This window comes from Capra hircus, chromosome 4 (genome assembly GCF_001704415.2).
Source record: "Capra hircus breed San Clemente chromosome 4, ASM170441v1, whole genome shotgun sequence".
Taxonomy (NCBI): Eukaryota; Metazoa; Chordata; class Mammalia; order Artiodactyla; family Bovidae; genus Capra; species Capra hircus.
The window spans coordinates 14,574,845-14,646,722 of NC_030811.1; the positions used below are offsets into that span (position 1 = coordinate 14,574,845).

Consider the following 71,878-nt stretch of genomic DNA (forward strand, 5'->3'; position numbering starts at 1 on the left):
CCAGGCAGGAGTACTGGAGTGGGTTGCCGTTTCCTTCTCTAGTTAGGAAAGTGCATGCGTGCATGCTAAGTCACTTCAGTTGTGTCCAACTCTTTGAGACCCTGTGGACTGTAGCCCACCAGGTTCCTCTGTCCATGGGATTCCCCAGGCAAAAATACTGGGGTGGGTTTCCATGCCTCCCTCCAGGGAATCTTCCGAACCCCAGGATCAAACCTGCATCTCCTATGTCTCCTGCATTGGCAGGTGGGTTCTTTACCACTAGTGCCACCTGGGAAGCCCAATTAGGAAGGAAGACAGGTGCAAAGACTGCATCTTGGCGGGTGTTGAGAAGCTTGTGGACTACCATAAACTTGCTACTTTCAAGTAAATGAAAGACACTGATGGGTTTTAGGCTCCAGAGTGGTTTGTGGGTGGGGGCAGGGAGCACATTGGAAGGTGGTGGGGGAGCACATATCAGATCACAGTGTTATCAGTGAGATTAGAAAAATTGGTAAAATTTGCAAGGAATTTAATACTAAGAAGCGTGCAGGCGATGGTGGTGGATTAAGTGTGGAGGGAGAGTATGTCTGAGACGGTGAGGATGACTGCTACATCTCTGGCTCGTGCGTTTGGCTGGATGGCAGACCACTTGCGGAGATGAGGGAAATGGGAGAGATATTAGATTTAGTTAACAACTCAGGTGTGCTATTCTCCCCAGGTGTCAAAACCTCCAGGAATAGGTCCTGGAAGGTGAGACTGAAATTTGGTTGAGTGATTCAGCTGAAAATGAAATCTTCAGTTTGGGCTACAGTGAAGCTCAGCAAGGAGGAAGGGTTGCAGTATGCATAAAATTCCTTTTCTAGGAGAGAAATTCTTTACCCTTGGTGCTAGACTTCACACAGGGAGCGTGTTCTGCCTGCACTTTGAAAAGCTCGTGGGTACCGGAAGTAAGAGGGGGACACATTGCCGAGGGGCTGCCTTGCTCAGAGTCCCCAAAGCTGGGGAGGCAGGGGAGGACTCCTGGGGTCTCTGATGGTGGGGAAGTTTGTCCCCTTGGCTGGGTGGGGCCTCCCAAGGAAGGAGCCTCCTCTCTCTTGTGGCTGCCCTTTTTGTGCAGAGAGCAGCTGGCTATGTCATGCTGTGGATTCACTGCTGGCGCAGAGGTACAAGGAGGTCTGGTTGGTGCTGGTCAGCTCCAAGATCAGGGGGAAGTTTGGTTTCTCTTCTCGAGAGGCAGTGTATCCATCAGAGATATCTCCCTTTTCAACAAAGCCAACATTCCTTGAAAAGTAGACCAGCTTTGGACCCAGCCCTGGGTCTTGTCGATACCAGTACATCACATCGTGGTTCATATTCTGAGAACAAGTCAATGTCACCCTCTTTCTGGTCTCTGTGATGCGGTGTCTTGGGCTCTGGGTCACATCGGCTTCCAGGGGGCCTGAGGAGGAAGGAGGTAGAGCAAGAGAAAGCTGAGGAGGCACCTGGTGCTGCAACCTTCAGAGAAGGACTTGAGCTAAAACCGGCAAGATACAGCCAAGGCTTGCCCATGGGTCTGGGACTCACCTGCTCCCAGGAAACAAAACAGGACACAGCCCAGGAGCCGGGGGCCCAAGGCAGCGTCACTCAGGCACAACTGCCTGCCCTGTGGGCCCTAGTTGGTATCTGTGATGTCTCTCTGCAGTTACTTGACCCTCATTTTCAGGAGAGCAGCCCCTCCCACTTCCTTACAGGTCCTGGCCAATGTGGGCTGGCAAGGCTTGCAGTCACTGGCATTTTCCTTGCCCTCCTCTGAGACTGCTGGTTTCTATCCATTTGACATCTTCTTATTAGCACACTCTTGTCAAAGCTGAAAAATGTTTCTGTATTTTTATATCTTTATCATGAAAATTGGTATAACATATTTGATCATCACTTAGAAATGTGAGTACATGAAACTTCCACTATCATCAAAGCAACAGTTTTTCTACCTTGAAGTTCTCATTTCTACTCTGTAGGAAAAAATTCCAAGATTATTCCTATCTTTGACTATCCATTGGTGTGTTTTTCAGCCATGACCTTTTGAAAGTATCTCCTGTGTAAAAACTTAGCCAAATCCACTTGATGGGTTATTTTATCAATCTGTATTCAGTTCAAGATCCGAGACTCAGGGCTCTTTTCTCATTGGCAGATTAAATTTAGTAGTAGCCAGTCTAAGTTGGCATCATTGACTCAATGGACATGAGTTTGGGCAAACTCTGGGAGATGGTAGAGGACAGGGAAGCCTGGCGTGCTGCAGTCCATGTGGTCACAACAGCAACTATATAAGTAACTTTTCTCAAGGCTGGTGTTAGATGGATCTTTCTTCCTTCTCTTTTCTCTCGTTTTATGGGGGCTGTGAAAGGCAGAGAAGAGATCTGTCTTCTTCAATAACCTCTTACTTTTACCAGCCAGTTCAGTTTCTTTGCTGCTTGTGGGGTGTGGCTTTCCTGGTTTGTGGTCTCCAGATGGGGCTCCACATGGGAGGGTTCTGTCGCTGGGTATTGCATTGTAGCCAGGCTGTGTTCTCTGCTCTGGATCGCAGTCACGGGGAGCTCTGCCTATAACTGGGGTGTCGTACCATCTTCTTAGCTCCTCCAGCCACTCACATATCGCCCCTTTTCCAGGACGCAATGTCCTTCCTGCATGGAGGTGACTTTCCTGGGATTGCTGAGAATATTTCCTTGCATTGAACACCTTTGAGATTTTCTTGAGCTTTGCTGGAACCAAAGTATTCTTGGGCAGGAAGAGAAGGAAAGACACTGCCCCATCCTCCTAATTGCTTCAGCCACAGCTAGAGCTTTGCTGAATCACTGTCATCTCCAGGCAAGAAATGGGTCCTCATCTCAAACTTCAGAGATGGCTTTCTTGCCTGCAGTCCCCTTCATGGTGGAGTGAGTTCAGGGCCAACGGTCCCTATTCCATACGAATAAGGGAGATGCAGCTGCTGTCATGACATTAACTCTGCTCTAAGGAGAAGTCTTCTTTCTTTTTCTATTTCTGTGCCATTCCTTAAAAAAAATATTTATTTTTGGCTGCACCGGGTCTTTGTTGCAATGCTTAGGCTTCTCATTGTGGTGGCTTCTCTTGCCGTGGAGCACGGGCTCTAGAGGCACACAGGCTTCAGTAGCTGTGGTCCACAGGCTAATTGCCCCGCGCCACGTGGGATCTTCCCAGACAAGGGATTGAACCGGTGGCCCCTGCATTGCAAGGTGAATTCTCAACCACTGGGCCACCAGCCCTGTGCCATTCCTTTTGGAAAAGATGGTGGGGAGCAAAACTGGCTCTCCTTCAGTCGTAGGCAGTCCTCCATATCCTAGCTATGGGTACAAGTGTTCTCGAAGGGGGGGAAAAGTAGTTTTAGTTCTCATGAACCTGCCTCAAGTAAATAATTTTGTATTATAAGGAAACCTTATCATTCCAAATTGCATCTTTCCAAATTTTCCAGTTTGTCTACATTCACAAAGATAAAATCACTGTGTATTTATACTTTTATCCATTGGATTTTCCAAATTCCATGGCACTTTCAAAACCATTCAGTTCAGTTCAGTCGCTCAGTCATGTCCGACTCTTTGCGACCCCATGCATCGCAGCACACCAGGCCTCCCTGTCCAACACCAACTCCCAGAGTTCACTCAGACTCACGTCCATCAAGTCAGTCGTCCATCGATGCCATCCAGCCATCTCATCCTCTGTCATCCCCTCCTCCTGCCCCCAATGCCTCCCAGCATCAGACTCTTTTCCAGTGAGTCAAATCTTCGCATTGGCCAAAGTACTGGAGTTTCAGCTTTAGCATCATTCCTTCCAAAGAAATCCCAGGGTTGATCTCCTTCAGAATGGACTGGTTGGATCTTCTTGCAGTCCAAGGGACTCTCAAGAGTCTTCTCCAACACCACAGTTCAAAAGCATCAATTCTTCGGCTCTCAGCCTTCTTCACAGTCCAACTCTCACATCCATACATGACCACAGGAAAAACCATAGCCTCGACTAGACAGACCTTTGTTGGCAAAGTAATGTCTCTGCTTTTGAATATGCTATCTAGGTTGGTCATAACTTTCCTTCCAAGGAGTAAGCATCTTTTAATTTCATGGCTGCAGTCACAATCTGCAGTGATTTTGGAGCCCCCCAAAGTCTGACACTTTCTACTGTTTCCCATCTATTTCCCATGAAGTGATGGGACCAGATGCCATGATCTTCGTTTTCTGAATGTTGAGCTTTAAGCCAACTTTTTCGCTCTCCTCTTTCACTTTCATCAAGAGGCTTTTTAGTTCCTCTTCACTTTCTGCCATAAGGGTGGTGTCATCTGCGTGGTGTCATCTGCATATCTGAGGTTATTGATACTTCTCCCGGCAATCTTGATTCCAGCTTGTGCTTCTTCCAGCCCAGCATTTCTCATGATGTACTCTGCATATAAGTTAAATAAACAGGGTGACAATATACAGCCTTGACGTACTCCTTTTCCTATTTGGAACCAGTCTGTTGTTCCATGTCCAGTTCTAACTGTTGCTTCCTGACCTGCATATAGGTTTCACCATAGAGGTGGACAATTACAGTACTCAAAGATTTATAGTTTATCCCAAGCACTTCCTATATTAAATTAACCCAATATTTAGGAGGCAGCTGCTTCTATATTCCTCCCAAGCCATGAGCTAATTCACTCTCAGATGCATGCTTCTTCCCCCATCCCTGTCCTATTGACTGTGAAGCTGCTCTGGTTTCCTCTTTCTCATCATCAAGGAGGACACTGAAGTGATGCTGTTGACCTGAGTCCCCCATATCCTTATACTAGGAACCAGTTCCTATACCTCCTCGCCCTTCCTTCTCAGAACTTCCTTCTGATTGCTCCTTCCCAAGACCAACACACTCAACAGTTTTGGGAACTCCAGTTCCCCAGTATGGGCCAGGCTCCCGCGTCCCTAACAAAGGGAGTGAGAAGAAAACAGAATCCTCGAGATGTCCAGGAGCTCCGAAATGGCCCCTCCATCTTTTGCACTTTAATGTAACACCTGTTACTCAGCACTGTCCATTTCTTTCTGTCTTTCCCTGCGCCTCTTCAGTAATTGCTCTCAGCCTCCTCTCTGGGGCTCTGCTTAGTAAACCCTGCAGCATCTCTCATCCTCCTCCTGGCTGACAATCTCTTGACAATAATAATCATGCTTGCCTCTACCCAACTGAGGAAATATCTCTTTAAAATCCCTGCAAGTAGAACACATTTGTCCCTTTAAATACACAGCATTTTTTTTTTTAACCTCTGGATGATCTTGAGTATAGAAACAGACTACAGAATTTTCACCACCCTTCAAATCCTATTTTACTTCTGGTGACTGCAGCCATGAAATTAAAAGATGCTTACTCCTTGGAAGGAAAGCTATGACCAACCTAGATAGCATATTAAAAAGCAGAGACATTACTTTGCCAACAAAGGTCCATCTAGTCAAGGCTATGGTTTTTCCAGTGGTCATGTATGGATGTGAGAGTTGGGCTGTGAAGAAAGCTGAGTGCTGAAGAATTGATGCTTTTGAACTGCGGTGTTGGAGAAGACTCTTGAGAGTCCCTTGGACTGCAAGGAGGTCCAACCAGTCCCTCCTAAAGGAGATCAGTCCTGGGTGTTCATTGGAAGGGCTAATGCTAAAGCTGAAACTCCAATACTTTGGCCACTTCATGTGAAGAGTTAACTCATTGGAAAAGACTCTGATGCTGGGAGGGATTGGGGGCAGGAGGAGAAGGGGACAACAGAGGATGAGATGGCTGGATGGCATCACTGACTCGATGGACATGAGTCTGAGTGAACTCCGGGACTTGGTGATGGACAGGGAGGCCTGGCGTGCTGCGATTCATGGGGTCGCAGAGACGAACACAACTGAGTGACTGAACTGAACTGAAGCTATTTTCAATTCTGAGGAAATCATTCTATCTTGTATATTTTCCTATACTATATGATTAACCTTCAAAAATCTAGTGAGAGATATTTGTATAGAGTTTTCTTTTTAAAATAAATTTTTATTGGAGTATAGTTGCTTTAAAATGCCATGTTACTTTCTGCTGTGCAGCAAAGTGTGTCAGCCATATATATACACACGCCCCCTTCCTTTTGGACTTCCTCCACATCCAGGTCACCACAGTGCAGTAAGTAGAGTTCCCTGTGCTATAGAGCATGTTTTCATTAGTTCTTTATTTCATACATGATCTTACTTGAGTTTTCTTTTAATCAGTATTCAATTTTCAGTTCAGTTCAATTCATTTCATTCGCTCAGTTGTGTCTGACCCTTTGCAACCCCACAGACTGCAGCACACCAGGCTTCTGTCCATCACCAATTCCCAGAGGTTACCCAAACCCATGTCCATTGAGTCAGTGATGCCATCCAACTATCTCATCCTCTGTCGTCCCCTCCTTCTCCCACCTTCAATCTTTCCCAGTATCAGAGTCTTTTCAAGTGAGTCAGTTCTTTGCATCAGGTGGCCAAAGTATTGGAGTTTCAGTTTCACCATCAGTCCTTCCAATGAATATTCAGGATTGATTTCCTTTAGGATGGACTGGACATGGAACAATAGACTGGTTCCAAATAGGAAAAGGAGTACGTCAAGGCTGCATATTGTCACCCTGCTTATGTAACTTATATTCAGAGTACATCATGGGAAATGCTGGACTGGAAGAAACACAAGCTGGAATCAAGATTGCCAGGAGAAGTATCAATAACCTCAGATATGCAGATGACACCGCCCTTATGGCAGAAAGTGAAGAGGAGCTAAAAAGCCTCTTGATGAAAGTGAAAGAGGAGAGCAAAAAAGTTGGCTTAAAGCTCAACATTCAGAAAACGAAGATCATGGCATTTGATCCCATCACTCCATGGGAAATAGATGGGGAAACAGTGGAAACAGTGGCAGACTTTATTTTTTTGGGCTCCAAAATCACTGCAGATTGTGACTGCAGCCATGAAATTAAAAGATGCGTACTCCTTGGAAGAAAAGTTATGACCAACCTAGATTAGCATACTCAAAAGCAGAGACATTACTTTGCCAACTAAGGTCCGTCTAGTCAAGGCTATGGTTTTTCCTGTGGTCATGTATGGATGTGAGAGTTGGACTGTGAAGAAGGCTGAGAGCCGAAGAATTGATGCGTTTGAACTGTGGTGTTGGAGAAGACTCTTGAGAGTCCCTTGGGCTGCAAGGAGATCCAACCAGTCCATTCTGAAGGAGATCAACCCTGGGGTTTTTTTGGAAGCAATGATGCTAAAGCTGTAACTCCAATACTTTGGCCACCTCATGCGAAGAGTTAACTAATTGGGAAAGACTCTGATGCTGGGAGGGATTGAGGGCAGGAGGAGAAGGGGATGACCCAGGATGAGATGGCTGGATGGCATCACGACTCGATGGACGTGAGTCTGAGTGAACTCTGGGAGTTGGTGATGGACAGGGAGGCCTGGCGTGCTGCAATTCATGGGGTCGCAAAGAGTCGGACACGACTGAGAGACTGAAATGAACTGAACTGAACTGAACTGAACTGAGGGTGGACTGGTTGAATCTCCTTGCAGTCCAAGGGACTCTCAAGAGTCTTCTCCAACACCACAGTTCAAAAGCATCAGTTCTTTGGCTCTCAGCCTTCTTTATATCCAACTCTCACATCCATACATGACTACTGGAAAAACCATAGCCTTGACTAGATGGAAGTTTCTATTAAAGAACATATTAGTGCCCTCTAGTGGAATAACTGGAGAAGGAAATGGCAACCCACTCCAGTATTCTGGCCTGGAGAATCCTGTGGACAGAGGAGCCTGGTGGGCTGCTGTCTATGGGGTTGCACCGAGTTGGACTCGACTGAAGTCACTTAGCATGCGTGCATGCATTGGAGAAGGAAATGGCAACCCACTCCAGTATTCTTGCCTGGAGAATCCCAGGGACAGGGAATTCCCTGGTGGTCTGCCGTCTATGGGGTCACCCAGAGTCAGACATGACTGAAGCGACTTAGCAGCAGCAGCAGCAGTGGAATAAAACTGCAGGAGGCAAAGTAATGGCTCCTTAAAGATGCTCAAGTCCGAATCCCCATAACCGGTGAATGTTTATATTCAAAAGGGAATTACGGTTGTGGAAGCAATTAAGGTTGCTAATCAGCTGGTCCTGAGCTATGGACAGTCGGAGAAGGCAATGACACCCCACTCCAGTACTCTTGCCTGGAAAATCCCATGGATGGAGGGCCTGGTGGGCTGTAGTCCATGGGGTCGCTAAGAGTCAGACACGACTGGGTGAGTTCACTTTCACTTTTCACTTCCATGCATTGGAGAAGGAAATGGCAACCCGCTCCAGTATTCTTGCCTGGAGAATCCCAGGGACGGGGGAGCCTGGTGGGCTGCAGTCTATGGGGTCGCACAGAATCAGACATGACTGAAGCGACTTAGCAGCAGCAGAGCTATGGACAGTACCCTGGATTACCCAGGAGGGAGCAACTGAATCACATGAATCCTTAAGAGCAGATCACCTTTCCCAGCTGTATTTAGAGGAAGACGTGCATCTGGAAAAAGAGTCAGACAGACTGAATGCTGCTGCCTTTGAAGCTGGAGGAAGGGAGCCATAGGAAAGGAGACTCTTCAGAAAGGAACGGAGTTTAGCCAATAGACTGATTCTGAGTGAGACCCGAGTTGGACTTCTGACCTCCAGAACTGTAAGATAATAAATTCTGTGTTGTTTTAAGCCACTGAGTGTGTGGTAACTTGCTATAGAAGCAACAGAAAAAAATAGAATCACCAACACTAAAGAAGTGTGGCATGATGTGGTAAAGCAATTAGGATGGGAAAAGCAAGGAAAGTGCAAACAAAACAAAAAGACAGCTGAAAAGAGAGCTACTGTCAGTTCAGTTCAGTCATGTCCAACTCTTTGCAACCCCATGGACCAGGCTTCCCTGTCCGTCACCAACTCCCGGAGCTTGCTCAATGTCATGTCCAAAGTCAGTGATGCCATCCAACCATCTCATCCTCTGTCATCCCCTTCTCCTCCTGCCTTCAATCTTTCCCAGCATCAAGGTCTTTTCAAGTGAGTCAGTTCTTTGCATCAGGTGGCCAAAGTATTGGATTTTCAGCTTCAACATCAGTCCTTCCAATGAATACTCAGGACTGATCTCCTTTAGGATGGACTGGTTGGATCTCCTTGCAGCCCAAGGGACTTTCAAGAGTCTTCTCCAACACAACCAACACCCTTGGACTACAAGGAGATCCTCCCAGTCCATCCTAAAGGAAATCAGTCCTGAATATTCACTGGAAGGACTGATGCTGAAGCTGAATCCCCAGTACTTTGGCCACCTGATTCGAAGAACTGACTCATTTGAAAAGACCCTGATGCTGGGAAAGATTGAAGGCAGGAGGAGAAGGGGATGACAGAGGATGAGATGGTAGGATGACATCACTGACACAATGGACGTGAGTTTGAGCAAGCTCCGAGAGTTGGTGATGGACAGGGAAGCCTGACATCCTGCAGTCCATGGGGTCGCAAAGAGCAGGACATGACTGAGTGACTGAACTGAACTGATTCACTTATTGAGTCCAGAAATCACTGATGGCTCTGACATTTCTTGCTCATTGATGTGGCAGGAGATGTTTTTCATTTCACAAAGGGAAGGTTGATCCTTTTATTTTTCCCTTTCTCTCTCTCTCTCTCCCAGTTTCCATCTCCCTCTCTCTTTCCCCCTGTGTATATGAGTGTGTTTGTGTGGTCACTTTACAGTGGTATGAAGCAGAAAAGTGAATGGACTTCTGATATGGTCAATAACAAGGGCAAATTCCAATCTGCTGTTTGGAGGGTGACTTCATGCGTCACACCTCCTTGCTTTCCTCGACAGCAGCACCCTGGTGGCTCTGTACTACCCAGCAGAGACTGTCAGAGCAGAGGAAGGAACTCCTCCCAGGGGAACAGTGCCTCCCTGGGGCTAGCAATGACAGTGGGGCTCCCTGCTGGAACTTTCTAATCCTAAACCTGTGGAGATGAGGCATTAGCAGAAATGGAGTTTGTCAAGAGCAGAAACTGGTAGCACCCTCCTTTAAAAGTGCGTCATCTGGTTCAGGCTCCCATCCTTACTCTTTGCCTCTTAGACTGCTCGCAGAGTAGCTTTCTTCATCAGCCCTCTTCTTGCAGCAGCTTGGCAGTAGGGCTCTGTATTAGCTTTCTATTCCTGCTGTAACAAATGTTTACCAAATCCAAGCCCACTCTGCTCACCACAGGATCAGCCAATAAATCGTGAGACGAGGTGTTGAGGTAAGGAATAGAGACTTTATTTGGAAAGCCAGCAGACCAAGAAGATGGCGGACTAACATCTCCCCAAAATCATATTATCAGGGTTTGGATTCCAGTTTCTTTTACGGAACAGAGAAGGGGAGAAGGTGAGGAAGTCAAGTAAAAAGGCCATTAGTTTTGCCTGGCTTGGCCAGCACTGGGGGGTGGGGGGTGGAATGACTTAATTTCTGCTTTCCTGTAGCCATTCACAGGTGCTGCATGCTAAGTCACTTCAGCAGTGTTGACTCTTTGCAACCCTATGGTCTGTAGCCCTCCAGGCTCCTCTGTCCATGAGCTTCTCCAGGCAAGAATACTGGAGTGGGTTGCCATTTCCTACTGCAGGGGATCTTCCCAACCTGGGATTGAACCCGCGTCTCTTTATGTCTCCTGCATTGGCAGATGGGTTCTTTACCACTAGCGCCACTGGGAAGCCCTGTGGGCAGAATCAGATTGTCTCTTTGTTCAGTGAGCTGAACGAAGACTTGTTTAACATTCAGGCAGAAGGGCAGGGTTCCCAGAGTCAGGCCATTATGTATGATTATAATAAGAGCAACAGAAAGAAAAGGTTTAAGTCAAAGGAGACCCAACCTGGAGTCAGGTTTTGCTCTTCACTGTTACAAAATTATCCAAACTCAGTGGCTTAAAAGAACATAAATTAACTATCTTACCAAAGGTTAGAAGTTTGACATGGGTCTCATTAGGGTGAAATCAAAGTATGCAGGGATTTGTGCCTTTCCTGGGGCTCTAGCGGGGAATCTGTTTTTTTGTCTTTTTCAATTCCTAGAGACCACCCACGTCCCTTGGATTCCTTCTTCCATCTTCAAAGCCAGTAACAGCAGATGGAACCCTCCTCAAAGTACACAGACGCCAGGGGCTGTTAAGGGCCTGTGTGTCTAATTGGGTCCACAGGGTGATTCAGGCGACTCCCTGTCTCGAGGTCAACTGATTAGCAAATTTAGCTGCATCTACAAATCTAATTCTCTTTTTTCATGTAAGGGATCCAACCAGTCCATCCTAAAGGAAGTCAGTCCTGGGTGTTCATCAGAAGGACTGATGTTGACGCTGAAACTCCAATACTTTGGCCACCTGATGCGAAGAGCTTACTCATTTGCAAAGACCCTGATGCTGGGAAAGATTGAAGGCAGGAGGGGAAGGGGACGACAGAGGATGAGAGGATGATGGCACCACTAACTCAGTGGACATGGGTTTGGGTAAACTCCGGGAGTTGGTGATGGACAGGGAGGCCTGGTGTGCTGCGGTTCATAGGGTCACAGAGTCGGGCACGACTGAGCAACTGAACTGAACTGAACTGAACATATTCACAGGTTCCAAGGACTAGGGCATGGACAGTTGCTTATCACAAAACACGCTTCTCTGGGGTAACTACACGGTAACTTTAAAGTTCTGCTCCTTAATAATCCCTGGAGACAAACACATTTCATTTTCTTTTTCACTTCCTACTCCTTCCCCTCGCACACAAAGTAAGTTTCTCCTCTCTCTGGGTGGTCCTAAAGCCACACATTATCTGAAACTTTTCACTATTTTCTGGATCCTTTTACTGAGGCCATTCCATGTCTGGGTATGCATATGTGCTCAGTTGCATCAGCCATGTCTGACTCTTTGGCACCCCATGGGGTGTAGCCCACCAGGCTCCTCTGCCCATGGGATTGCCCAAGCAAGAATACTGGAGTGGGTTGCTATGCCCTCCTCCAGGGGATCTTCCTGACCCAGGGATCCAACTCACATCTGCCTGCATTTCCTGCATTGCAGCCGGTTTCTTTACCCACTGAGCCACCTGGGAAGCCCTTCCATGTCTGAGGTCATCTCAGTCCCCTACCTATTTTCCTATACAACATGAGAGACTCATGTTGAGAGACTCATGTTGAGAGACTCACTGAAGAATCTTTGAAGATCTTTGCAGATCTAAGGGCTCTTTTTCCTTAATTGAACAGAATTCAATTTCATCAAAATTTTCTTACATTTGAATCTGAAAATTGAAGTCTGTTTTAGAAAACATTCACATTGGGTTAAAAGCCTGTAGTCAAGTGGAATATCAAGCAGAAGCAAAGGTTTTGATTACAATAGGGATGGAGTTAGAGGGACAAGAATGGGAAGAAGAGAGTAAAGAACAGTAAGATCAGGGCAGGGCTTAGGTGCAGGCTTTTAAAAAACTTCTAGTTGGGGTCAGGAATCTTGAGGACCTCGGTCTGCCCCTCTTTTTGTGCAGAGAGGAAGCAGCCGTGCCACACTGTGGATTCAGTGCTGGCGCAGAAGTACACAGATGTCTGGTTGGGGCTGGCGGACTTCAGGGTCAGGGGGAAATGGTCCAGCTCATCTCGAGAGACGTGATACCCCTCAGGGACATCTCCTTTCTTAAAGGTGTCGGGGCCAGTTGAATAATAGATCAGCTGAAGTCCAAATCCCGGATCTTGGCGATACCAGTACATTGCATAATGATTCATTTTCTGAGAACACTGTAGAGTGAATTCCTTTTCAGCCTTCAAGATCCGGTGCCTTGGGAACTGTATGACTGCAGCATCCTCCAGGCCTGTGGGAGATAAAGCAGGGATGACATAAAGACAGGCTGGGGAGGGGAGCCCAATGCTACGGTCCTGAGAAGACATTTTGTTGCTGGAGCCTGGGAAGCCAGTGACCACAGTTCCTCACCTGTGATCAGGACTCACCTATTCTGAGAAGCAAAAGAACAACCCAGCAGAGGAGCCTGTTGCGCATGGCAGCATCAGATGAGGAATTCTGTTTGCCCCGGGATGAATCTAGTCTCTGAAACCAACATGTTTCATCTGCTTCCTGGCCGGAAACCACACCCTCTTCCCCCACTGCTTCAGAAAGAAGTGAAAAACCTCTTAGACTTGATAGAATGTGATGATTTCATTCATCTGTCACTGACAAATGCATTTTTGTCCACTGCCTGAGTAGCAACATATCTATTCAAGGTTCCAGGTCTGGTCCCATGCAGATAAAAATCAACACCCCTTGGATTTGTTGCATCCAAGTAAGAAGAAGCATTGACCTGTGAAATGGCTTCCCAGTGGTCAGGGTGGTCGCTGAAGAAATTCAGGGCTGAATAAAGAGAAGAGGTTGGAGGGTTTTCTTTGTAGGCACCATTTCCATTCCTTATGCCTCATGTAGATTTTGTTAAAATTCCATCAAATTAGAGGTAGAGGTAAGCTTCCTAGATGGCTCAGTGGTAAAGAATCCTCCTGTCAATGCAAGAGATGCCGGAGATGGGTTCAAACCCTGGATTGGGAAGATCCCATGGAGGAGGAAATGGCAACCTACTCCCATATTCTTGCCTGGAAAATCCCACAGACAGAGGAGCTTGTCAGGCTACAGTCAACGGGGCCGCAAAGTGCTGGATATGACTGAGCAACTGAGCACACACAGTGAAAATAATCAGTTCAGATCCTTCTATTATTTCAAAATCAAAATCACAGAAGGAGACCTGAAGCTGTGAGAAGGGGGACTGAGGTGGGGGAAGGAAAGGACTCTGAGTCGCTGTGTGTGAAGAAACAAGTCTAACGTGAGGAAGGAACCGTTAAGCAGAGATAGACAGTCCGTGGAAGAAGCCGAAGGAAACGTTTCCTGTTTCTTAGCTAGCAAAGGCCCCCCTGCAGGTGTCTATTAGGCAACTATCAAGTTAATATCCCACTTATCTTGAGGGACACAATTTATTCAAGTCTCACTGGGCAGTGTAGTCACAGGCAGGGGGGAAGTCAGTCCTGACTGACTGGGCCCTTCCCCAGCTTGGGAGACACTGACCCAGGATCGCTTTCTGGGCAGATTGTTGCTCAGGCCACACCGGCCCCTCACGGCTGAGGTGTCTGGGAGATTTGCAGTAGCTTCTGTAGTTGGGCTTCCCTTGTGGCTCAGACGGTAAAGCGTCTGCCTACACTGCGGGAGACCTGGGTTCGAGCCCTGGGTCGGGAAGATCCTCTGGAAAAGGAAACGGCAACCCACTCCAGTACTCTTGCCTGGAAAATCCCATGGACGGAGGAGCCCGGTAGACTACAATCCATGGGGTCACAAAGAGTCGGACACGACTGAGTGACTTCACTTCACTTCACTTCACTTCTGTAGTTTGAGGTGAGGTTTAAGCAGGTGGGACTTCTTCGCTTTTGTGACTGTCTTTTTGTGCAGTCTGTGGGGGCCTGTGTCGCGCTGTGTAGTCACTGCTGGCGCAGAAGTAGCTAGATGTCTGTGAGGAGCTGGCGGTCTCTAGCGTCAGGGGAAAATGCTCTTTGCTTATTCTGGAGACAGTCGACCTAGAAGAGCGCTCTCCTTTCTCCGTGGTATTAACCCCGTATGAATAATGGATCAGCTGCAGTTCCATTCCTGGGTCTTGCTGATACCAGTACATATTGTCATGGCCCATAGTTTGAGAACATTCTAGAGTAATCTTCCTTCCCGTCCCTGTCACACAGTGTCTTGGGGTCTGGTAAACATCAGCATCCGTGAAGCCTGAGAGAAAAAGACAGAAATTGGTCACAGAGTCCAAGATGGGCCTTAACGCTGAAGCCGGAAGCAAACCTAGCACAGAGAAAGATGTTCCTTTTTGATTTTAGGGAATTCTGCGTCTATGACTCACCTGCACCCAGCAGGTAAAGGGTCACACAGCAGAGGAGCCTGACAGCCATGCCGCAGTCAGGGCCGGGAGCGCACGGTCTGGGGAGGTGGGATGGGCAGTTGGTGACGTCATCAAGACTGTGACGACGGTGTTGCTGCATTTCTGGGCGCCACATCCTGTTGATAGCGTGGTGTCATGTATATCCCTTTACCCTTCAAAAGACTGATACTTTTGTTCACTTCTCTCATCCATAACAGGCTAGCTGCTTGGCTTATCTTAAGTCTCTACTCTTTTTGCTGCTAAGTCGCTTCAGTCATGTCTGACTCTGTGCAACCCCATAGACGGCAGCCCACCAGGCTCCCCCGCCCCTGGGATTCTCCAGGCAAGAACACTGGAGTGGGTTGCCATTTCCTTCTCCAGTGCGTGAAAGTGAAAAGTGAAAGTGAAGTCACTCAGTCGTGTCCGACTCTGCGACCCAGTGGACTGCAGCCCACCAGGCTCCTCCATCCATGGGATTTTCCAGGCAAGAGTACTGGAGTGGGGTGCCATCGCCTCCTCCAATTCTTTTTATGAAACATTAAATCACACCTGTTTTACAAACTATGAAGATGAGGACACCAAAGCTCTGAAGACTTATAATAGGAGGATTTTGTCTAATTAGGGAGGTTAGAAAAGGAAGTGATGTTTGAGATGACTTTGGAAGGATGAATCGGTCGGAAGCCTACAAAGCTGAGAGAGAAGAGCATTCAGGCAGCAGAGTGGCCCAGTCAAGCACGACGCAGGAGAGCATGTTGTGAGGATTAACTGAGGCAATACACACGAAGCATTTAAAACAGTGACTGGCCATCACTGAGTTCTCAGAAAATATGTTGTTATTACCGTGTGATAACCACACATTGTTCTCTGTCTCATTTCTCACTACTTGTTGTTCAGATTTCATCCACTTTCTCAACTTAGGCTTCATGATATTAGGTTCATCTTTTTTTAACTGCATCATCAATTGCACCAGAACAGAAAATTGGGATCCACAGTTTTTTCCAGTACAGACTTTGGTAATGTTGGCTAAAAAATTTTGGGTGCTGCTGCAGTAAACAGCTTCCAAACCACTCTCCTCTCTTTTCTTCATTTCATCTCAAGAAAAAATTTTAGCTTTGACTGTGAATCACAGAGGTTAATCCCAGAATCTTTTCCCTCTTTGTTCCCTTTGCCCCAGTTCACTAGAATACACAGCTGACATTCAATAAAATTCTTGCATAGAGGCTGCTGAGCTGGGGCTTTGGATTTTGACTGTTATGGATTCGTTATCTGAGGATCAGGGCTTCCCAGGTGGCTTAGTGGCAAAGAATCCTCTCACCAGTGCAAGAGACATGGGTTTGATCCCTGGGGTGGGATGATCCCCTGGAGAAGGGAATGGCAATCCACTTGCCTGGGAAATCCCATGGACAGAGAAGCCTGGCAGACTATAGTCCATGGGGTCGCAAGAGAGTCAGACAAGACTTAGAGACTAAACAACAATTTGAGGACCATCTCTTCAGTCTTCATCTATTGTATGTAACACCTATAGGCTCCTGCTCACTCTGGCTCTCTCATGTCCTGAAGAAATATACCAATTATAACTGACCAAACCTCTTGTTCCATTAGGGGCTCCTTTAAGACAAGGGTTATCATTCAAATCATTAGTGACATTTTTCCTTTGCGCTTACTTTAAAGTCGATCTTACTCTAATAGGAAGTCGCCAGCAAGAGGAAATAAATGGAATTTTACTGCCACCTGCCGAAAATAAGGTGAAATTGCTGAACAGGTGCTTAGCGACTTGGGAGGATTCTTTCTCATCAATTTTAAAGACACAGGAAGGAGAGAGACTTTCGGTTGTTTCAGGTGTGAAAAGGTTTTTGGGTAAGTGATGAGTTGGTAAAAGCTCTCGGCAGCGACTGGATGTAAAATCTGCATCTCACAGTAGAAGTGATTAAAGAAAGAGGGAAGAATGACGGGGTAGAAGTTGGGTTGGGAGTAGATACGAGAGAAGCTCAGGTCCTCAAATGAAGGGATGCTTGAAGGCAGGGATAAAACATCTACCCCTTGTTTCTCAATCCAAGAATAACTCATGAATGACTTACCTTTCTGGTATAGCTAAGGAAGTCTATGGGGCTTCCCAGGTGGCTCAGTGGTAAAAAGTCTGCCTGCCAACCAAGAGATACAAGAGATGTGGGTTTAATTGCTGGGTCGGGAAGACCCCCTAGAGCAGCCAATGGCAACCCACTCCAGTATTCCTGCCTGAAAAACTCCATGGACAGAGAAGCCTGGCGGGCTACAGTCCGTGAGGCCGCAGAGTTGGACACAACTGAATAACTGAGTACACACCCAGGGAGGTCTCTGCAGCAACTGCTGAGAGTTTCTAAATGTCAGCACTTGAGGATGCAGGAATCGTCAGCCATAATGGTTACATACTCTCTACACACTTTTGGTCCAGCTTCTCTCACCTTCCACTCTTTGTCTTCTTATATAATTCTGCTTAAAAGGACTGGTAGGTCAGGTGGTGCGGAGGACTTTAATACACACGCGCCAGAACTCAGAAAACATGCTGCTGCTGCTGCTGCTGAGCCGCTTCAGTCATGTCCGACTCTGTGCGACCCCATAGACGGCAGCCCACCAGGCTCCCCGTCCCTGGGATTCTCCAGGCAAGAACACTGGAGTGGGTAGCCATTTCCTTCTCCAATGCATGAAAGTGAAAAGTGAAAGTGAAGTCGCTCAGTCGTGCCCGACTCTTAATGACCCCATGGATTGCAGCCCACCAGACTCCTCCATCCATGGGATTTTCCAGGCAAGTGTACTGGAGTGGGGTGCCATTGCCTTCTCTGCAGAAAACATACTACTTGGAAGAAAATCATGAAGACTGCTTGAGACATATTTGAGTCTATTTTCCTTTCCTGCCTCCCTCCCTCCTTTTCTTCTATCTTTCCTTCATTAAGTCAAACATTACACTCAGTCTAGGGATACATAATTGGAGGGACATGACTCTGAAACTGAAGAATATAGAGTCTTGGGAAGAGTGAGTATAGAAAGAATGATGAAAGAATACACTGACTATGGTAGTTTTGAAATAGAAAGGAGCTGAGACTTCTTTGTAGGAGTCAGGAGAGCCTCTATGGATAAGCTAATCTCTGAGCTCAGAATGAAAGGATGTTCAGGAGTGAGCCCAGTGGTCAAGAAGTAATCGCCCATTTCAGACACAAGAGAGAGTATTGGCAAAGGTGTGTGTGTGTGTGTGTGTGTGTGTGTCTCTGTGTGTGTGTGTGTCTGTGTGTGTGTGTGTGTGTCTGTGTGTGTGTGAAGTCGCTCAGTCATGTCCAACTCTTTGCAACCCCATGGACTGCAGCCGACTAGGCTCCTCCATCCATGGGATTTTCCAGACAAGAGTACTGGAGTGGGTTGCCATTAGCGGTGCAGTTCAGCTTGGCCTATTCAGCGAAACACACACCCTTCAGTAGAACTAGACTGTAAGTGCTGGCATGGATTTGGAAGACTTGGCTATATTTTTAGATAGAGACTCATTTATAGAGGACTCTGTGCACCAAGTAAAGAATGACAGGCCCAATCAGGCTGGTGGCAATGTCCAAGATGGAAGAAAAGCAGATACAGGAGGAGGCTGGTGGGGCGGTGAGAAGGGCGATGTAGTTCTCCTCGGTCACAGGTGACGAGGGCCTGCATGAGACAGAAGCAACGGGGGAGGAAAGGAGCAGCTGAATCCGATAAACGCGTGTATCAGAGACTGTGATGCTCTCCTGTCCCCCCCTTCAGGCATGAAGGACATTCTCCCCCATCTGTAGGAGCATGGCTGGCTGAACGCCCTCCTTGTGGATTGTCTTGGCTACTAGAGGCACCTCTTCCCCTGAGGGCATGCCTTTTCTCAGGGCCACTATCCCAGTGACATGGCTGCAGTGGAAATGAGCTTAAGACCTGGGCCCCTCACCTTAACTTTGGATGGTTCTAGGGTGACACAACTTCCCAGCCCCTCTGGGGATGTAGCTTAGGCCTTTGTTGAGGCTGCAAGGCAGCCCCACTTCCCCTTCTTTCTTCCATCCATGTGGCTCATAAGTCACTTTCTAATAACTTTCCTGTGCATTAATGCCCCCTGCAATGTCCATTTTCCGGGAAACCAAATCTATGACAATGTGCCATATAGAAGTAATAGATTTATCAAGCAAAGGAATGTGAGGACTAATGGGAAAGAGGAACTCAGAGGCACTGCTCCAATCACTGACACAGAAATAGCATACACAGGCCAGAATGGATGCAGGTAGGGGTGGAAAGGCAACCAATTCAGCAATAAATTACTTGCCTTTGAATTGTGGAGCATCCAGCTGGAAGCGGCCAGTAGAAGGTTGGATTTACCAGTTAGGAACTTATGAAAGAAATTGTCATGATCATGGATGGAAAGGTTCAGTGTTAGTCACCCAGTCGTGTCCAACTCTTTGAGACCCCAAGGACTGTAGCCCTTCAGGCTCCTCTGTCCATGGAATTCTCAAGGCAAGAATACTGGAGTGGGTAGCCATTCCTTTCTCTAGGGCATCTTCCTGTCCCAGGGATTGAACCTAGGTCTTCTGCATTGCAGGCAGATTCTTTACCCCTGCACCACCCGGGATCCCACGAGAAGGATAAGGATGAATATTTATACTGAGGAAGAAAGAGGACAGAAGAAAAGTCTAGGAAAATCTACCACTAAAAATGTTCAGTAGACAAATTGAACAGTTACAGTTTATGAAATAAAGATAAATTATTATTGCAGATGAGACTGCTGAAGAAGTGTGCAGAGAAAAGCTGGGAACAAAAGTCCACAGAAAACGGATTTCTTTTTTAAACGGAGAGCAGATGAGATAGAACTCATAAAGGAGAATGAAACAAAGAACTATGACTTTTCCCCCAATTAGAACAAGTAGAAAATAAAAGAAACTGGGCTCTTTGTGCCTGAACTGTTATCAGGTCCTGTGGATTCTTCTGTGGAAATAATTGAGGTATATGAGTTAAGAATACAAAGCCCTTGAGGAAGGCTTCGACCTGATTCTCAGGCAGACTTTTGGATCATACTTAGCAGCCTTTGATTAAGCACTTTTGTGTCTAGAGTTCACTGGCTCCAAGTAGTGTCCTCCCAGCAGGGCACTCAGGGTTTTTTCCAATGTCCTGAGAGAAAGGGCAGTCTCCAAGCTCCTAGCTTCGGCTCCATGCTGGACAGCAGGCAAGTATTTTGGAATTCAGTAAATCCAGAAAATGAAGCAAGTCTATTTGCTCCTGCAGGTTAAGATTGATCTCAGCAGAGATCCATGTGTCAGGCAGTAGGTGAAAGATAACTTTTATAGATCACATTCTCCAGTGACTTTAACTTCATCTTCTGAGTCAGATTTAATGGTGATTAAATTTACTTAGAATGAAGTTTTAGGAAACAAGTTAGTCAGTTTGTTCTTGGTATAAAGGCAATCAACTACAGACCTAAAGAGTAGGCTTGGAAGGGATGGGATGAGAAAGGGCTGGTGGGGTAAAGGAACTGTCAGCTTTAACAGAGTGGATGAGGATATAGCAAGGTGGGTGGAGACAGACACCAAAGGACCATTAAAAGCCACAATATGAATAAGCTAATAAGAAATGCTTTTATTAAAAATCATGGTGGTGTTCCCAAGCTCTCAGGCTCATTCTCCCAGGAGGACAGTATTGGGCTGGCCACTACCACTAAAAAAAAACCAAGAGGTTCAGCAGGCAGGGGAGGTAGGATCAGTCTAGTCCGGGGTTTAGGAGCCACCCCATGGCCTGGGGACACTGACCCAAGGTGGCCCTAAGTTCAGACTGAGGCTCACACAGTACAGAAACAACCTCTAAGGAACCCACACCCCACATCGAGGAAGCCTGTGTGCCCTTCCAAGCAAACGCAGCGGCCTTTCTGTGTAGACAGCAGGTGGCCAGGAAGCACTGTGCAAATACTGCTGGCACAGAAGTAAATGGCCTTCTGGTTGGGGGTAGCAGGCTCTAGGTAGAGGGAGAATTTTGCCTTCTCCTTACGAGAGACATTGTACCCAGCAGAGACATCTCCTTTGTTAATACCATTGATATCGTAGGAGGAGTAGACCAGCCGGAGCCCCCGTCCAGGGTCCTGTCGATACCAGTACATAGACTCATGGCCCTTAGTCTGAGAACATTCCAGTACAGTGCTCTTTCCTGTGACTGCGATCCTATTTCTTGGGGTCTGGGTAACACCGGTATCCATGGAGCCTGTGAGGAAACAAGAGAGAAACTAGAGGCAGAGCCTAGGAAGGGACCCCTTGCCACAATCTCAAGGGAGAAGCTTCAGCCACGACTTGGGAAATTTAAGGCAAGGGTTTCCCACGTTTCCCAAACTCACCTGTTCCCAGGAGACAGAAGACCACACAGCAGAGGAGCACGGAGCCCATGGCGGGGAGAAGCAGGATGAAGACGGTCTCAGCTTTGAGTGCCAGGGGAACAGGGCATGGAAATAGGATATTGTAAGGATTCTGTCAGCGATGTCATTGCCCCTCCCAACTTAGCAAGTCTCAGAGAAAGATGCAGCCACACCCCTTCCCATCACATCCCCCAAGGCCCTAACCTTCTTCACTCCCTTACTTCTTAGGTGGTGCTTTGGCTTATTGAATATCATATCAGCAGATGCTGAAATTTTTACTCCTTCCTCTTCTCTGCCATCTGTCAGAGAGCAGGGTCTCTGCTTCTCAGACCTTATCTATTTCAGTCATTCAAGGGAGCATCACCCTCCCAGTTGGCTAGGCAACAGAGAACATTCAGAATCCTCTCAAACAAAAGGAGTCTAGTCTCACTGGAGGTTTGTGTAACTTTTCTATTTTTCTGCATTTATTTTTTTCTAACTCAGGTCTAGATAAGTTTTGCAACTTGAATATATGCACTGTGAAGTTTGAGAATTTTTTTAAAAGAAGGGCAACATGATAAGTTTGTTTCAAATTGCTACAGTTCCTTAAATGACTGATGTTTTTCTGGTCAATGTTTCCAAGGTGCATATCTTTACTGAAAGTATTGGTGCATGGCAGGGAGATATTAACTTAATATGGGCATATATTTCAAAGAAATATTAACATCTTCACTCATATTTTGAATAACTGTAAATGGTTCCTTCAAGAGAGAGAATTTTGGCATAACATAAATTGTTCCTGATTTTAGGAGTCAAGTGCTCAGTATTTCAAGGCAACGTACTACAAATAATACCATAGTTAAGCTACGATGATCTGAAGCCCTTTGTGACATAATAAGCAAACGGTGTTTGCTGTTTGAGCTTGTCCTGGTTCCACCCAATCTGTGGATATATCATGGCATCCCACAACAGTCAATCCTGCTTCATCTCACATCGGGCAAGCCTTCTTTCTAATGTTTTTTCTTTTGATTATGAAAATTTTTAACATATGCCAAGTAGATGTAATCATATAATGAACTTCCATGACCCACATTTGTTGTTTTTCAGATGCTCAGTCATGCCTCATTCTTTACGACCCCATGGGCTGCAGCACGCTGGGCTTCCCTGTCCTTCACTGTCTCCTGGGGTTTGCTCAGACTCATGTCCTTTGAGTCGGTGATGCCATCCAACCACCTCATCCTCTGTCGTCCCCTTCTCCTCCTGCCTTCAATCTTTCCCAGCATCAGGGTCTTTTACAATGAGTCAGCTCTTCACATCAGGTGGCCAAAGTCTTGGAGCTTCAGCTTCAGCATCAGTCCTTCCAAAGAATATTCAGGGTTGATTTCCTTTAGGATTGATTGGTTTGATCTCCTTGTAGTCCAAGGGATTCTCAAGAGTCTTCTCCAACACCACAGATCAAAAGCATCAACTCTTCAGTGCTCAACTTTCTTTATAGTCCAACTCTCACATCCACACATGCCTACTGGAAAAGCCATAGCTTTGACTATACAGACCTTTGTCGGCAAAGTAATGTCTCTGCTTTTTAATATGCTGTCTAGGTTTATCATAACTTTTCTTCCAAGGAGCAAGGGTCTTTTAATTTCATCCCCACATTACCTGGCTTCAATAATTACCAACTCATGGGGACTTTCCTGTGGTCCAGTGGTTGAGTCTGCCTTGCAAATGCATAGATCAAGGATTCAATCCCTGGTCTGGGAACTAAGATCCCACATGCTGTGGAGCAACTAAACCCATGCACCACAGCTAGAGAGCCCTTATGCCAATAAAGATCCGAAGACTTGATGCAGCTAAATGGAAAGACTGGAGGGAAAAGTTTTTAAATTAGCATAAAAATAATAATAATTACCAGCTCATGGCCTCTCTCATTTATTCCCCATTTGCTTCTCTCTCTCTTTCATTTTGCACAGTTCCTGATTTATTTAGGAGCACCCAACCACATTTCCCAGCTGGTGCACCTTTCCATGTGACATATCCCAGTGTTCTCTTCCTTCTCTCTCTTTCTGGCAGAGTTCTCCTTAGTCATGCCAACAGAAAAGTGGATTCATTCCAGTAAATTGCTTATCCTGGTGTTCCATTAACACAGACAGGGTAATTGTGATAAAGATGATCACTTCTCCTTTGTCCTTAATGGGAAAAATATAATTGCCCTAATTTGCAATTCTTGAGCTTAATGTTTTGCTGCCCCCTGCTGTAGGCAGTGATTTGACCAGAATAGAGATTTAGGAGGTGACTATAACCTGCTATCAGATCTCCTAGATGCCGCTAGTGGTACAGATCTGCTGATCCAAGGGACAAGAGACGTGGGTTCCATCCCTGGGTCAGGAAGATCCCCTGAAGGAGAGCATGACAACCAGTATTTTTGCCTAGCGAATCCCATAGACAGAGGAGCCTGGAAGGCTACAGTCCCTAAGGTTGCAAAGAGTTAGACGTGACTGAAGCAACTTAAGTAACAATTATCCATTTACCTCAACATTATTTGTTAAGTAAATTGGTACCTTAATGCACTGAAATTTTCAATCCGTAAACAAGGGTTATCTTTCCATTTTTAAATTTTCTTTAGTTTCCCTTTGTGATGGATGGAACATCATTTGTTAAGTTTATTTCTGTTGTTGATACTATCATATACGGAATTGTTTCCTGAAGTTTATTTTTCACTTGTTTGCAACTAGTGTAAAGACACTTGATTTTGCATCTTGTGATCTTTCGAAATTCGCTAATTCTTTCTATCTGTGGCTCATTGATTCTTATATAAACAATCAGTGAAAGTGAAAGTATGAAAGTGTTGGTTGCTCAGTCGTCCACCTCTTTGCAACCCAGCAGACTGACTGTAGCTTGCTAGGCTCCTCTGTCCATGAAATTCTCCAGGAAAGAACACTGGAGTGGGTTGCCATTCCCTTCTCCAGCGGATCTTCCCAACCCTGGATTGAACCCAGGTCTCCTGCATAGCAGGCAGATTCTTTATTGTCTGAGCCATAAGTAATGCTCTATAGACAATCATGTAATCTGAAAATAGTGACAATTTCACATCTTCCTTTACAATATTTAGGATTTCTTTTTCATTTTTATCTGACCCCATGACACTGGTTAAGACCTCCAGTATAATGTCGAAGAAAAGTAAGTAAGTTTATCAGGTCCTGGACTTCCAGGCTTCCAGGTGAGTTTGGGGGACATGTAGCTGAGACTTACTTCTTGGACCAACTTGATTTGATCAAGGACTTGTTCATTCTGAAAAGAAATAAAAAAACTCCAGTTCTTTTTTCTATATCCATTGATATTGATTAAAAAAATACATTTCCTTTGTGGGGAATACACTCCATCCTTGCTTTCCATCCTTTGCTTTGACCAAGTGTCCTGGAGTCTGGATAACTCTGACATCAATAGAACCTGTAGAGAAACTATAGACAAAATCCAAGAGGGACCCTGACAAGGAAAACACTTGGTTGAGGGAGTTGGCAAGCCCAGAGCAGGATTTTTTGTCTGTGCTCAGGACTCACCTGCTCCCAGGAGACAAAGAGCTACACAGAAGAGAAGCTGTGGCCCATGGTTGTACCAAAGAAGCACAAGGGTGAGGTTTTAAAGTCTCCATCAGCAGCCTTCTAGTGAGGTGATCACTTTGTAGACTCATAACCATCATGTTACTGGGCAGAACATTTCATGGTATCAGAAGAAAAGCTTTTATCCTAGTTCAGAAAATATAGCTAGTTTATATTTCATTCAATTAAAGTTTTCATTTGTAAAAATGTTTATTTTAAGCTCTTTTATATTTATTTTTACTAACAGAAATAATGCTAGTTGTGGTGCCAGGGATTTGGTGTGCTGTGGCATGTGGTATTTTCCCAGACCAGGGATGAAACCTGTGCATTGGCAGGCAGATTATTAACCACTGGACCACCAGGGAAACCCCTCACATTCTATCTTAATTCCCTCTTTTTTTTTCTCAAACATTCCATGCCTTGATCAATCCCCTTACAGTTAATTCCTGTCTTCTTTTATCTCCTAAAGGAACTAGAATACCACAGTATATCTTTCCAAGTATTTTATCACTACCTAAATCTGTATTTTGGGTGGACTTTTCTGGTGCCATAGTTTAATCCTTTATAGGCTGAATTCTGCAGAACCTGTATTTCTAACCCAGCTCTATTGACGTCTGTATATACAACTGCCTACTTCCAATTCTTATCTCATTATCCGATAAACAATTCAAACTCTACTATCTCAAATGGGGATTGCTACTGATAGCATGGTCCCATTTTATCTGACGTTGCAGCTTTGTAAGGAACCAAAGTCATACAAAGACCACTGAAAAACTGTATTGATCGCCTGTCTGCTAATGACAGCTGAATATTTTCGTTGTTTCAGTTCCCTCTTTCGAGCAACAACCTATCTATCATACACGTCTACACTTACATCCATGAAACCAGAAACTCGTCTTGTTAAGAAACTCCATCCCATCAACTCTCTCAAAATTGTTCTACTGGATAAAATTTGGATCGGTTGATTAAGTTCTTTCTCTTCTGTAATTTTTTCGAAGTATGACTCATTAATATGAATGTCCTACTCACAATCAGAGCCATCTCATGAAGCTCAAATGCTCTTAGCTTTCTCTAATCCAACCAGACAGAACTGGCATGTCTTCCTCGGAGCTCCCAAAGGACTTCTGATTATAGTATTATAATATATTATATTGTATTATTATATGCTATATGATTTTATAGATTATTATGTTCAAATCCATCATAATTATTTCCTTATTAGGCTGTCAGCTCCTTAGAGAAAAGATCTGTCTTCTACCCAGGTTTGTACCCTTTGTATTTGGAAAAATAGCGGAACATAGGAAAATGTCAAGAAAAGCTATTGATAAGTGTACAAGGAGTGATGAAAAGGCAAAGGAACAAAGTGTATCCTCTGGGTCCGTTCTGATGAGTTCTTGATTAGGAATTCAGAGCGTGAAGGGAAAGGGTGCTTTACAAGTTTTTAGAGGGAGGCTGTATCGGGGGCTGTGGGGCTGGAGTGGGTTTGTGCACAGGTGAGAGGTGGCTGTGTTCCACTGTGGTGCTCCGGAGCAGAGGTACACGGCTGTTTGCTTGGTGTGAGCAGACTTCACAGTGAGAGGAAACAGCTCCTTCTTCTCTCGAGAGACACTGTAACCTTCAGATAAGTCTCCTCTCTGAATGTCCGTTTCAAGCGTAGAGTAATAAGTCAGCTTCAGACCCTGCCCTGGGTCCTGCTGGTACCAGTACATGGCACTGTAGCCCAGGTTCCGTTTGCACTCCAGGGTCACATCCTGGCCAGCCTCAGCGAGCAGAAATCCTATCTGGTAGATTTCAGCATCCTTGGGGCCTGTAGGATAAAGATACAAAGGCTGGTGATGACACCTAGAAGGGAGCCAGACACTACTGTGAGATGAGGGTGCCAGAGTGGGTGGGGCTCTGCACGCCCAGGACCAGACTTTGCTGACTGGGTGTTGGGCTCACCTGCTCCCAGGAGACAAAGGGCCAGGTAGAGGGCCCAGCTACCCATGGCAAGGACTGGGTCTTTGTAAAACCCCAGACAAAGTATGAGGGAGGCCAAGGGCCGAGGCTGGAACCTAGAGCTCCCCCTGGCTCAACACGCAGAATTTGTCACTGCTGTCAACTGACTGTCGCAGCTGAGTTTGCACACGGAGACACCGAGAAAGGTCAGGACGCTTGCATTTCCCCTTCCGCCCAACAGAGCTCTTTATATCCTTTCTAACCGGACAAACGCCAAATGGTGAGGAGACTGAATCTCCCATTTCCTGGTCAGAGTCACAAACAGACCGTGCCTGCGCATTCACCGTGATGAAAACTAGGAAAGGGAAATACCTACCATGTTCAGAGTCTATTGCCTCTCTATCAACAGCTCAATTTCCTGCTAACACTGTTAGTGGGGAACTCCAAACACAAGAAGAGGTTCAGAGGCTTTGCTATAACATAAAGCCAGTTCTCTCTGTCCTCTGTATTTTTCACAAATAACTGATACAGTTACTTCAGATGCTTTGGCCAATAGATGCAAAGAACTGACTCATTAGAAAAGACCTTGATGTTGGGAAAGACTGAAGGCAGGAGGAGAAGGGGATGACAGAAGATGAGATGGTTGGATGGCATCACCAACTCGATGGATTTTGAGCAAGCTCCGGGAGTTGGTGATGGAGAGGGAAGCCTGGTGTGCTGCAGTCTGTGGGGTCACAAAGAGATAGACATGACTGAGAGACTCAACAACAACAACAACAACAAATTGATACAGTAGAGATGAAGCAGAGGTGAGTCGGGTAATTTTAGCAAAAAACAAAGGGCCCTAAACCCACCCCCACCCCCATGTCGGTGGATTAGATCAAGGGTTTGGGAGAAAACCTGGGCTTGAATTCTGGCCCTGCCAACTAGCAGCCATGTCACTGGGCAAGTCTCTTATCCTCCCCTTGATTTTCTCACCTGTAAAATGGATATAATGAGCATCTATCTGCTTGAAATTTTGTTCTAAATATTATATAAAGAATCTAGAACAGTTCTTCACACAGAACAAGCACCATATTTGTGTTTGCTATTATTATTTTTTGGACTTTTTATTTCACTAAGAGGACTTAGGAAGCTAATACTACATCCAGGAAATTCAGATATTTACTGACACTGGATTGTGCAAGCTCACAAGCATATCATTTTCCAGCACTGAGCTGAAATTTATGAGATAAGTTTACATTCGTTGCATAAAATCATTTATTCCAGAATCTTAGATAAATGGTAATGTGGTCATAGATTACTTCTTACCAAATGTTGTTATTTTGGTGGATAAATTTTTGTTTTATTTTTATATCTGGGGTCATCTGTGATAAAAGACAACTTTATGATGAAACTTGGTTGGAATCTGGTGGTTCAGACACTGTCTCTGCCACTTTCTGGAAGAAAGGTACGTGTGTGAGTGTGTGTGTGTATGTGTATGTGAGAGAGAGATACAAAGGGAATGGAAATGACGTATGATTTAGAATGTGAATGATGAGAAAATGCAGCTCTGGGGTAGAACTCTGAGAAAGAATGCGGGCTCAGAGCTCACTTCCAAACACTGGATGCAGGCTTGAGGTTGAAAAGCACATCTGTAAAGTTGAGGACCTCATTCTTCACACAGGAACACTTTTGGTGATTTGTTAAATCCTAGGGACTGCTTCTGAGAATAATATTTTAAACTCATAAAGTAGGATATAAAGTATTACAAAAGACACCACTTATTCTGAAATGTAGAATAAATGCAAACATTATCAAGATATTTCAAGGAAATTTATGATATATATACATCTTCAAAATTCATTTAATAAAACATATCCTGGGGGACTTCCTTGGTGGTCCAGTGGTTAAGAATCTGCCTTCCAATGCAGGGGACATGGGTTTGATCCCTAGTCTGGGAACTAAGATCCCACCTGCCATGGGGCAACCAAGCTTGTGTGCCACAACTAGAGAAAACTGTGAGCCCAACAAACAATCCCCCATGCTGAAAGTAGACACTATGCAGCCAAATAAATAGGTAAATGTTGAAAAAATATATATATATTCTGAAATATATTGAATGATATTTACTCTATGTAATGGGATATGAAAACATCTGAAAATTTCATATCAACTGTAATACACATCAAGTGTTATAATACACAAAAAATTTATGCAAATACCCTGTGATTTCCATTATTGACTTTGTCACAGGTTCTACTAACACTGCTCTGGTTTATTCACTACATCTATCGTGAACCAAAAGCTGTATTTTAGTTAGACATTAGTAAAAATAAAGACTCATTTTCCCACTCAGATTCATGGATTCCTGAATTCTGTCCTTGTACCCCTTGGAGGGCCATGGGTCCCAGGTTAAAAATTTGTGCCTTAGAAGAGAATATTCTTTGTGATAAAATACATGGACAGGAAGTATTAGGAAGAAATATTTTATCTACAGTGCAAATTCAGATTTGTTAAAGGGGTTTGATTAAAAAAATAAAACACTTTTAGACTGATTGACAGACCTAAGTTATGACAAGAACAGGACTTACTAGATTGTGTTCTAGTCCTGGAAACATGATTCTTACAGACATGAGGTGATACCTCATCTCAGGTGTGGCTGCTGGTGAACACGAATCTTCACTTCTGGAGAAGGTGTTTTTATATAATATGCTAAAATTGAGACATCAGTTGAGAGTTGTAAAGACTAAAATGAAGTGGGCTAATGTGAGGTCTTGGCAGAAACTATTTTAATCAATAAACTCCTTCTGAGTATTAAAAGGTACATTTATAATACATTAAAAAATAAATTTAGGAAAAATAGGAAAAAATCAACAAAATATATGTAAGAAGTGTTGGATAAAAAATACAGAGCAATGCTGAGAGAATTTAAAGACCTCAATAAAGCAGCATGTGGGGACATTTGGAAAGGGGGAAATATTCTGTATCTTGGGTATCATGCTTGTTATTGCTCCTCTGTCCGTGAGATTTCCCAGGTAAGAATACTAGGGTGGGTTGCTGCTTCCTCCTCTGGGGGGTCTTCCCCACCCAGAGATCAAACCTTTGTCTTCTGCTTTGGCAGGTGGATTCTTTACCATTGAGTCATCAGGGAAACCCATCAGGTAGGTCTCCTGTGTGTGTGTGTGTGTGTGTGTGTGTGCGTGTGTGTGTGCGTGTGTGTGTGTAGCTCAGTTGTGTCCAACTCTTTGCAACCCCGTATGCTATAGCCCACTAGGCTCCTCTGTCCATGGGATTCTCCAGGCAAGAATACTAGAGTGGGTTGCCATTTCCTTCTCCAGGGGATGTTCCCCACCCAAGAATCGAACCCAGGTCTCCCCCATTGCAGGCAGATTCTTTACTGTTTGAGCCACCAGGGAAGCCCTATCATGTAGGTTACATGGGTCTAAAAATTTATCAAACATGTTAAAATATATACTTGAAATGGGTATATTTTATTGTGACTATGTTATACCTCAAAGTGCTTTTAAAGCTTGTGTGACTGTAGTGTTCAGGAGGTAGGGAGCTGCTGGGTGTCTTGCTCAGTTTCTCTGGCAGGGACAGCTGAGAGAAGCAGTGATGAACCCTGAGGCGTCTCTGGATCAACGGATGTGCAGAGCCAGGAGATCAGGGTACCCCTGCTGATTATCCTTATTCCTGCAGGCACAGCTTTGTGAGATGAAAAGCACAGAACTGCATGTTTTAATAAAGATTGTTAGGAACTCAGCAAGGTCACATCCTGTGTCTCCTTTGCCAGATACCCTGCAACCTGGGGAATTTGAGGCTCCTTACAGCTTCCTGTCCCATACTTGGGTTTGCATTCCCACCAGATGTTTTCCACCTCCCCTTCTGCTCATCCTGTGTTCCCATTTACAGATTTTTCCTTCTAGTGTATGCTCTCTCAAGGTGGGTTTCTGTTAGTTCCTACCCTCCTATGACACCACTGATTTCCTGAGCTGGGTCCACGGTGAGTTTGTGTTCTGAGAAGAGCTGACGTGCAGCACTGTGGACTGGCTGCTGGCACAGAAATACAGAGCCGAGTCCGCTGCCTCGGTGGACTTGATTTCCAGGCTGCAGGGTGAGTTTTGGGGGCATTCAGCTGAAAATCGCTGTTTGAACTCGACTGTATCTTCCATAGTGTCTTGATTCTGAAAGTAAACCAAAAACTCAAATGCTCCTTCCAACTTCTTGCGATACCAGTAAACGTAAGGATGTCCTTCTTTGGGAACACAATCCATCTTTGCTTTCTGGTCTTTTCCTTTGATCAGATGACTTGGTCTCTGGGTGACCTCAGTGTCCATGGAGCCTGTGAGGAAAGAGACAGATGGTGTAGTGAAAGCCCAGGAGAAAGCCTGATTTTGCAACCACAGGAGAAAGTCCTGAGATTGGAATCCAACAACTTCACAACAGGGACTTACCTGCTCCCCAGAAAAAAAGGACCACACAGCATAGGAGGCCGAGGCACATGGCTGGCTCAGGGAGCAAACAGAGCAGTGGCTTTTTCTCTAAGGTGCCTCATCCCCTTCAGCACCTCCTTGTGACGTGGTCGGTTTCTGTGGTTATCACAGTCCCAGGGTACCTGAGACTCTAACATTTCTTAGGCTTAGGGGAGGGAGAGCTGGTTAAACAACTAGCTTGAATTTTAAACTGCTCTAATTTTTTTCCTGAATCTTCTCTTTCGTTATCTTCTACATAAAACCACACATCATTAATTTATTTGCTTTTCAAATTTGTCAGTTTGCCTCCTCCTATCCTCACTTCCCTCTCAGGCAATGAAACATACAACTTGCCATATGTCCATCATAGCTGCTTCTACCACATTCACAAAATCATGCAGCCGCTATTTAAATTAAATGTTGAACTTATAAAAATTATATTTCTGTTGAATATGCAATGCATCTGAAAGTGAAAGTGAAAGTGAAAGTCGCTCAGTCCTGTCCGACTCTGCAAGAAGATGGAAGAGCAGATCTCATATCCCCATCTCTGCAGCCAAGGGACTCAGGCACATATGTGATCAAGAATAAAGAAATGGGGCTGTCTCAGGTGTGAGGTGCATGGGGATCATAGGGAAAGGTGATTCGGAAAAGGTATGGTAATCCTGATCCTGCACAGGGGTAATTAAGCTTACAAGTCTCTGCAGGTTCATAAATGAAGTCTCTCAGCATGATCTGAGGGTGAAGTTTTTGGTCCTCTAATGTTAAAAGTCACCAAGCAGACACTTGCTTACTTCCAGTTGGAGGGTCTCTGGTTCTATCCATTCCTAACCAGCTCAACTGGAAGTAGACACAGTTGAACTACAGGCAGCTGATTCCAGGTCCTGGAAAACAAGTGGGACAAACATCTCCTTGTTGAGACTTACCTGCCCCTTGGAGGCTATGCAACTCTTAAAAGGACTGAAGGCAGGTGAGGGGGCTTTGACTAATCATTACCCACAGTTGTACAGCCACTATTAAGAGATCTCACTTGGGTTCCATGCAGCACCCAACAACTTCTCAGATGGGAGGTCAGTCTGTGCCTGCGCTTTGTGCTCAGAGTTTTACAGAAGGATCCGCATCACCCCCTAGTGGTCAGTTTTTGCAACTCTTTTTCCCACTTGGTCCTAACCCGTGGCTGCAGTGAGTGAGTGACAACCGCTCATTACTGTCCCACTCTTTGTGACCCCATGGACTGTAGCCCACCAGACTCCTCTTTCCATGGGTTTTCCAGGCAAGAATATTGAGTGGGTTGCCATTCCCTTCTCCAGGGGATCTTCCTGACCCAGGGATTGAGCCCAGGTCTCTTGCATTGCAGGCAGATTCTTTACCGTCTGAGCCACCATCTATCCTATATGGCTGTGGTAGCCCTCTCAGCTCTCCCCTTCTGTTGCCTCCTGTGTCCAACCAATTACGAAGTCCTTTGATTTTATTTCCTAATTATGTTTTAAATCTCTCATTTTCGTGTATGGCTTTCACTACCATCATCATCATTGCACGAACAGCTTCACTGCCAGCTGCCTAGGTCACTGCATTCACAACTGTATGTATTCTCAGCCTATGCTTTTTGCACACTGTCCTTTGTAGCTTCATGCTATAGCCAGGATGATTTTTAAAAAAACTCGTGTGCAGGCACACCCACATCAACAAATACTAACATGATTACTACAGAAGTCAAATACCTAAAATCTTAATGGCAAGGCAAGGGGCATCTGAGAACACTCTGTACCTTCTGCTCAACTTTTCTGTGAACTTGAAACTGTTCTGGCAAATTAAGGCTATGAAAGAACTCGACTCGCATCAAATTGTATGTTAAGTTCCATAGTGTATACTTTGATTTGCAAGTTCACGGACGGTCTGATGGCTGATGTCTGCCTGCTTCTCTCCTGTCTCACTTCTCGCTCACCTCCTTCCTCTCTCTGCTCCTCTCATGTTGCTGCATCTTCATTCATTAAGCACACTGGTTTCTTTCCTACCTGAACAATTTTTCACCAGATCTTCTATCCATGCTTGTCTGTTCTCTATCCCCAGTCCCACTTTGTAAACTCCAACCCATCTTTAGGATGTCATTGTAAACACGATTTTATTTAAGGAAACTTCTCTGTAACTCTATTAAGTCTCCTGGTCATAAAAAGTAGCAACTGGATTCAACTAATACCCTCCCCAAGTCCCACTGATAGAAGGGACACCAGATCGCAATAAATATTTTTTTTCCATGAATATGAAACTTTATCAGAGCCTTAGACACAGAAAGTAACAGTTGCTGAGGCATTTTATGCCTGTCTTTTAGAAAGAAGAATTATGAGCTTCTGTTGCTTAGCAACAGGGCAGGAAGGTTTCTGTTCTTATTAAACTGCACTTGATTACCTCTTCTCTTATCCCCTCTGAGCTCATCTAACAATCCTTTCCACTAATTCCCTTTAATATGTAAGTTGCAATTCTAAGCAAGAGAGGGAAATGGCAACCCACTCCAGTATTCTTGCCTGGAAAATCCCACGGACAGAAGAGCCTGGTGGACTATAGTCCATGGTGTTGCAAAGAGCTGCAAAGAGTTGTACATGTCTGAGCAAGCATACACGCACTGTTAAAAGCAGCCCTTTTGGCTTGAATTACATTTACTTACCTTTTAGTGAAAGAGTGAAAAAGTTGGCTTAAAGCTCAACATTCAGAAAACTAAGATCATGGCATCCGGTCCCATCACTCCATGGGAAATAGATGGGGAAACAGTGGAAACAGTGGCAGACTTTATTTTTGGGGGCTCCAAAATCACTGCAGATGGTGACTGCAGCCATGAAATTAAAAGACGCTTACTCCTTGGAAGAAAAGTTATGACCAACCTAGATAGCATATTCAAAAGCAGAGACATTACTTTGCCGGCCAAGGTCTGTCTAGTCAAGGCTATGGTTTTTCCAGTAGTCATGTATGCATTTGAGAGTTGGACTGTGAAGAAGGCTGAGCACCGAAGAATTGATGCTTTTGAACTGTGGTGTTGGAGAAGACTCTTGAGAGTCCCTTGGACTGCAAGGAGATCCAACCAGTCCATTCTGAAGGGGATCAACCCTGGGATTTCTTTGGAAGGAATGATGGTAAAGCTGAAACTCCAGTACTTTGGACACCTCATGCGAAGAGTTGACTCATTGGAAAAAACTCTGATACTGGGAGGGATTGGGGGCAGGAGGAGAAGGGGACGACAGAGGATGAGATAGCTGGATGGCATCACGGACTCGATGGACGTGAGTCTGAGTGAACTCCAGGAGTTGGTGATGGACAGGGAGGCCTGGCGTGCTGGGATTCATGGGGTCGCAAAGAGTCAGACACGACTGAGCGACTGAACTGAACTGAACTGAACCTTTTATTTATTTTTAACAGCTTCTTCCCAACCCAGAGTTCTAACCCAGGTCTCCCACATTGCAGGCGGATTCTTTACCAGCTGAGCCACAAGGGTAGTCCAAGAATACTGGAGTGGGTAGCCTATCCCTTCTCCAGGGGATCTTCCCAACCCAGGAATCCAACTGGGGTCTCCCACATTGAAGGGGATTATTTACCAGCTGAGCTATCAGGGAAGCCCTAGATTTACTTACTTTCTAATTATTTTTAACAGCTTCATTGAGCTATAATTTATGTACCAAAACTGCACATATTTAATGTACACAGTTTAACGAATTAGCATCAGTTCAGTTCAGTTGCTCAGTTGTGTCCAACTCTTTGCGAATCCATGGACTGCAGCACACCAGGCCTCCCTGTCCATCACCAACTCCCAGAGTTTACCCAAACTCATGTCCATTGAGTCGGTGACGCCATCCAACCATCTCGTCCTCATGAAATTTCAATTTGACAACTCCTCATGTCCCCTTTCTCCTTAGACATTAGCAACCAGTAAATGGCAGTGTTTTATTTCTTTTAAGGTCTAAGTAGTATTCTATTATATGTATATATATATATATGTAAAGTACATATATATATGTTATATATATATGATGGATCCCTTCATCTGTTGATTGACACTTAGACTGAGACATCAGTTGAGAAAGGTAAATACTACATTGAATAGCACTAATGAGAAATCTTGGCAGAAAATATTTTAATAAATAAATTTCTTATGAGTATCTAAATGTACTTTCATAAAATAATTCTTACATCAGGGAAATCTTCGGGAAACTTTAACAAAATATATGCAGGGGATTTTATTGTTCAGTTGCTCGGTTGTGTCTACTCTTTGTGACCCCATGGACTGCAGCACGCCAGGCCTCCCTGTCCATCACCAACTCCTGGAGTTTACTCAAACTCGTGCCCACTGAGTTGGTGATGCCATCCAACCATCTCATCTTCTGTCAGCCCCTTCTCCTGCTGCCTTCAATCTTTCTCAGCATTAGGGTCTTTACCAGTGGGTTGGCTTTTCACGTCAAATGACCAAACTACTGGAGCTTCAACTTCAGTATTAGTCCTTCCAATGAATATTCAGAGTTGATTTCATTTAGGATTGATTGGTTTGATTTCCTTGCTGTCCAAAGGACTCTCAAGAGTTTTCTCTAGCACCACATTTCAAAAGCATCAATTCTTTGGCTCTCAGACTTCTTTGTGGTTCAACTCACATCTGTACATGAGCACTGAAAAACCATATTGGACAATATGGGCCTTTGTCAGCAAAATGATGTCCCTGCTTTTTAATACACTGTCTAGGTTTGTCAGAGCTTTTCTTCCAAGGAGCAAGCATCTTTTAATTTCATGCCTACAGTCACCATCTGCAGTGATTTGGGAGCCCAAGAAAATAAAGTCTTTCATTGTTTCCAACTTTTCCTCATCTATTTGCCATGAAGTGATGGGATTGGATGCTATGATCTTATGATTAAAAAATAGGAAGCCAAGCTTAAAGAACTTAAAAAGACCTCAGTAAAATAGCAAGGAGGGACTTTAGGGGAGGGAGAAGTATTCTGTGGCTTGATTGTCATGCCAGCTATCTATGCTGATAAGTCGCTTCAGTCGTGTCTGACTCTGTGCGAGCCCATAGATGACAGCTCACCAGGCTCCCCCGTCCCTGGGACTCTCCAGGCAAGAACACTGGAGTGGGTTGCCATTTCCTTCTCCAATGCATGAAAGTGAAAAGTGAAAGTGAAGTCGCTCAGTCGTGTCTGACTCTTTGGTGACCACATGGACTGCAGCCTTCCAGGCTCCTCTGTCCATGGGATTTTCCAGGCAAGAGTATTGGAGTGGGGTGCCATTGCCTTCTCCAGCCAGCTATCTATACAGGTGCAAAATCTCGTCAAAAAGTGTTGAAACATATACTCCAATTGGGTGCATTTTATTGCCGAGTTGTTGCTTTTAAAGCTTGTGTGACTGGACTACTCAGGACCTAGGGAGTTGCTGCATTTCTTGCTCAGCTCCTCTGGCAGGGACAGCTGAGAGGAGCAGCCATGAACCCCTAGGGAGTCCCTGGGTCTGGATCAGTTAATATGCTGAGCGAGGTGACCAGGGTGACCCTGCTGATTATCCTTATTTCTGAAGGCACAGTTTTGCCAAGGTGGAAAGCTCAGAATTACACTTCTTAATAAAGATTATTAGGAACCCATCAAGGTCACATCCTGTGTCTCTCCTTTGCCAGATACCCTGCATCGTGGAGAATCTGAGACCCCTTACAGCTTCCTGCCCTGTCCTTGGGTTTGTGTTCCCACCAGCTGTTTTCCACCTCCCCTTCTGCTCATCCTGTGTGGCCATTTACAGATTTCTCTTTCTGATGTATGCTCTTTCAAGGTGGGTTTCTGTCAATTCCTACCCTCCTACGACACCACTGATTTCCTGAGCTGGGTCCATGGTGAGTTTGTGTTCTAAGAAGAGCTGACGTGCAGCACTGTGGACTGGCTGCTGGCACAGAAATACAGAGCTGAGTCCGCTGCCTTGGTGGACTTGATTTCCAGGCTGCAGGGCGAGTTTTGGGGGCACTGAGCTGAAAATTGCTCTTTGAACACTTCTGTGTCTTCCACAATGTCTTGCTTCTGTAAGTAAACCAAGAACTCTAATGCTTCTTCCAGCTTCCTGCGGTACCAATAAACATTAATATGTCCTTTTATGGGGACACAATCCATCTTTGCTTTCTGGCCTTTTCCTTTGACCAGATGACTTGGACTCTGAGTGACTTCAGCGTCCATGGAGCCTGTAAGGAAAGAGACAGAAAGTTCACAAAAAGCCCTTGAAGGAGCCTGATTTTGCAGCCGCAGGAGAAAGTCCTGAATCTAGAATCCAAGAAATTCACCTCACCTGCTCCCCAGATGAAAAGGGCCACACAGCACAGGAGACCAAGGCACATGGCTGGCTCAGGGAGAGAGCAGAGCCGTGGCTTTTCCTCTAGGGCTCCTCATCCGCCTTCAGCACCTCCGTGTGACGTGGTCTCTCCCTGCAGTCATCACAGTCCCCATGTACTCGAGGGCAGGGAAAGCTGGTGAAACAACTAGCGTGGATTCCAGACTTTCAATTGTCTCTTTTCCTGATCCGGCTCTTTCATCATTTCTTTAACAAATGAAAATCAATTACACATCAATAACTTACCTGCTTTTTATCTTGTCTATTTGCCTCCTCCCCTCCTCCCTTCCCTGTCAGGTAATGAAATACACAACTTGCTGTATGTCAGTCATAGCTTCCACTGCACTTGCAAATTAATAGAGCAGCCATTTTATATTAACAAGCCAAATTTTGAACAATACAAAAGAAGTATTTGTGATGGATATATAAAGCATCTAAAGAAATAATAAAAGGAGTCATCTAGCAGCCTGGAGAATCCCATGGATGGAGGAGCCTGGTGTGCTGCAGGCCATGGGGTCGCGAGGAGTCAGACACGACTGAGCGACTTAGCTTTCACTTTTCACTTTCATGCACTGGAGAAGGAAATGGCAACCCACTCCAGTGTTCTTGCCTGGAGAATCCCAGGGACGGCGGAGCCTGGTGGGCTGCCGTCTGTGGGGTTGCACAGAGTTGGACACGACTGAAGCAACTTAGCAGCAGCAGCCTGAAACTGTTAGCTTAGGAGACAGATTTTCTCTTAGAATTTTTAAGTCCCTGTGTTATTTTTCTAGATTTTATCATTCTTTCTCTACCAAGTCTTGGAAAACATAATACCAAAGTTTCAGTGTTTACTCACTTTCATTCCATTTTTAGTTTTAGACTTGTGTAAGAATCTGTAAGTTACATACTAATCAGTATTTTATGTCTTTGAAATTTACCTAAGGGGTTTATTCTGTTAATGCTTTTCTCTGTGTCATTTTTTATGCAGCATTATGTCTGTGATAATAATTTATGATTATTTTATATAATAATTTAAATGATAATACTTTATTATTATTGTTTTTGCAGATAATTTTATATAATTCACTTTTGCTAATATGTACATACCTGCTCATTCCCTCAGTCATGTCTGACTCTTTGTCACCCCTTGGACTGTAGCCTACCAGGTTCCTCTGTCCCTGGGATTTTTCAGGCAAGAATCCTGGAGTGGGTTGCCATTTCCTCCTCCAGGGGATCTTCCCAGCCCAGGATTCCAGCCTGCATCTCCTGTGTCTCCGGCAAAGCAGGCGGATTCTTTACCTGCTAAGCTATCACTAATATACAAGGTTCTATTTATTATTAATAGTTTGTCAGAATTTATTATCCATTCTTGAGTTAATGTACACTAGTTTTTTCCTCTAGATTTTGGTGCTAGTACAAACAGGACTGCATTCTTATACCTTTCTTTGCATACCAAGGTATAATATTTCCCTATGCCTGTGTATATAAAAATTGAGCCTTAGGGTCACCACATGAACTTTACATACTAAGACAAAATGCTTTCCAAATTAAGCCAAATAAATAATCCCAGCAACTGTTATGTGTTTTCTGGGGTTGCACATCTAAAATTCAATTGGTACTATTCTTTCTAAGTTTTAAAATTTCTGGCTGTGCCAGGTGGCATGTGGTTTACTAGTACCCTGAACAGGAATAGCACCAGCGCCCTCTGCAGGGAAGCCCAGCATCTTAACCACTAGACCTCCATGGAAGCCCTGGCGCTTAATGTTCTTTAACCTTTGCTAGTCTACTAGGCGGAGAGGGCAATGGCACCCACTCCAGTACTCTTGCCTGGAAAATCCCATGGGTGGAGGAGCCTGGTAGACTGCTGTCCATGGGGTCGCGAAGAGTCAGACACGACTGAGCGACTTGAGTTTCACTTTTCACTTTCATGCACTGGAGAAGGAAATGGCAACCCACTCCAGTGTTCTTGCCTGGAGAATCCCAGGGACGGGGGAGCCTGGTGGGCTGCTGTCTATAGGGTCGCACAGAGACGGACACACAGCAGCAGCAGCAGTCTATTAGGATATAATAGTGTATCACTCTAGTTTTAGTTTGCATTTTTATGATTTTTCAGTTTAGTTCAGTTGAGTTGCTCAGTCGTGTCCAACATTTTGTGGTCCCATGGACTGTAGCACACCAGGCATCTCTGTCCGTCACCAACTCCCAAAGCTTGCCGTCGAGTCGGTGATGCCATCCAACCTTCTCGTACTCTGTCACCCACTTCTCCTGCCTTCAATCTTTCCCAGCATCAGGCTCTTTTCCAATGAGTCAGGGCTTCATATCAGGTGGTCAAAGTATTGGAGCTTTAGCTTCAGCATCAGTCCTTCCAATGAATATTTAGAACTGATTTCCTTAAGGATTGACTGGTTTCATCTCCTTGAAGTCCAAGGGGCTTTCCAGCATCACAAGAGTCTTCTCCAACACCACAGTTCAGAAGCATCAATTCTTCGGTGCTCAGCTTCATTTATGGTCCAACTCACATCCACACAGGACTACTGGAAAAACCGTAGTTTTAACTAGACAGACCTTTATCAGGAAAGTAATGTCTCTGCTTTTTAATATGCTGTCTAGGTTTGTCATATCTTTGCTTCGAAGGAGCAAGCATCTTTTAATTTCATCCCTGCAGTCACCATCTGCAGTGATTTGGGAGACCAAAAAAATAAAATCTTTCATTGTTTCCAATTTCTCCTCATCTATTTGCCATGAAGTGATGGGATTGGATGCTATGATCTTATGATTAAAAAATAGGAAGCCAAGCTTAGAGAACTTTCAAAGACCTCAGTAAAATAGCAAGGAGGGACTTTAGGGGAGGGAGAAGTATTCTGTGGCTTGATTGTCATGCCAGCTATCTATACAGCAAAATCTCGTCAAAAAGTGTTGAAACATATACTCCAATTGGGTGCATTTTATTGCCGAGTTGTTGCTTTTAAAGCTTGTGTGATTGTAGTATTCAGGACCCAGGGAGTTGCTGCATTTCTTGCTCAGCTCCTCTGGCAGGGACAGCTGAGAGAAGCAGCCGTGAACCCCTGAGGAGTCCCTGGGTCTGGATCAGTTAATATGCTGAGCAAGGTGACCAGGGTGACCCTGCTGATTATTTCTGAAGGCACAGTTTTGCCAGGTGGAAAGCTCAAAATTACACTTCTTAATAAAGATTGTTAGGAACCCATCAAGGTCACATCCTGTGTCTCTCCTTTGCCAGATACCATGCCAAATGGGGAATCTGAGACCCCTTACAGCTTCCTGCCCTGTCCTTGGGTTTGTGTTCCCACCAGCTGTTTTCCACCTCTCCTTCTGCTCATCCTGTGTTGTCATTTACAGATTTTTCCTTCTGATGTATGCTCTTTCAAGGTGGGTTTCTGTCAATTCCTACCCTCCTATGACATCACTGATTTCCTGAGCTGGGTCCACGGTGAGTTTGTGTTCTAAGAAGAGCTGACGTGCAGCACTGTGGACTGGCTGCTGGCACAGAAATACAGAGCTGAATCCGCTGCCTTGGTGGACTTGATTTCCAGGCTGCAGGGTGAGTTTTGGGGCCACTGAGCCAAAAACTGCTGTTGAAATACTTCTGTGTCTTCCACAATGTCTTGATTCTGTAAGTAAACCAAAAACTCAAATGCTCCTTCCGGCTTCTTGCGATACCAGTATACATGAACATGTCCTTTTATGGGGACACAATCCATCTTTGCTTTCTGGTCTTTTCCTTTGACCAGATGACCTGGACTCTGGATGACCTCAGTGTCCATGGAGCCTGTAAGGGATGAGACAGTAAATGCAATGAAAGCCCAGGAGAAAGGCTGATTTTGCAGCCACAGGAGAAAGTCCTGAGATTGGAATCCAACAACTTCACAACAGGGACTTACCTGCTCCCCAGAAGAAAAAGAAAGCTGCCCAGCACAGGAGGCTGAAGCACATGTCTGGATCAGGGAGAAAGCAGGGCGGTGACTTTTTCCCTAACGTGCCTCCTCCCCCTTCAGCAACTCCTTGTGACGTGGTGGGTTCACATGGTCATTAGAGCCCCTGTGTATATGAGTCGCTAACATTTCATAGGCTGGGAGGGCACAGAAAGCTCGTGAAACAACTAGTATGAATTTGAAACTGCTTTATTTTTCTTTTTTCCTGATTCTTGTCTCTCATCAGTCTTTAAAGAACAGAAGTCATTTCACATCAGTAATTTATTTGCTTTTTTAACTTGTCAATTTGCCTTTTCCCCTCCTCCCTTCCCTCTTAGGCAATGAACGATACACTTTGCTATATGTCAATCATAGCTTCTATTGCATTCACAAAATTACATAGCAGCTACTTGCTTTGGCCACCTCATGTGAAGAGTTGACTCATTGGAAAAGACCCTGATGCTGGGAGGGATTGGGGGCAGGAGGAAAAGCAGACGACAGAGGATGAGATGGCTGGATGGCATCACTGACTTGATGGATGCGAGTCTGAGTGAACTCCGGGAGTTGGTGATGGACAGGGAGGCCTGGCGTGCTGTGATTCATGGGGTCGCAAGGAGTTGGACATGACTGAGCGACTGAGCTGAACTGAACTTATGTTAAAAACACAAAATTTGAGCTCTACGAATATTTGTGCTGCTGCTGCTAAGTTGCTTCAGTCGTGTCCGACTCTGTGCGACCCCAGAGACAGCAGCCCACCAGGCTCCCCCATCCCCGGGATTCTCCAGGCAAGAACACTGGAGTGGGTTGCCATTTCCTTCTCCAGTGCATGAAAGTGAAAAGTGAAAGTGAAGTCACTCGGTCGTGTCTGACTCTTAGCAACCCCACGGACTGCAGCCTACCAGGCTCCTCCGTCCACGAACATGCAGTACATCTAGAGAAATAGCAAAATGAATGATCTCGCCTGGAACAATCAGCTTAGGAAACAGACTTTCACTGAGAATTTTCAAGTCTCCGTGTTATTTTTCTAGATTCTTATCTTTCTTTCTCTACCTATCTTGACAATCGCAACATTATCTTCCCTATTCTCTCTCTTTTCCTAAATTTCAATGACTTTCATCAAGTTGCATGAGAATATCTTTTGTGATTTTGATTAGTGCTGCATTGAATACATAGATGATAGTACAAAAATAGGAATACTCTTTCTATTGGTTTAACTTATTCATGATCATGGTATATAGCTTCACTTGTTTTAGATTTTTAAAATGTTTTCCCTAAAATGTAATAATTTTCTGAATTAAATAATCATTTACCTAATAGATTTTTAACAGATTTTATATGTGTTATAATTTGTAAATGGTCTCTCTCTTAAAAAAAATATGTTTTTACTGTTTCTTGCTAATATATGGAAATAAATTGACTTTTAAAGTTTATGTTAAATTCAGTAAATTTATTAAATTTGTTGTTATTAATAATGCAATGCTTCTTTAGATTCCTTTGGTTCTTTGTCTCAGTTTTCCATCTGTCTTTAATCATTTCTTCGCTTCTTTCTTCATTCTAACCCTTTTTTTCTAGTTCTCTTGGCTAGATATTCAGCATAATCATGACCAGAAATAGTGGCGGACTTCATTTACTTACTTGTCAATTATGTTTGACCCAGAGAACTACAGGTAGTAGATATGTGGTAGGTGCTATGGAGGGTTAAAAAGTGTAAAATTAGTTCCTGCTATTAGAGGAGTTATTGGCATGCCAGGATATTTGCAAATCAACTGTTACTGGGCCAGGTTCTTCTTGACTGACCCACAGGAAAGCCAAAATAAGAGATGCCCAGGTTTGTTGGAGAGAAGAGGGTTGTCTTCAAGGCCGCCAGCCAAGCAAGAAGACGAGAGATCTGCCGATTTTTTTGTGTTGTTTTTGTTTTTCATATTGAGTAGACTGAACTTAATATGAAAATTTTGGATATTAATGCTTTACTGGTTATATCATTTGCAAATATTTTCTCCCATTCAGCAGGCTGTCTTTGTTTTGTCAACATTTTGTTTTTTGGTTTTGACTATGAGAAAGTTTTATGCTTAATAAGTTTCCACTTCATCATTCTTGCTTTTGTTTCCTTTTCCTGAGGAGACAGATCAAAACATATATTGCTACAACTGATGGCAGAGGGTGTTCTGTGTTTTGTTCTAGGAGTTTTATGGTTTCTGGCATTACATGTCTATCTTTAATCAATTTTGTGTTTGAATTTGTGTATGGCATGAGGAAATGCTCCAATTTCATTTTTTTACGTAGTTGTCTAGTTTAACCAGCACTGCTTATTGAAGAGCATGTCTATTTCCAATCTGTTTATTCCTGCATTCCTTATCATAGTTTCAGTTCAGTTCAGTTCAGTCGCTCAGTCACGTCCAACTCTTTGCGATCCCATGAATCGCAGCATGCCAGGCCTCCCTGTCCAATACCAACTCCCGGAGTTTACTCAAACTCATGTCCATTGAGTCAGTGATGCCATCCAGCCATCTCATCCTCTGTCGTCCCCTTCTCCTCCTGCCCCCAATCCCTCCCAGCATCAGGGTCTTTTCCAATGAGTCAACTCTTCGCATAAGGTGGCCAAAGTACTGGAGTTACAGCTTTAGCATCAGTCCTTCCAATGAACACCCAGGACTGATCTCCTTCAGAATGGACTGGTTGGACCTCTTTGCAGTCCAAGGGACTCTCAAGAGTCTTCTCCAGCACTGCAGTTCAAAAGCATCAATTCTTCAGTGCTCAGCTTTCTTCACAGTCCAACTCTCACATCCATACGTGACCACAGGAAAAACCATAGCCTCAACTAGACGGACCTTTGTTGGCAAAGTAATGTCTCTGCTTTTGAATATGCTGTCTAGGCTGGTCATAACTTTCCTTCCAAGGAGTAAGCATCTTTTAATTTCATGCCTGCAATCGCCATCTGCAGTGATTTTGGAGCCCCCAAAAATAAAGTCTGACACTGTTTCCACCGTTTCCCCATCTATTTCCCATGAAGTGATGGGACCAGATGCCATGATCTTTGTTTTCTGAATGTTGAGCTTTAGGCCAACTTTTCCACTCTCCTCTTTCACTTTCATCAAGAGGCTTTTTAGTTTCTCTTCACTTTCTGCCATAAGGGTGGTGTCATCTGCATATCTGAGGTTATTGATATTTCTTCTGGCAATCTTAATTCCAGCTTGTGCTTCTTCCAGTCCAGCGCTTCTCATGATGTACTCTGCATGGAAGTTAAATAAGCAGGGTGACAATATACAGCCTTGACGTACTCCTTTTCCTATTTGGAACCAGTCTGTTGTTCCATGTCCAGTTCTAACTGTTGCTTCCTGGCCTGCATATAGGTTTCTCAAGAGGCAAGTCAGGTGGTCTGGTATTCCCATCTCTTTCAGAATTTTCCACAGTTTATTGTGATCCACACAGTCAAAGGCTTTGGCATAGTCAATAAAGCAGAAGTAGATGTTTTTCTGGAACTCTCTCGCTTTTTCCATGATCCAGCGGATGTTGGCAATTTGATCTCTGGTTCCTCTGCCTTTTCTAAAACCAGCTTAATTGACCATACTTATGTGGTTTTATTTCTAGACATTCATTTCTGTTTGGATCAATGAATGTCCTGATCCAGGTGATCAGGGAGACCAGGGAAGACAGATGACCTACTGATTATCCTTATTCCTGAAGGCACAGCTTTGCCAGATGAAAAGCTCAGAACTGCATATTTTATTAAAGATTGTTAGGAACCCATCAAGGTCACATCCTGTGTCTCCTTTGCCAGATACCCTGAAAATTGGGGAATCTGAGACCACTGTACAGCTTCCTGCCCCATTCTTGGATTTGTATTCCCACCAGCTGTTTTCCACCTCCCCTTTTGCTCATTCTGTGTTGCCATTTACAGATTTTTTCCTTCTGGCTAATGCTCTTTCAAGGTGGGTTTCTGTTAGTTCCTACCCTCCTACGACACCACTGATTTCCTGAGCTGGGTCCATGGTGAGTTTGTGTTCTAAGAAGAGCTGACGTGCAGCACTGTGGACTGGCTGCTGGCACAGAAATACAGAGCTGAGTCTGATGCCTTGGTGGACTTGATTCCCAGGCTGCAGGGTGAGGTTTGGGGGCACTCAGCTGAAAATCTCTGTTTGAACATGTCTGTATCTTCTATAATTTTTTCATCCTGTAAGTAAACCAAGAACTCGAATGCTTCTTCCAGCTTCCTGCGATACCAGTAAACATAAGAGTGTCCTTTTTTGGGGACACAGTACATTTTTGCTCTCTGGTCTTTTCCTTTGACCAGATGGCTGGGACTCTGGGTGACCTCAATGTCCATGGAGCCTGTGAGAAAAGAGAGAGAAAGTGAAGAAAAGGCCCTTGAAGGAGCCTGATTTTGCAGCCTCAGGAGAAAGTCCTGAATCTAGAATCCAATTAATTCACCTCACCTGCTCCCCAGAATAAAAGAGCCACACAGCACAGGAGGCCGAGGCACATGGCTGGCTCAGGGAGAGAGCAGAGCCGTGGCTTTTCCTCTCAAGTGCCTCATCCCCTGCAGCACCTCCTCGTGACGTGGTTGCTCCCTGTGGTCACCCCAGTCCCCATGTACATGAGATGCTAGCTTTTCACAGCCTGGGCGGGCAGGGAAAGCTGGCGAAGCAGCTAGTGTGGATTCCAGACTGCTTCAATTGTCTTTTCCCGGATTCTGCTCTTTGATCATTTCTTTAAATTGAAAACCAGTTGCACATCAATAACTCACTTGCTTTTTATCTTGTCAGTTTGCCTCCCCCCTCCCTTCCCTCTCAGACAATGAAATACACAACTTGCTGTACATCAGTCTTAGCTTCTACTGTACTTACAAATGGATCCAGCAGCTACCTTATACTAACAAGCCAAATTTTGAACTATACAAAAGAAATATTTGTAATGGATATATAAAGCATCCAGAGAAATAACAAAATGCGTCATCTAGGCTGAAACTGTTAGCTTAGGAGACAGATTATCTCTGAGAATTTTTAAGTCCCTGTGTTATTTTTTCCAGATTTCATTATTCTTTCTCTACTAGGTCTAGGAAAACATAATCCTAAAGTTCAAGTTTTTACTCACTTTCCTTCCATTATCAGTTTTAGACTTACGTAAGAATCTGTAAATTATATATTAATCAGTGTTTTATGTCTTTGAAATTTATCTAAGGGATTTATTCTGTTTTACCTTGTCTGCGTCATATTTTTATTAAGTATTATGTCTGTGATAATAATTTATGTCTTTGCAGATAATTTTATGTAATTCACTTTTGCTAATACGTGCATGCCTGCTCATTCCCTCAGTCGTGTCTGACTCTTTGTGACCCCACGGACTGTAGCCCATCAAGTTCCTCTGTCCCTGGGATTTTTCAGGCAAGAATACTGGAGTGGGTTGCCATGTCCTCCTCCAGGGAATCTTCTCGACCCAGGGATCCAACCTGCATCTCCTGTCTCCTGCAAAGCAGGCGGATTCTTTACCTGATGAGCCATCATTAATATATAAGGTTCCATTTATTATTAATAGTTTGTCAGAATTTATTATCCATTCTTGAGTTAATGTACACTAGTGTTCTCCTCTAGATTTTGGTGCTAGTACAAACAGGACTTCATTCTTATATCTTTCTTTACATACCAAGGTATAATATTTCTCTATTCCTGGGAATATAAAAATTGAGCTTTAGGGTCAGCATGTCAACTTTACATTCTATGACAAAATGCTTTCCAAATTAAAATGAAGTCACTCAGTTGTGTCTAACTCTTTGTAACCCCGTGGACTGTAACCTGCCAGGCTCCTCTGTCCATGGAATTTTCCAGGCAAGAACACTGGAGTCGGTTGCCATTTCCTTCTCCAGCGGATCTTCCCAAACTAGGGATTGAACCCGGGTCTCCAGCATTTCAGGCAGATGCTTTTTCATCTGAGCCACAAGGGTAGCCCCAGCGAAGCTCCAAATTAAGCCAGATAAATAATCCCAACAACTGTTGTGTGTTTTCTAGGGTTGCACATCTAAAATTCTATTGGTACTATTCCTCCTAATTTTTTAAATTTCTGGCTGTGCCCGGTGGCATGCAGTTTATTATTACCCTGAACAGGAATAGAACCGAGCCCCCCTCCCCACCCCCTACTCCCCCCTCCCCTGCAGGGGAAGCCCAGAATCTTAACCATTAGGTCGCCGTGGAAGTCCTGTCATTTATGTTCTTTTAACTTTGCCAGTCTGTTAGGATAAAATGGTATATCACTCTAGTTTTAGTTAGCATTTTTGTAATTTTTCAGTTTAGATCAGTCCAGTCACTCAGTCATGTCTGACTCTTTGTGATCCCATGGACTGCAGCATACCAGGCTTGTCCATCACCAACTCCTGGAGCTTGCTCAAACTCATGTCCATTGAGTTGGTGATGCCATCCAACCATCTCATCTTTTGTCATCCCCTTCTCCTCCTGCCTTCAATCTTTCCCAGCATCAGGGTCTTTTCCAGTGAGTCAGGGCATCATATCAGGTGGTCAAAGTGTTGGAGCTTCAGCTTCAACATCAGTCCTTCCAATGAATATTCAGGACTGATTTCCTTTACGATTGACTGGTTTGATTTCCTTGCAGTCCAAGGGACTCTCAAGAGTCTTCTCCAACACGACAGTTCAAAAGCATCAGTTCTTTGGTGCTCAGCCTTCTTTATGGTCCAACTCTTACAACCATACAAAACTACTGAAAAAACCATAGCTTTGACTAGACAGAGCTTTGTTGGCAAAGTAAATGCCTCTGCTTTTTAATGTGCTGTCAAGGTTTGTCATTGCTTTTCTTCCCAGGAGTAAGAGTCTTTTAATTTCATGGCTGCAGTCACTATCTGCTCTGATTTTGGAGCCCAGAAAATAAGGTCTGTCACTGTTTCCATTGTTTCCCCATCTATCTGCCAGGAAGTGATGGGACCGGATGCCATGATCTAAGTTTTTTGAATGTTGAGCTGTAAGCCAACTTTTCCACTGTCCTCTTTCACTTTCATCAAGAGGCTCTTTAGCTCCTCTTTGCTTTCTGCTATAAGGGTGGTATCATCCGCATATCTGAGGTTATTAATATTTCTCCCAGAAATTTTGATTTCAGCTTGTGCTTCATCCAGCCCAGCATTTCACATGATGTACTCTGCATATAAGTTAAATAAGCAGGGTGACAATCTATGGCCTTGATGTACTCCTTTCCCAATTTTAACCAGTCTCTTGTTCCATGTCCATTTCTAACTGTTGCTTCTTGACACACATACAGGTTTTCTCAGGAGGCAGATTAGGTGGTCTGGTATGCCCATCTTTTTCAGAATTTTCCACAGTTTGTTGTGATCCACACAATCAAAGGCTTTAGCGTGGTCAGTGAAGCAGAAATAGACCTTTTTCTATAATTCTCTTACTTTTTAATTGAATATATTTTTTCTGTTTATAGGCCACTAGTGTTTTTGGTACACTGCCTTTTGACCATATTTTCTTTTTGAATGTTCAGCTATTATTTATTTGTAACAATTCCTTACATATTCCTGATAGCAAACTTTGTCAGTTACATGTGCTGCTAATATCTATTCAATCTGTGGCTTGTCTTTCACTTTTTGTAATGCCTTTTTTTTTAGTTGGTATTCCTAATTTAGTCGAGTCTACATTCTCTTTCGGAGAAGGCAATGGCACCCCACTCCAGTACTCTTGCCTGAAAAATCCCATGGATGGAGGAGCCTGGTGGGCTGCAGTCCATGGGGTCACGAAGAGTCGGACATGACTGAGCGACTTCACTTTCACTTTTCACTTTCATGCTTTGGAGAAGGAAATGGCAACCCACTCCAGTGTTCTGGCCTGGAGAATCCCAGGGGCAGTGGAGCCTGGTGAGCTGCCATCTATGGGGTCGCACAGAGTCGGACACGAGTGAAGTGACTTAGCAAAAACATTCTCTTTGGGGAGGGTATACATTTAATTCTTTATAATTATGTTCTTGTACCTCAAGATCATAAAGGTATACTTACAAGTTATTTACCAGACAGCTAACATTTTAAAGTTGTGTGTAAGCATTTGATTCTTTAATAATAATTATTTTTTCTTAGGCTGTGAAAATGAATTTAAATCCATCCTTACTTCTGTGGATAACAGCTTGTCCCAGAAGAACACTGCATTATTCCCCTGCATACCTCCAGTGACAGCTCTATCATATATAAAATGCTTACTTAAACACCAGTTCAGTTCAGTTCAGTTCAGTTCAGTCACTCAGTCATGTCCGACTTTTTGCGACCCCGTGAATTGCAGTGCGACAGGCCTCCGTGTCCATCACCAACTCCCAGAGTCCACTCAAACCCATATCCATCGAGTTCGTGATGCCATCCAACCATCTCATTCTCTGTCGTCCCCTTTTCCTCCTACCCTCAATCTTTCCCAGCATCAGAGTCTTTTCAAATGAGTCAGCTCTTCACATCAGGTGGCCAAAGTATTGGAGTTTCAGCTTCAGCATCATTCCTTCCAAAGATAACCCAGGACTGATCTCCTTTAGAATGGACTGTTTGGATCTCCTTGCAGTCCAAGAGACTCTCAAGAGTCTTCTCCAACACCACAGTTTAAAAGCATCCATTGAGCTCAGCTTTCTTTATAGTCCAACTCTCACATCACATGACCACTGGAAAAACCATAGCCTTGGCTAGACGGACCTTTGCTGACAAAGTAATGTCTCTGCTTTTTAATATGCTGTCTAGGTTGATCATAACTTTCCTTCCAAGGAGTAAGCATCTTTTAATTTCATGCCTGCAATTACCATCTGCAGTGACTTTGGAGCCCAGAAAAATAAAGTCTGACACTGTTTCCACTGTTTCCCCATCTGTTTGCCATGAAGTGATGGGACCAGATGCCATGCTCTTATTTTTCTGAATGTTGAGCTTTAAGCCAACTTTTCCACTCTCCTCTTTCACTTTCATCAAGAGGCTTTTTAGGTTCTGTTCACTTTCTGCCATAAGGATGGTGTCATCTGCATATCTGAGGTTATTGATATTTCTCCCGGCAATCTTGATTCCAGCTTGTGCTTTTTCCAGCCTAGTGTTTCTCATGATGTACTCTGCATAGAAGTTAAATAAGCAGGGTGACAATATGCAGTCTTGACGTACTCCTTTTCCTATTTGGAACCAGTCTGTTGTTCCATGTCCAGTTCTAACTGTTGCTTCCTGACCTGCATATAGGTTTCTCAAGAGGCAGGTTAGGTGGTCTGGTATTCCCATCTCTCAGAATTTTCCACAGTTTATTGTGATCCACACAGTCAAAGGCTTTGGCATAGTCAATAAAGCAGAAATAGATGTTTTTCTGGAACTCTCTTTCTTTTTCTATAATCCAGCTTAAACTTGCTCTCCTTTTAAATCCATGATTTTCATTTGTCTATTTATGCCTTTTTCATTATCCTAAATTAAGAAATGATTTGATAGTTCAAGGAGAAATCACCTTAGTTTGTCCCTGTTCAACATTAGTTTCTTTTTCTCTGTGTTGGCCACTTAAATTTCAGACTACTTTCATCAAATTTCATGAAAATATCTTTCCTGATTTTGACCAGCCCTGAACAAACAGATTATAGTGCAGAATTAGGAATACTCTTACCATTGGTCTTACGTATTCATGATCATGGTACACATCTTCACTTATTTCAGATTTTTTAAATGTTTTCCTCTAAAATTTAATCCTTTTCTGAATTGCAGTCTCATTTACCTAACAGATTTGTTTTTATGCATTTTATATGTTACATTAGAATTTTAAAATCATCTCTCTTTAAAAAATATTTTAGCTGTTGATAACATATGGAATAAACTTTTTATATTTGTGTTAAATTCAATGAGTTTATTAAATCTGTTAATATTAATAATGCATTGCATCTTTAGATTCCTTTGGTTCTTCTTCTAAACTTGCCATCTGTCTTTTAAAACTTTTCTTCCCCTCCTTTTCTCATTCTCAGCCTTTTTCCTTGTTCTACTGGCTGGAATTTCGCAAAATCTTCACTAGAAATGCTAGTGCCATTCATTTACTTATCAATTATATTTAACTTGGAGAACTACTGGTACTAAATATGTGGCAGATGCTCTGAGGGTTACAAGGTATGAGATTACACCCTGCTATTAAAGGAGTTATCCACATGCCAAGTGAAAGTGAACGGGATCGTCGGTCGTGTCTGACTCTTTGCCACCCATGGACTGTAGTCTGCCAGGCTCCTCTGCCCATGGAATTCTCAAGACTAGAATACCAGAGTGGGTTGCCTTGCCCTCCTCCAGGGGATCTTCCCTACCCAGAGATCAAATGAATGTGTCTTACGTCTCCTGCATTGGCAGGCAGGTTCTTTACCACTAGTGACACCAGGGGAGCACATCACTCTTCTAACTGCTATTGGCCCAGGTTCATCTTGGCTGACCCACATGAAGCCAAAACACTGATGCCCAGGTTTGCTGCAGAAAGTGAAAGTCACTCAGCCACGTCCAACTCTTTGCGAACCCATGGACTATACAATCCATGGAATTCTCCAGGCCAGAATACTGGAGTGGGTAGTTCCCTTCTCTAGGGGATCCTCCCAAACCAGGGATCAAACCCAGGTCTCCCACATTGCAGGTGAATTCTTTACCAGCTGAGCCACCAGGGAAGCCCAAGAATACTTGAGTGGGTAGCCTGTGCCTTCTCCGGCAGATCTTCCCTACCCAGGAATTGAACTGGGGTCTCCTGCATTGCAGGCGGATTCTTTACCAGCTGAGCCACAAGGGAAGCTCGTTTGGGTCAGGGAAGGGATTTATTTGCAAAGCAATCAGGCAGAGAGGTGAAAGATCTTCTACCCATTTTTAAAATTGTGTTGTTTGTGTTTTTCATATTGAGTTGCCTGACTGTTTGCATATTTTGAATATTAATGGTTTACTGATTATTTTGTTTGCATATATTTTCTTCCATTCAGCGCATTATCTTTTTCTTTTGTCAGTGGTTCTCTTTTGTTTGTTTGTTTTTGCTGTAAGAAGATTTTAAGTAAGTAAGTAAGTAAGTAAGTAAAGTCACTCAGTCGTGTCCGACTCTTTGTGACCCCGTGGACTGCAGCCCACCAGGCTCCTCAGTCCATGGGATTCTCCAGGCAAGAATACTGGAGTGGGTTGCCATTTCCTTCTCCAGGGGATCTTCCCAGCCCAGGGATCGAACCCTTGTCTCCTGCATTGGAGGCAGACGCTTTAACCTCTGAGCCACCAGGGAAAGAGGATTTTAAGGTTAATTCAATTGCATTTGCTTGTTTTTGCTTTAGTTTTCCTTCCCCAGTGAGACAGATCTGAATACGCGTTGCTACAATAGATGCCAAGAGCATTCTGACTGTGTTTCTTCTAGGAGTTTTGTTGTTCCTGGCCTGCAAGTCAGTCTTTAATCCATTTTGAGTTTATATAAGTGTGTGGGGTGTGAAAATGTTCTAACTTCATTCTTTCATGTAGCTGTCCAGTTTTACCAGTATTACTTATTGAAGACAATTTTTTCTAAATTGTATATTCTTGCATTCTTTGACATAGTTTAACTGACCATGTGGGTTTATTTCTAGACTTTCAATCGTATGTCCATTTTTGTGGCAATACCATTCTGTTTTGATTATTATAGCTCTGCATTAATAATATTAACTGACGTCACAGAGTATGACACCTTTAGCTTTGTGGGCATTTTTTAAATTCTCATGAATGCTTTTTACTATCTGGGGTCTTCTGTGTCTTTAGCATAAATTTTAGAACTATTTGTTCTAGTTCTGTGAAAATTGTTGTAGGCACTTTGATAGGGACTGCATTAAATCTGTAGTACAGACCTTTTAGCAATATTAATTTTAGAAATGGCCCAGGAGAGGAACAAAAAATGAATTCACAGACTTGACCAGCGGAGATGCAACAACTGAAATTTTTCTTTGTAAGTCATGTGCTTTGCAGTCAAATAGCTCCTTAAATATAGTTAACTCCTTGGTTTATTTTCATAAGCAAAATGTATCTCTTCTTAACTCTTCCAGTATGGTTGAATTAGTTTCTTTTACTTTAAAGCAGAACAGTACTAACAGGCACACAGAAAATGAGGCTGCTCTTATGATCTCAGGTATGGTTGCCGGTGAACACTAATTTCTGGAGAAGATGTTTTTCTATAATATATTGCGGTTGAGACACCAATTGAGAAATGTAAAGACTAAATCAAAGTGGGATAATGAAAAGTCTTGGAATAAATATTTTAATAAATAAATTCCATACGAGTACTAAAAAGTAAATTCATAATACCTGTCTTTAAAAAATTAGAGAAAAGTAAAAAAAAAAATAAACAAAATATGTGCTGGACATAGTCAATAAAAAAATCTACAAAGCAATGGTAAAAGAAGTTAAAAAGACCTTAGTAAAATAGCATGGAGGGATTTTGGGGGAGGGGGACATAGTCTGTGTCTTGATTCTAATGCTGGTTGCATGGGTTAAAAACTTGTCACAATGTACTGAAATACAGACCTAAATTGGTGCATTTTGTTTTGGTATGTTATGCCTCAAAGTTGCTTTTAAAAGTTGCACGGTTGCAGGTGTCTGGTTGAAGGGAGATGCTGATTTTTCTGCTCAGTCGCTCTGTCGGGGACAGATGAGAAGCAGTCATGAGCCCTGAGGAGTCTCTGGGTCTAGATCAAGGAATGTGCTGAGCCAGGTGATCAGGGTCCCCATGGAAGACAGGTGACCTGCCGATTATCCCTATTCCTGAAGCCCCAGCTTTGCCAGATGAAAAGCACAGAACTGCATGTTTTAATAAAGATAGTTAGAAACCCATCAAGGTCACATCCTGTGTCTCCTTCGCCAGATACTCTGCAAACTGGGGAATAGGAGACCCCTTACAGCTTCCTTCCTCTTCCTTGGGTTTGTGTTCCCACCAGCTGTTTCCCACCTCCCCTTCTGCTCATCCTGTGTTGCCATTTACAGATTTTTCCATCTGGTTTATGCTCTCTCAAGGTGGGTTTCTGTTAATTCCTACCCTCCTACGACACCACTGGTTTCCTGAGCTGGGTCCACGGTGAGTTTGTGCTCTAAGAAGAGCTGATGTGCAGCACTGTGGATTAGCTGCTAGCACAGAAATACAGAGCTGAGTCTGGTGCCTCGGTGGACTTGATTTCCAGGCTGCAGGGCGAGTTTTGGGGGCACTCAGCTGAAAATCGCTGTTTGAACATGGCTGTATCTTCTGTAATTTTTCCATTCCACAAATAAACCAAAAACTCAAATGCTTCCAGCTTCTTGCGATACCAGTAAACATTAGAGTGTCCTTTTATGGGGACACAATCCATCTTTGCTCTCTGGTCTTTTCCTTTGACCAGATGACTGGGATTCTGGGTGACCTCAGTATCCATGGAGCCTGTAAGGAAAGAGAAAGTTCACAAAAAGCCCAAGAGGGAGCCTGATCTGGCAGCCATAGGAGAAAGTCCTGAAACTTAAATTCAATACATCTGCCTCACCTGCTCCCCAGAGAAAAAGAGCCACACAGCCCAGGAGGCTGAGGCACATGGCTGACCCCAGGAGAAAGCAGGGCAGCGGCTTTTCCTCTCAGGCGCCTCATCTCCCTTCAGCGCCTCCTTGTGATGATGTCACTTCCTGTGGTCATCACGGTTCCCGGGTACCTGAGACTATAATAGTTCATCGGCTGACAGGGCAAGGAACGCTGCGAAATAATCAGGATGCATTCCAAACTGCTTTAACTTTCTGTTTCCCAATTCTGCTCTTCCGTCACTCCTTTACATATAAAATACATATAAAATCATGTCTCATGAATAATTTATTTGCTTTTTAAATTTGTCAGTTTGCCCCCTCTCCTCCTCCCTTCCTTCTCAGACAATGAACTATATAACTTGCGGTATGTCAATCATAACTTCTACTGCACTTACAAAATGGTATGGCAGCTATTTTATGTTAACAAACCAAATTTTGAACAAAAGAAATATTTGTGATGAACCTGCAATAAATATAGTCAAATAATAAAATGAATAATCTTGCCTGAAGCAATCAGTTTGGAAGGTAGATTTTCCCAGAGAATTTAAAGTCCTTGTTATTTTTCCTAGAGTCTATCATTCTTTTCTGCCAGGTCTAAGTAACCATAATCCCGAAGTTCAAATTTTTACTCACTTTCTGTTACCACTTTTAGATTTATGTAAGAATCTGTAAATTATTTATTAATCAGTGTTTTATGTCTTTGAAAATTATCTAAGGGGTTCATTCTGTTTATAGTTTGTTCTGGTAATGTTCTTTTTTATTCAATAGTGCGTCTGTGCCAATAATTCATGGTTTTGCACATAATTTTAGATAATTAATTTTCATTAATAAGTAGAATTCCATTTATTAGTTTGTCAGAATTTATTATCCATTCTTGAATTTATTCACAGTAGTTTTTTCCTCTAGATTTTGGTACTAGTACAAAGGGGACTGCATTCTCATACCTTTCTTTATAAACCAAGTTGTAATATTTCTCTATACCTGGGAATATAAAACTTGAGCGGTAGGGTCACCACGTTAACTTTACATAATAAGACAAGATGCTTTCCAAATTAATTAAATCAAATGATCTCAAGAACATTTTATTGTGTGTTTTCTAGTGTTACACATCTAGGACTCAGTTGGCACAATTCTTTTGCCAGTCTATTAGGATAAAATGGTATCTGACTGTAGTCTTAGTTTGCGCTTTTATGATTGTTAAGGAGGTTGAGTATATTTTTTTCTGTTTATAGGCCACTAGTGTTTTCTGTACACTGCTATGGCCATATTTCTTTCTGGCTTGGTAGCTATTACTTATTTATAACAGTTCCTTATATATTCTGGTTACCAAATTTTGTCAGTTACATTTGTTACCAATACCTTTTGATTTTGTGGCTTGTGTTTCACTCTTTGTAATTTTTTAAAAATATGTTTGTGTATTTCTTTGGCTGCTCAGGGTCTTGGCTGTGGCACACAGGCTCACTGTTGCAGCCTGTGGGGTCTAGTTCCTTGGCCAGGGATGGAACCTGGGCCCCCTGCACTGAGAGCACTGAGTCTTAGCCAACGGACCCCAGGAAAGTGCCTGGAATGTTTTTTATTTTTATTTCTAATTTAGTTGGGTCTACATTCTTTTTATGGAGTGTACACATTTAATTCTTTATAAGCAACGCTTTCATACTCCAAGGTCATAAAGATAAATTCACAAGTTATTTATCAAACAGCTGACATTTTGAATGTTGCACTAAAGTGTTTAATTCTTTTATAATGTATGGGAATTTTAATTTTAAAAATCTTTTATAACAACTTGTCCCAGAAGAACATTTTGTGTAGTGCCTTATTCCTCTGCATATATGGAGTGATGGCTCTATCATAAATAATATGCCTATATAAGGATGCTGCCCTTTCAAGCCTATGATTTTCCATTTGTAAATTCTTATGCCTTTTTTTTTTTGTTTCATATGTACTTTATTTTTTTTATTTTTATTTTTTTATTTTAATTTTTTTTTAATTTTAAAATCTTTAATTCTTACATGCGTTCCCACCTTATGCCTTTTTAATTGTCCTAAATTAGGAAATGGTTTGGTGATTCAAAGAGGAACCACCTCATTTTCTACTTGTTCAATATTATCTTCCCTATTCTTTCTATTCCACATAAATTTCAGTTTACTTTCATCAAATTTCATGAAAATACCTATTGTGATTTTGTTTTGTGCTGCATTGAATTCATAGATAATAGTGCAGAAACACTACTGGTTTAATTTTTTCATGATCATGGCATAAATCTTCACTTATTTCAGATTTTTAAAATGTTTTCAAGATTTAATATTTTTCATATTAAAGTCTCATTTACTTAATCAATTTGTTTTTATGTATTTTATATGTTATTTTGGAATTTGTAAATGGTCTCTCCCTAAAAATATTTTTAACTGTTTGTTGCTAAAATATAGAAATATGCTGACTTTTTATATTCATGTTAAATTCAGTACTTATTAAATTTGTTGTTGTTAATAATGCAACTTCTCTAGATTCCTTTGGTTCTTCTAAATTTGCCATCTGTCTTTAATCACTTTTTTCCCTCCTTTTCTTATTCACATTCTTTTCTCTTGTTCTGCTGGTTTGAAATTCAGCACAGTCTTGACTAGAAATTGTGGTCACATTCATTTACTTATTCATCAGCTATGTCTGACGTAGACAGCTGCAGATACTGGATATGTGGTAGATGCTATGGGGGTTACAAACTGTAACATTAGATCTTACTATTAAAGGAGTTACTGGCATGCCAGGATATCTGCAAATCATTATCCCAAATGCTACTGGACCAGGTTCATCTTGGCTGACCCACAGGAAGGCAAAACACTAGATGCCCGTGTTTGGAGCAAGAAGAGGTTTGTTTGCACGGCAACAAAGCAAAGAGATGAGAGATCTTATGCCCAATTTGTAATTGGGTTGTTTTGTGTTTTTTAAATTGAATTGCCTGAACTGTTTAGATATTTTTGATATTAATGCTTTACTGGTGTTACTTTTTGCAAATATTTTCTTCCATTCATCAGGTTGGATTTTTGTTTCAACAACTTTTTTTGTCTCTTCTTTTTTTCTGTGAGAAGATTTTACTCTTGATTAGGTCCCGTTTGTTTATTTTTGCTTTTGTTTCTTTTCTTTGTAGAGACAGACGAAAAGATACATTGCTACAATAGATGTCAAAGAATGTTCCGCCTGGGTTTTCTTCTGGGAGTTTTGTGGTTTCTGGTCTTACATGTTGGTCTTTGATCCATTTTGAGTTTATATTTGTGTATGGTGTGAGAAAATGTCCTAATTTCATTCTTTTATGTAGTTGTCCAGTTTCACTAGTACTGCTTATTGAAGAGGAAGTTGTTTCCAAACTGTATATTCTTGCATTCTTTGCCATAGTTCAACTGACCATACATGCCTGGGTTTATTTCTGGGCTCTCCATTCTATGTCCATTTTGCACCCATACCATTCTGTTTTGATTATTATAGCTTTGAGCGTTCACTGACATCAGAGATTGTAATAGCTCTAGCTTTGTTCTTTTTTCTCTTGATTGCTTTCACTATCTGGGGTCTTATGTGGTGTCATACCAATTTTAGAACTATTTGTTTTAGGGACTTTGATAGAGACTGCAGTAAATCTGTAGTACAGACCTTTTTAACAATATTAACTGTAGAACTGGCCGATGGGAAAAATAAGAAATGTATTCACAGACTTGACCAGCAGAGAGGCAGCATCCACATTTTTCTTTGCAAATCATGTGCTTTGTCAAATATACTCCTTAATTATTCTTAACTCACTAGGTTATTTTCATAAGCAAAATATATTTCTTCTTAACTTTAACAATATGTTTGATTTAGTCTCTTTTACTTTAAAGCAGAGCAGTACTAACAGTTGGGCACACAGAAAATGAGGCTACTTTTGTGATCTCAGTTTTGGTTGCCGGTAAACACTAACTTCTGGAAAAGGTCCTTTCTATAAACCTCTATACTGAGGTTGAGACATCAACTGAGAAATGTAAAGAGTAAATCAAAGTAGGAAAATATACAGTCTTCACAGAAAATATTTTAATAAATAAATTCCTTATGAGTATTAAAAAGTGCATTCATAATATATCTCTTAAAATAATTTCAGGGAAAACTAAGAAAAATTCAACAAAATATGTGCAGAACATGATTGATAAAGAAAAATATACAAAGCAATAGTGAGAGAAGTTAAAAGGACCTCAGTAAAATGCCATGGGGGATGTTTTGGGACGGCGGAAATGTTCTGTGTCTTGATTGTCATGCTGGTTACATGGGTGTAAAAACTTGTCAAAATACATCAATATGTGCCTAAAATGGGTGTATTTTGTTGTAGGTATGTTATGCCTCAAAGATGCTTTTAAAAGTTGCATGATTGCAGGAATCTGGACGAAGGGAGCTGCTGAGTTTCTTGCTCACTTTCTCTGGCAGGGACAGCTGAGAGAAGGGTGATGAACCCTGAGGGGTCTCTGGGTCTGGATCAATCAATGTACAGAGCCAGGAGATCAGGGTGCCCAGGGAAGACAGATGACCTGCTGGTCATCCCTATTCCTGAAGGCACAGCTTTATCAGGTGAAAAACACAGAACTACATGTTTTAACAAGATTGTTACTAATCCATCAAGGTCACATCCTGTGTCTCTCCTTTGCCAGATACCCTGCCAACTGGGGAATCTGAGACCCCTTACAGCTTCCTGCCCCGTCCTTGGATTTGTGTTTTCCACCTCCCCTTCTGCTCACCCTGTGTTGCCATTTACAGATTTTTCCTTCTGGTATATGCTCTCTCAAGGTGGGTTTCTGTTAGTTCCTACCGTCCTATGACACCACAGATTTCCTGAGCTGGGTCCATGGTGAGTTTGTGCTCTAAGAAGAGCTGACGTGCAGCACTGTGGACTGGCTGCTGGCACAGAAATACAGAGCTGAGTCCGCTGCCTTGGTGGACTTGATTTCCAGGCTGCAGGGTGAGTTTGGGGGGCAGTCAGCTGAAAATTGCTGTTTGAACATGGCTGTATCTTCCACAACATCTTGATTCTGTAAGTAAACCAAAAACTCAAATGCTCCTTCTGGCTTCTTGCGATACCAGTAAACATAAGAGTGTCCTTTTATGGGAACACAATCCATCTTTGCTTTCTGGTCTTTTCCTTTGACCAGATGACTGGGACTCTGGGTGACCTCAGTGTCCATGGAGCCTGTAAGGAAAGAGAGAGAAAGTGCAGTGAAAGCCCAGGAGAAACCCTGATTTTGCAGCCACAGGAGAAAGTCCTGAAACTAGAATCCAATAAATTCACCTCACCTGCTCCCCAGAAGAAAAAAAAAAAAGCCACATAGCACAGAAGGCTGAAGCACATGGCTGGCTCAGGGAGAAAGCAGGGCAGGGACTTTTTCTCTAAGGCTCCTCATCCCCCTTCAGCACCTCCTTGTGACGCGATTACTTTTCGTAGTCATTATATGGAAAATGAGACTAATGTTGCACAGCCTGGGAGGGCAGAGAAAGCTGGTTAAACAACTAGTGTGGATTTCAAGCTGCTTTAATTTTCTTTTTCCTGATTCTGCTCTTTCACTATTTCTTTAAAAATAAAATTTATTTACATATTAACAATTTATTTCCTTTTTTAACTTGTAGATTTGTCTCCTCCCTTCCCTCTCAGACAATGAACAGCTTGCTGTTATCAATCATAGTTTCCACTGCACATAAAAATATCTTCCTCTTTAAATTAAAAAGTTAAATGTTGAACTTATGCAAAATAATATTTATGATGAATATGCAATGCATTTAGGGAAAAAATAAACTGAATCCTTTTGTTTGAATCAATCAGCTTAGGAGTTAGATTAGCACTAAGAATTTTCAAGCCCCTGTGTTATTTTTATAGACTTTATTGTTGTGTTTCTACCATGTCCATGTAACTACACTCCTGAAGTTCATATTTTTATTCACTCGCTTTTCATTTCAGTTTTTCTCATTTATGTAAAAATCTGCAAATTTTGTATTAATCAGTGTTGTATGTTTTTAAAATTTTTTTGTGGGAGTTCTTTTTCTTGGCCATGCTCTTTTTTCATTCAGCATAGGCCTACGATATTAAATCATGTTGTCTCATGTAGTTTTAGATAAATCAGTTTCACTAATATGTAGGATTCCATTTATTAGTTTGTCAGAATCTATTATCCATTTAACCTCATGCACCCCAGTTGTTTTTTTTTTCACCCAGATTTTAATGCTACTACAAATAGGACTGCATTCTTACACAGTTCTTTACATACTTAGGTATAAAGTTTCTCTATACCTGGGATTGTAAAAATTGAGCCTTAGGGTCACCATGTCTATTTTACATAGCAAGACAAAATGGCTTCCAAATTAATTAAGCAAATAAATAGTCCCACAGCAGCTTATGAACCATCTTCAAATGTTCCTCATCGAGCACTCAATTGGCATGTACTGTTCGTTTACTTTCGTCAGTCTATTAGGTTAAAGTGGCATCTCACCATAGCTTTAGCTTGCATTTTTATGACTGCTAAGGAGATTGATATTCTGAATTAATACATTTATAGGCCACTGGTTTTTCTGTACATTGCTCTTTTCTCATATTTTTGGTAGATTAACTATCATTTATTTGTAACAGTTCTTCATATATCTCAGATACTAAACTTTGTCATTTACCTGTATGCTAATATCTTTTCAATTTGTGACTTGTGTTTTAACTCTTCATAAATTTTTTGTTGGTATTTCTTATTTAGTAGTCTATCATTCTTTGTTGGGGGAAGGTATGAATTCGTTAATTCTTTATAAGCAATGTTTCCATAGCTCAAGTTCATAAAAATATATTCCTATAACATTTACCAAATAGTTAATAATTTAAATGTTGCATTTAATCCTTAAAAAATTTTTTTTGCTTATGTTATGAGAAAGAGTTTAGATTAATTTTTCTTCCTGTGGAGAACTACTTGTCCCAGAAGAACTTGTATATTGCATTACTCCCCTACATACCTGCAGTGGTGGCTTTACCATATATTAAGTGCCTATATATGAATCGTGCTATTTTAAATTTATGATTTTCCATTTGTCCACTTAGTTATACAAAATTATAACATAATTTGATGATTAGATTGCAAATTCACATCACTTTGTAGTTCTTTAGTATTATCTTGAGTATTCTTTCCTCTTTTTTCCACTTAAATTTTGACTGCTTTTGTCAAATTTCATGTAATTCCTTTTGTGACTTTGTTTGCTATAGAGAATACATAGATGATAGTGCTGAAATTGGAATACTTTTAGTACTGGTTTAACTCATTCATGATCATGGCATGTAACTTCAGTTATTTCAGATTTTAAAATGCCTTCCTCTAAAATTTAATAAATTTCTGAATTGTTTATCTTTGTATACATCTAGGTGTATTATCTTTTATATTTTCTGTTACTAAATGATCTCTCTTTAAAAATCTATTGCTAGCATATGGGAATAAACTGACCTTATGTTAATTTTCATTAACTTACTAAATGTTATTATAAATAATGCAATGCTTCTTTAGATTCCTTTGGGCCTTCTAAACTTGTCATCTGTCTATAATCACTCCTTCCCCCTTCTCTTTTCATTTTCATGCTTTTTTCTTGTTTTACCAGGCTGTAAATTCAACGCAATGTGAAACAGAAATAGTGATGATGTTCACTGACTTACTTATCAATTACGTATGACCAGAACAACTACAGGTACTGTATACTGTGATACATGCTCTGGGGATTAGGAAGTGGAAAATTAGATCCTGCTGTTTTCAAGACCTATTGTCATCCCAGGATAGCTGCAAATCATTCTCCCAAATGTTACCGGGTTCATTTTGCCCTGAGTACAAGGAGCCAAACTGCTGAGACTCTGATGTTTGCAGCAAAGTAAGGGCTTCTTCTCAAGCCAGCCAAGCAAGAGCATCCCCCACCCCCCTACCCCATTGGGCTGACTCTGTGACCCATGAACTGTAGCCCTCCAGGCTCTTCTGTCCATGGGATTCTCCCGACAAGAATACTAGAGTGGGTTGTCGTTTCCTTCTCCAGGGAATCTTCCCGACCCAGGGATCAAATCCATGTCAACTGCGTTGGCCTGTGGGTTCTTTACCACTGAGCCACCAGAGAAAACAAGACCTCAGATCCGCCTCCGCAGAGGCAAGGGGCACAGGGTACTTACAGGGTCATGAAAGAAGCATGACCTGATTGTCTGAGATATGGGCTTCCCTGGTGGCTCAGTGGTAAAGAAATCCGCCCCGCCAATGCAAGGGATGCAGGTTCAATCCCTGGGTCGGGAAGATCCCCTGGAGAAGGAAATGGCAACCCACTGCAGTATTCTTGCCTGGAGAATCCCATGAGCAGAGGAGCCTGGCGGGCTACATGCACGGGGTCGCAAAGTGCGGGACATGAGTTAGCTACCGAGCACGTGCACATGGGGAGCCTGGGGCGCTTGGGCAGCCTGGGGGAGGGTGACTGAAAAAACGTGCATGTGTTGTCCTTCTCTGCTGGGGTAACTGAGCTATAGCCTCTGCCCGTTCACCACAGAAGTGCTCAGCAAAACCTGAGAATGGAGTCTTAAATCCTCTGAGGTCAAAAGGTCCCCAGGCAGACACTTGTACCTCCCCAGGAGGAGTGTTGCTGGTTCTAACCAGTCTCAACCAGTTCAGCTCAAACTAGACACAGCTGACTCTGGGATCTGCTACACTACCGGCAGTTTCCTGGAAAATAACTCAGGCAAACATCTTATTCGGGATACATTGCCACTTGGAAGCCAAGCAAGTCTTAAAACGACCTTGATTAGTGAAGGCAGGTGCAATGGATTTCATTAATCCTTACTCATGGTTTCACAACCGCTACCTAAAAGATCTCACCTGAGTTTCCAGAAGTATCAGACGACTTCTCAAATGAAGGAAGGTTGGTGCTGCTCTCTACGCTCTGAAGTGTTTTACAGAAAGACCCACATCACCCCCTAGTGGTCAAGTGAAAGTCTCTCAGTCGTGTCCGACTGCGCCAGTCCACGAGATGCTTCAAGCCAGAGTACTGGAATGGGTAGCCTTTCCCTGCTCCAGGGGATCTTCCCAACCAGGGGACCGAACCCAGGCCTCCCGGATCGCAGGCAGATTCTTTACCAGCTGAGCCACTAGGGATGCCCAAGAATACTGGAGTGGGTAGCCTGTCCCTTCTCCAGTGGATCGTCCTGACCCAGGAATTGAACCGGAGTTTCCTGCACTGCAGGAGGATTCTTTGCCAAAGGGAAGCCCTGGTAACTCTGACTGACTGCTTGACTAGACGGTCAGAGGGGCACACTTCTCACAGGCCCTCTGGTCTCAGGTGGTCTTCACCTCCTGTGTGGCGAGAGGGGAGTTCCTCTACGCTGCACAGTGGCAGCCAGACACCCCGAGAATCATCAGGATGGGAACATGCAGCCATCTGTGTGGTGACCTGCGGGAGTACTGCAGAGATTTGTCACTAGCACTTAGTCACGCAGTCACTAATCCGGTACTGATTGGTGTTATTGATCAGTTAATTAAATTTAATCTCTTAGGGCCACATTCAAGGTGGGTGGGCTCCTCAGAACTCTGTCCTCAGTTCTTCGATCTTTTCTTTGTATATTCTGTCATCAAGGGATCAAGAAGGCACTTTCATTCTTCCAATTATGGAAATTGTCCCAAATTTTCACCTTCACCCAGGTCCGTTTTTTGAGCCCCTGACTCCTATGTACCACTGCTTTCTGCATATTTCTGGTGAGATTTCTGTCTCAGAGGCATCCCCAATGTCAAGAAAATCATGATCTTCTTCCCACTTGGTCCTCCTGATTCATCTGACTTGTAGTCAAAACCTTTCTCTCCATCTATTGCCTCTTGTGATGAATCAGTTACCCAGGTCTTTGATTTTATTTCCTAGTCATGCTTTAAAACTCTCATTTCCCTGTATTTCTAGCACTGCCACCATCATCGTCCTAGCTTCAGTATCCCTCCGGTAGTTTGTTTTATTGTCTCTCCTTTTTGATCTCACATGCGGGTTGTTGTTTAGTCACTAAGTCGTGCCCAAGACTCTTTCGTGACCCCATGGACTGCAGCACACCAGGCTTCCCTGTCTATCGCTATCTCGCTGGGTCCAGAGTCTCTGGTGCTATCCACCCATCTCATCTTCTGTTGCTCCCTTCTCCTCTTGGTCTCACTGTTTCCCAGCATAAGGGTCTTTCCAACGAGTCAGCTCTTCACCCCAGGTGGTCAAAATATTGGAGCTTCAGCTTCAGCATCAGTCCTTCCAGTGAATATTCAGGACTGATTTCCTTTAGGATGGACTGGTTGGACTCTTAAGAGTCTTCTCCAGCACCACAATTTGAAAGACTCGCTTTAACAGTATTTATTTCTAGGCTTTTTATATTTTGCTAATCAAATGGATATCAATTACATATAATTGCATCTTTCGCCATGTTTCTTGATCACCAGGAAATCAATGTTTATAGATTATAGATGTTTCTTCTCCAAAGTGTATGTTAATATCTTTTGCTTATTTTTACTGGGCTATACAAGATTTACGGTCAATGTGTGATTTTTCTTTTTCCTAGAAAAGGATTTTTCTAGGGGTTTAAACTCGGTGCTTCATTTACTATCTTGTGGCTTCCGACAGAACTTTCTAGTTTTGCAGACAAGCCTCGTTGTCTGAAGTCTTTCTCATTTATCCTCTGTCTTCTCCTCCCCTGATCCCTTTGTGAAGGTTCTGTGCATGCTCTGTACTTGGGGGTAGAGGGTTGCCCCGTCCAGTCATGCTCTGTTCTTTCATCAGTCTCAATACTGTATAAAGCACATCCCTGAATTCTTTCATGAGTGAACATCTCTACTTGGCTGCCTAATGATTCCATTTGTCTTGAGAGTCTAGGATGGTGACAAGACAGTGCTGAATTTTCCTGGAGGGAAAAACTCCAGTGTTTATTATAAAAGTGTTAGTCACTTAGTCATGTCTGACTCTTTGTGATCCCATGGACTATAGCCTGCCAGGCTTCTCTGTCCATGGATTTTTCCAGGCAAGATACTGGATTGGGTTGTCATTCCCTTCTCCAGGGGAACTTCTCAACCCAGGAATCGATCAAATTCCCATCTTCTACATTGCAGATGAATTCCTTACTGTCTGAGCCACCAGGGAAGCCCATTATAGAAGTACTCATTGTTTTATAGCAGCATTTGAGAATCTACCTATAGAATTATGTGTCAATTTATCTAAGAACTATGATTAGCATATGGGAGAATCAGAAAAAAAAAAATCCAGATTTTATAATTTTCAGCCCAGGGAACTTTCCAGGTTGGTTGGCCATTTATAGGCCTAGCTGCATCCGCACATGGCTAGTTCTCAAACACCATACCTTCTCCCCACTCTGTACTCAGATATTTTCTCTTTCTTTCTCTCTCTACACACACACAGCCACAGATGACTCAGTCGGAGAGGCTGTGGCTTTTCTCTCTCCACACCTCCTTCCATGGGGCCCCATGGTTCAGTGGGGTGGGGAAGGGGGCTGCTACCAAGATTCTTGTCTGGGTCTCTGATCTCTGCCCAGCGCTGTGTCTCTAGCACCACAGAAGTAGAGGCTGCTGTCTGCAGGATCCACATTCATCACCATCAGAGATGAAAATGTTAGGTTTGGCTGACTGATGGGAAGCTTGTCCTTGTTATAACCTTGTTCGTATGTGGCATCAGTGCCTGCATTAGAAGTTGCCATCAGCACGAGGCCGCGTTTCGGGAACTGACGGTACCAGAACACAGTTGTGGCTTGAAAGTCCACTGCACGGCACTCGATGGTCACAGAGGCTCCACTCTTGCTGACAGCCCTGCGGGGCTGCTGAGAGACGACAGCGCCAAGCCCAGAGCCTGCTGAGACAGAGGTCAAGGAGATGAGAGCCCAGCAGGACAGGAAGACATGACCCCAGGCAGAAAACCACAGCCTTGCTCACTCGCTCTCCCTTCTCCCGGCTCCAAGGGAATCTTGTTTGTTTTGTGAAATCATCCTGTCCTAATTCTTAAGCTTATCATCCCCCATCTCTCCTGACTGGTGACTCTTAACCTTACCCTTTACACCTCCAAATAGGACGGAATGTCCCCTCTCATTTTGTTCAGTGTAAAAAAATCCACAATCTTAAGGAATTCCCTGGTGGTCCAGTGGTTAGGATTCAGTGTCCTCACCACCAGGGACCAGGTTCAATGCCTGGTGGGGGAACTAAGATCCCACAAACCAAGCAGCCAGAAAAACTTCAAAAATTATAAAAGTCCACAATCCCTGACTATCACTTCACTCATGCCAACACACACACACAAACTCGACCAAGCTACTTAGCTAATAAGGCTCATACTCGGGCCCAGAAGCAGCAGAAGCGCCAGCATCTTCAGGAGCTGGCCTCACACCACGCCTCTCAGAAGAAAGATAGGACCTTGCCCTTTCTTTCTCCAACCCTAGAAGGGGGGCTGACTGTCTGCATAATTCTAAGGATGCTCTAATCTGCCCCCTGGTGGTCATCATTGCCACTGATGCAGGATCCACCCCTCTTTCAATCAAGTGAAAGTCGCTCAGTCAGTCAGTCAAGTCAGTCAGTCAGTTCAGTCGCTCAGTCGCGTCCGACTCCTTGCGACCCCATGAATCGCAGCACGCCAGGCCTCCCTGTACATCACCAACTCCCGGATTTCACTCAAACTCACGTCCATTGAGTCAGTGATGCCATCCAGCCATCTCATCCTCTGTTGTCCCCTTCTCCTCCTGCCCCCAATCCCTCCCAGCATCAGTCTTTTCCAATGAGACAACTCTTCGCATGAGGCTGTCAAAGTACTGGAGTTTCAGCTTTAGCATCATTCCTTCAAAAGACTATCTCCTTGCAGTCCAAGGGACTCTCAAGAGTCTTCTCCAACACCACAGTTCAAAAGCATCAATTCTCTGGTGCTCAGCCTTCTTCACAGTCCAACTCTCACCTCCATACACGACCACTGGAAAAACCATAGCCTCAACTAGATGGACCTTTGTTGGCAAAGTAATGTCTCTGCTTTTGAATATGCTGTCTATGTTGGTCATAACTTTCCTTCCAAGGAGTAAGCGTCTTTTAATTTCATGGCTGCAGTCACCATCTGCAGTAATTTTGGAGCCCCCAAAAATAAAGTCTGACATTGTTTCCACTGTTTCCCCATCTATTTCCCATAAAGTGATGGGACAGGATGCCATGATCTTCGTTTTCTGAATGTTGAGCTTTAAGCCAACTCTTTCACTCTCCTCTTTCACTTTCATCAAGAGGCTTTTTAGTTCCTCTTCACTTTCTGCCATAAGGGTGGTGTCATCTGCATATCTGAGGTTATTGATATTTCTTCTGGCAATCTTGATTCCAGCTTGTGCTTCTTCCAGTCCAGCGTTTCTCATGATGTACACTGCATAGAAGTTAAATAAGCAGGGTGACAATATACAGCCTTGACGTACTCCTTTTCCTATTTGGAACCAGTCTGTTGTTCCATGTCCAGTTCTAACTATTGCTTCCTGACCTGCATATAGGTTTTTCAAGAGGCAGGTCAGGTGGTCTGATATTCCCATCTCTTTCAGAATTTTCCACAGTTTATTGTGATCCACACAGTCAAAGGCTTTGGCATAGTCAATAAAGCAGAAGTAGATGTTTTTCTGGAACTTTCTCACTTTTTCCATGATCCAGTGGATGTTGGCAATTTGATCTCTGGTTCCTCTGCCTTTTCTAAACCAGCTTGAACATCTGGAAGTTCACGGTTCACATATTGCTGAAGCCTGGCTTGGAGAATCTTGAGCATTACTTTACTAGCATGTGAGATGAGTGCAACTGTGCGGTAGTTTGAGCATTCTTTGGCATTGCCTTTCTTTGGAACTGGAATGGAAACTGACCTTTTCCAGTCCTGTGGCCACTGCCGAGTTTTCCAAATTTGCTGGCATATTGAGTGCAGCACTTTCACAGCATCATCTTTCAGGATTTGAAATAGCTCAACTGGAATTCCGTCACCTCCACTAGCTTTGTTCGTAGTGATGCTTTCTAAGGCCCACTTGACTTCACATTCCAGGACGTCTGGCTCTAGGTGAGTGATCACACCATCGTGATTATCTGGGTCTTGAAGATCTTTTTTGTACAGTTCTTCTGTGTATTCTTGCCACCTCTTCTTAAGATCTTCTGCTTCTGTTAGGCCCATACCATTCTGTCCTTTATTGAGCCCATCTTTGAATGAAATATTCCCTTGGTATCTCTAATTTTCTTGAAGAGATCTCTAGTCTTTCCCATCTATTGGAAGCGACTCTGAGCCTTGCTCTCCTCCGGGACTCTCAGTCTCTCAGGGCCCTGGGGCCTGCTCAGATCTGACCCATGGTTCGGAACCAAGGGACACTCACCTCACTTCTCCACTCCTGTCTGAATGGGTACTCCCTGGGGCTAGGGTGGCGCAAGCTATTCCCATCCTTCTGCCATGACCCCATTCAGAAGTGTCAAATGCAACTTCCGGGCAAGACAGGGATTTTCAGAGCTCTAAACTCCTGTCCACCTAGAGGTCAGGGGCGGTGGCCGAGAGGAGCAACCCACATCCAAGGAGCGGTGCTGTGTGGGTGCAGAAGGGTCAAGAGGAAAGTCGCTCAGTCATGTCCAAACGAACTGTAGCCCGTCAGGCTCCTCTGTCCGTAGGATTCTCCAGGCAAGAATACTGGAGTAGATAGCCATGCCCTTCCGCAGGGGATCTTCCCAACCCAAGGAGTGAACCTGGGTCTCCTGTATTGCAGGCAGATTCTTTACTGTCTGAGGCATTAGGGAAGCCCTTTTCCATAAAAGAACCGTTCAAACATTCCTGGAAGGAACCTCAGAGATGTTCTAACCCAATTCTCAATTTTATAGGACAGAAACTGAGGCCTAGATCACTGAAGTGATACTAGTTTCTTAGCCTTATGTAAGGAAATGGCTATATTTGTGTAGTAAATGACATTATTGTTAATTCTTTACTTTTGTAATGTATCCTCAAAGTAATCAAGAGAATTCATGCTTATTAATCACTAGAACTATAGGTGAACATAAGGACTACTAGGCTGGAAGCTCAATGCTTCTTCACAGTGAAAAAGACACTTCCTCATCTTCTCAATGAAGTCTTCATTTCATGAGTATCTTATACCCGTCCCCTCATATGATGGACTGAACACTAAACATATCTATGTATTATATAAACACGCATCTCTTCATTATACTCTGAATCTGGTAGAAGTGATGCTATGAGTTTTGAAGCTGGGTCACAAGTAACCTTATAGATCCCTCCAGGGTCTCTTGAATGCTCACTCTAGGGGAAGCCAGCCACGCGATAATCACTTTCACTACCCTGAGGCCACCATTCTGCAAGGAAACCCACCTAGCCACATTGAGGGGCTGAGGGTAGAAAGAGAGACATGCTAGGCTGGTCCACAGCCGTCCCGGGCACCCCGGGGCAGGGATCAGCCATGCGCGGAAAGACGCCATCTTGGATGTGCAGGCGACTGGAGCCTCAGGCGTCTTCCGCCTCGGGGACTATCTGACCGTGACCGCATGAGCGGCCCCAGATGGGGACTGCCCAGCCAGGCCCACTCAGCCCCCAGAACAGTGAGAGATAATATGTGTTTAAGTCACTACATTTTAAGGCTGTTGTTGTTACTGTTGTTTTTCTAAGCTTTTAAAATGAGATATAAAATCCACATATAATAGAGGACACAAATCTTGAGTGTACAGCATAGTGAAATTTCACAAATGAGTACATCTATACAACTACGACCCAGATCAAGATATAGAACATTTTCATCACCCAGAAGCCTCCCTCATGCTTCTCTACAAATAAATTAACAATGCCCTCGGAATGTAGCTGCTGTCTTAACTTTGTACAGTCTGTGCTCTGGCTTCTTTTTCAAGAAGAGATCCATACATTTCTGAGATCCATCCATGATTTCACAAATATCATGTGCTTTTCTGCTAGATTTTATTCCATTACTAAGGGTAGCTATTTGTTCACCGTATTGCTGATGGTCGTTTGGGTGTTTTCCAGTTTGAGGTCACCGTGAGTAGAGCAGCCGTGACAGTAGGCTTTTCTCACATATCCCTATTTCCTCAGAATTCTGGACTATTTAGGTTTTTATACAATTAAACTGGTTTTCTGACTTGTCTAATTTACTCATTAGTTTTTCTAGTATAGTTTTAAATTCAGAAACTGTGTGTATGGTGTCCAAGAAATATTATTTGATTGTATTTTTCTAGAAATTGTTCTTCCAAGGTAATTGATGCAATGGCTTCTTAACACTAAGAAAACATCGAGTGATACTTTAACTTTTTTGACTTTCATGCAGTCACTTTCTTACAACTTGGCCGTGGGAATGGGGGCCATTATGAAATTTCACAAAGAGTTCTTTTTCATACTAGGACCACCCTGAAATAATAAAGAGTTTGATAGTTTTACAGTGGATGTTTTAAAATCAAGTGAAGCTCATCTGCTTTTTTTGTCATAAATTCTTTCACTGGAAAGAGGAAACCTGTATCCTTTCAGTAATTGTTTTAAGTCATATCTGGCTCTTTGCAACCCCATGGACTGTAGCCCACCAGGCTCTTCTGTCCATGGGATTGTCCAGGCAAGATACTGGAGTGGGTTGCTATTTCCTTCGTTAGGGGATCTTCCTGACCCAGGGATTGAACCCACATCTTTTGCATTTCCTGCGTTGGCAGGCAGATTCTTTACTGCTGTGCCACCTGGGAAGCCCCTTAATGTAGATAGGTGTGATTTTTAAGAATCAACCTGTGGATGCTGAATTGTAATTGTGCCATTCCACAACGTGTGTTGCTGCAGCAGCTGCTTTGGGTGCCTGGTTCAGGAGGAAGAAGCCGACTGCCCAGGGTGCTGAACACAGAAAAGCCCCGCCACCTGGTGGCGAGGCAGGACTCATTTGTGTGCAGAGAGGAGGTGGCTT

At 43.4% G+C, this 71,878-nt stretch overlaps 9 gene segments (V, D, J or C); all 9 read right to left on the reverse strand.

The window, feature by feature from the left end:
- Window positions 12,426-13,003, reverse strand: LOC108635876. The segment is given in 2 exon segments: window positions 12,426-12,799; window positions 12,936-13,003. Coding segments are annotated over 2 exon segments (423 nt in total).
- LOC102181266 lies at window positions 14,363-14,922 on the reverse strand. The segment is given in 2 exon segments: window positions 14,363-14,730; window positions 14,858-14,922. Coding segments are annotated over 2 exon segments (417 nt in total).
- On the reverse strand, window positions 18,385-21,351 carry LOC108635877. The segment is given in 3 exon segments: window positions 18,385-18,538; window positions 20,716-21,094; window positions 21,225-21,351. Coding segments are annotated over 3 exon segments (582 nt in total).
- Window positions 26,221-26,801, reverse strand: LOC102173285. The segment is given in 2 exon segments: window positions 26,221-26,621; window positions 26,756-26,801. Coding segments are annotated over 2 exon segments (447 nt in total).
- Window positions 37,065-37,543, reverse strand: LOC108635878. The segment is given in 2 exon segments: window positions 37,065-37,390; window positions 37,495-37,543. Coding segments are annotated over 2 exon segments (375 nt in total).
- Window positions 45,448-45,926, reverse strand: LOC102172430. The segment is given in 2 exon segments: window positions 45,448-45,773; window positions 45,878-45,926. Coding segments are annotated over 2 exon segments (375 nt in total).
- Window positions 54,510-54,969, reverse strand: LOC102169377. The segment is given in 2 exon segments: window positions 54,510-54,802; window positions 54,903-54,969. Coding segments are annotated over 2 exon segments (342 nt in total).
- On the reverse strand, window positions 66,449-67,371 carry LOC102171862. The segment is given in 2 exon segments: window positions 66,449-66,798; window positions 67,278-67,371. Coding segments are annotated over 2 exon segments (381 nt in total).
- LOC102168816 overlaps window positions 71,851-71,878 on the reverse strand; it is a 712-nt gene continuing 684 nt past the window's right edge. Inside the window, 1 exon segment of the V gene segment in view lies at window positions 71,851-71,878. This exon segment is cut by the window's right edge and continues 307 nt beyond it. Coding sequence covers window positions 71,851-71,878 — 28 coding nt within the window.